Source organism: Saccoglossus kowalevskii, unplaced genomic scaffold, assembly GCF_978046115.1.
Source record: "Saccoglossus kowalevskii unplaced genomic scaffold, keSacKowa6.1 SCAFFOLD_24, whole genome shotgun sequence".
NCBI lineage: Eukaryota > Metazoa > Hemichordata > Enteropneusta > Harrimaniidae > Saccoglossus > Saccoglossus kowalevskii.
The window spans coordinates 2,658,838-2,730,926 of NW_028188618.1; the positions used below are offsets into that span (position 1 = coordinate 2,658,838).

At 37.2% G+C, this 72,089-nt stretch overlaps 2 protein-coding genes and 1 long non-coding RNA gene across 3 annotated transcripts; 1 reads left to right on the forward strand and 2 right to left on the reverse strand.

The window, feature by feature from the left end:
- Window positions 1-22,155: 22,155 nt before the first annotated feature.
- On the reverse strand, window positions 22,156-22,632 carry LOC146726315 (uncharacterized). Its single transcript, XR_014928628.1, has 2 exons — window positions 22,539-22,632; window positions 22,156-22,207 (listed from the first exon to the last, which is right to left on the reverse strand). It is a non-coding gene; the product is annotated as an uncharacterized LOC146726315 (long non-coding RNA).
- A 1,339-nt stretch (window positions 22,633-23,971) lies between these two features.
- On the reverse strand, window positions 23,972-51,861 carry LOC146726316 (uncharacterized). Its single transcript, XM_085496264.1, has 10 exons — window positions 51,380-51,861; window positions 47,342-47,382; window positions 46,952-47,010; window positions 43,981-44,025; window positions 29,860-29,903; window positions 29,001-29,033; window positions 27,503-28,186; window positions 26,722-26,767; window positions 24,551-24,696; window positions 23,972-23,983 (listed from the first exon to the last, which is right to left on the reverse strand). The coding sequence occupies exons 1-10, from the start codon at window positions 51,464-51,466 to the stop codon at window positions 23,972-23,974; spliced, it is 1,197 nt and encodes a 398-aa protein (XP_085352390.1). The 5' UTR covers window positions 51,467-51,861.
- On the forward strand, window positions 28,491-28,991 carry LOC146726317 (uncharacterized; the record flags this gene model as incomplete). The annotated part of the gene is made up of 1 exon (XM_085496251.1): window positions 28,491-28,991. A coding segment is annotated over one exon (501 nt), but the record flags the coding sequence as incomplete, so codon positions are not given.
- Window positions 51,862-72,089: the final 20,228 nt, after the last annotated feature.

Here is a 72,089-nt window from a genome sequence, read left to right on the forward strand (position 1 = left end):
TGATCAGATAAACATTCCTTGTGCTCTTGTATCCACAAGAAAAAAAGCTTACATCCAACAACAACAACAACAACAACAACAACAACAACCATGAAGAAAATTTTGATCTCATACTTTTATCTTTACCGTTATACTTTAATGACCCAGCAAGGCAAAAACATCATCAAAGTTAAAAACATCAATACACTATTATGGTTACGTTAGTAAGTATTTTAAAAGTAAAAGTTTGTTATCACCTTGATAAGCGAAGAAAGGATGGAACTTCAAATACCAGATAAATTATCAACAAGCAGCCTGTCTGCTAAGGTAGCTCCGCAATGCACATTTCAATTAAAGACCAGAAGATATCATTAGAAAATGAACAATATGTATAGTACCAAAGCAATCAGACTTGCTGTTTTCAACAAGAATTTGAAAATATCACTTTTTACCAAAAATGACAAAAATACTCATCAAAATTAAATAATTGAATATATCATCAAAATATGAACAAATCTGAGAGAGGTCTACCTGTAGTACCTATATATATACTATCAAAGCAATCAGACTTGCGGTTTTTAAGTCAAAAATATCACTTTTTACCAAAAATACTCACCAAAATTAGAGAATTAAAGGAAACATCATGAAATGAACAAATCTAAGAAACGTCTACATCAAGTATCAAAACATTCAGTTGTTTTCAAAAGTAGAAAAAATAAAAAGTTGACACAGACGACGATGGGCAATCACTCATATATAAGCTCAGCTCAACAAAGTCGACAGCGAGCTAAATAGTTGAGATAATACAAATCATTTTTTATGCACTCCCAGGATAGACAACCCAAACAATATCTTAACTCATCAAGACACCAGTTTACCCACTTTATCATGGAAATTGCAATGACAATCGACAAAATGATTTCTTGCTGAACAAGTAGCGCCCCAGCAATTCTGCTAACGTAATGCAAATCTCAACTATCTACACCATTTTATCTACACCAGTCAAATTACTGGATAGTGTTCCTGTATAGACAAGAAATTAAAGAATAAAAGATTGATCCAATATGCTCACATATCTTGATCACCTCAAAAGATTTAAATGTATGCAGAAAAATGAATAGCCTGATGAGCCCTTACCACCCACTGGTTTCACACTGGCAGATCATGGCTTGAGCTGATTAGCCCGATGAACCCTTACCATCACTGGTTTCACACTGGCAGATGATGCCTTGAACTGAATAGACTGATGAACCCTTACAAGAACTGGTTTCACACAAGCAGATCATGCCTTGAACTGATTAGCCTGATGAACCCTTACCAGAACTGGTTTCACACTGGCAGATCATGCCTTGAACTGATTAGCCTGATGAACCCTTACCAGAACTGGTTTCACACTGGCAGATCATGCCTTGAACTGATTAGACTGATGAACCCTTACCAGAACTGGTTTCACACTGGCAGATCATGCCTTGAACCGAATAGACTGATGAACCCTTATCAGAACTGGTTTCACACTGGCAGATCATGCCTTGAACTGAATAGCCTGATGAACTCTTACCAGAACTGGTTTCACACTGGCAGATCATGACTTGAACTGAAAAGACTGATGAACCCTTACCAGAACTGGTTTCACACTGGCAGATCATGCCTTGAACCGAATAGACTGATGAACCCTTACCAAAACTGGTTTCACACTGGCAGATCATGCCTTGAACTGATTAGCCTGATGAACCCTTACCAGAACTGGTTTCACACTGGCAGATCATGCCTTGAACTGAATAGACTGATGAACCCTTACCAGAACTGGTTTCACACTGGCAGATCATGCCTTGAACTGAATAGCCTGATGAACCCTTACCAAAACTGGTTCACACTGGCAGATCATGCCTTCACCTGATTAGTCTGATAAAGACTTACCAGAACTGGTTTTACACTGGCAGATCATGCCTTGAACTGAATAGACTGATGAACCCTTACCAGAACAGGTTTCACACTGGCATATCATGCCTTGAACTGATTAGCCTGATGAACCCTTACCAGAACTGGTTTCACACTGGCAGATCACGCCTTGAACTGAATAGCCTGATGAACCCTTATCAGAACTGGTTTCACACTGGCAGATCATGTCTTGAACTGATTAGCCTGATGAACCCTTACCAGAACTGGTTTTACACTGGCAGATCATGCCTTGAACAGAATAGTCTGATGAACCCTTACCAAAACTGGTTTTACACTGGCAGATCATGCCTTGAACTGAATAGACTGATGAACCCTTACCAGAACTGGTTTTACACTGGCAGATCATGCCTTGAACTGAATAGCCTGATGAACCCTTACCAGAACTGGTTTCACACTGGCAGATCATGCCTTGAACTCATTAGCCTGATGAACCCTTACCAGAACTGGTTTCACACTGGCAGATCACGCCTTGAACTGAATAGCCTGATGAACCCTTATCAGAACTGGTTTCACACTGGCAGATCATGCCTTGAATTGAATAGCCTGATGAACCCTTACTAGAACTGGTTTCACACTGGCAGATCATGCCTTGAACCGAATAGACTGATGAACCCCTACCAGAACTGGTTTCACACAAGCAGATCATGCCTTGAACTGATTAGCCTGATGAACCCTTACCAGAACTGGTTTCACACTGGCAGATCATGCCTTGAACCGAATAGACTGATGAACCCTTACCAGAACTAGTTTCACACTGGCAGATCATGCCTTGAACTGAATAGACTGAAGAACCCTTACCAGAACTAGTTTCACACTGGCAGATCATGTCTTGAACTGAATAGACTGAAAAACCCTTACCAGAACTAGTTTCACACTGGCAGATCATGCCTTGAACTGAATAGACTGAAGAACCCTTACCAGAACTAGTTTCACACTGGCAGATCATGTCTTGAACTGAATAGACTGAAAAACCCTTACCAGAACTGGTTTCACACTGGCAGATCATGCCTTGAATTGAATAGCCTGATGAACCCTTACTAGAACTGGTTTCACACTGGCAGATCATGCCTTGAACCGAATAGACTGATGAACCCTTACCAGAACTGGTTTTACACTGGCAGATCATGCCTTGAACTGATTAGCCTGATGAACCCTTACCAACACTGGTTTTACACTGGCAGATCATGCCTTGAAATGAATAGACTGATAAACCCTTACCAGAACTGGTTTTACACTGGCAGATCATGCCTTGAACTGAATAGCCTGATGAACCCTTACCAGAACTGGTTTCACACTGGCAGATCATGCCTTGAACTGATTAGCCTGATGAACCCTTACCAGAACTGGTTTCACACTGGCAGATCACGCCTTGAACTGAATAGCCTGATGAACCCTTATCAGAACTGGTTTCACACTGGCAGATCATGCCTTGAACTGATTAGCCTGATGAACCCTTACCAGAACTGGTTTTACACTGGCAGAACATGCCTTGAACAGAATAGTCTGATGAACCCTTTCCAGAACTGGTTTCACACTGGCAGATCATGCCTTGAACTGAATAGCCTGATGAACCATTACCATCACTGGTTTCACACTGGCAGATCATGCCTTGAACTGAATAGCCTGATGAACCCTCACCAGAACTGGTTTCACACTGGCAGATCATGCCTTGAATTGAATAGCCTGATGAACCCTTACCAGAACTGGTTTCACACTGGCAGATCATGCCTTGAACCGAATAGACTGATGAACCCACACCAGAACTGGTTTCACACAAGCAGATCATGCCTTGAACTGATTAGCCTGATGAACCCTTACCAGAACTGGTTTCACACTGGCAGATCATGCCTTGAACCGAATAGACTGATGAACCCTTACCAGAACTAGTTTCACACTGGCAGATCATGTCTTGAACTGAATAGCCTGATGAACCCTTATCAGAACTGGTTTCACACTGGCAGATCATGCCTTGAACTGAATAGACTGAAGAACCCTTACCAGAACTAGTTTCACACTGGCAGATCATGCCTTGAACTGAATAGACTGATGAACCCTTACCAGAACTGGTTTCACACAAGCAGATCATGCCTTGAACTGATTAGCCTGATGAACCCTTACCAGAACTGGTTTCACACTGGCAGATCATGCCTTGAACCGAATAGACTGATGAACCCTTACCAGAACTAGTTTCACACTGGCAGATCATATCTTGAACTGAATAGCCTGATGAACCCTTACCAGAACTGGTTTCACACTGGCAGATCATGCATTGAACTGAATAGCCTGATGAACCCTTACCAGAACTGGTTTCACACAAGCAGATCATGCCTTGAACTGATTAGCCTGATGAACCCTTACCAGAACTGGTTTCACACTGGCAGATCATGCCTTGAACTGAATAGACTGATGAACCCTTACCAGAACTAGTTTCACACTGGCAGATCATGCCTTGAACTGATTAGCCTGATGAACCCTTACCAGAACTAGTTTCACACTGGCAGATCATGTCTTGAACTGAATAGACTGATGAACCTTTACCAGAACTAGTTTCACACTGGCAGAACATGCCTTGAACTGAATAGACTGATGAACCCTTACCAGAACTAGTTTCACACTGGCAGAACATGCCTTGAACTGAATAGACTGATGAACCCTTACCAGAACTGGTTTCACACTGGCAGATCATGCCTTGAACTGAATAGTGATGAACCCTTACCAGAACTAGTTTCACACTGGCAGATCATGCCTTGAACTGAATAGACTGATGAACCCTTACAAGAACTAGTTTCACACTGGCAGAGCATGTCTTGAACTGAATAGCCTGATGAACCCTTACCAGAACTGGTTTCACACTGGCAGATCATGCCTTGAACTGAATAGACTGATGAACCCTTACCAGAACTGGTTTCACACTGGCAGATCATGCCTTGAACTGAATAGCCTGATGAACCCTTACCAGAACTGGTTTCACACTGGCAGATCATGCCTTGAACTGAATAGACTGAAGAACCCTTACCAGAACTAGTTTCACACTGGCAGATCATGCCTTGAACTGAATAGACTGATGAACCCTTACCAGAACTGGTTTCACACTGGCAGATCATGCCTTGAACTGAATAGCCTGATGAACCCTTACCAGAACTGGTTTCACACAAGCAGATCATGCCTTGAACTGAATAGACTGAAGAACCCTTACCAGAACTAGTTTCACACTGGCAGATCATGCCTTGAACTGATTAGCCTGATGAACCCTTACCAGAACTGGTTTCACACTGGCAGATCATGCCTTGAACGGAATAGACTGATGAACCCTTACCAAAACTGGTTTTACACTGGCAGATCATGCCTTGAACTGAATAGACTGATGAACTCTTACCATAACTGGTTTTACACTGGCAGATCATGCCTTGAACTGAATAGCCTGATGAACCCTTACCAGAACTGGTTTCACACTGGCAGATCATGCCTTGAACTGATTAGCCTGATGAACCCTTACAAGAACTGGTTTCACACTGGCAGATCATGCCTTGAACCGAATAGCCTGATGAACCCTTATCAGAACTGGTTTCACACTGGCAGATCACGCCTTGAACTGAATAGCCTGATGAACCCTTACCAGAACTGGTTTCACACTGGCAGATTATGCCTTGAACACTTAGTATAAATATTAGTATAAATGAAGGAATAAACGTAGGAATTGGTGGATATATTGGGTTTATGGTTTGCAAAATTCCTTACCAACTGTACCCAATATGTAATTGTAAACCATTAAAATGTTTAGCTGGCAGAAGAAGAATTCCTCAAGGCAAGGTAATTCTGCCATTTCAGGTCGTGATACATTGTAAGTGCCATGGGAAAAATGGTTATAACTTTGGATATCAAGTTGTGAGTCATGGCTGTAAATTTACCATGGTGTCACTTTACTCCTACTGCCTCTGTATACCCTGCAGGAGTAAATGGGGACCAAGTATATGTAATGATTGCCATCATGCAATGTCAGTATGCAGCAGGCAGGGCTGTCAGCTCCCCAGAGAGTTGAGATGGCAAATAAGATTGACTCAGTGATGATTATGATGCCATAAACATTCATGAAACCATACATATATTGACAATATCACTGACCTACAGAATGATCTGCATTGAGTCTGCAACTAGAAAAACCTCAGATACAGTACAAGGTACTTTATTGGCCAATTAATCACACCACTCTACCAGGGATAGAAATCCATGAAAGGGATTGTATTTGGGACCTTGGTATCCAACAGTGAATAAATGTATTTCAATGCACATAAGAATACAAATTACACATTTGGGTGAATGTGCCTAATTTGCATAAATCCAATATGGCTGCCAACACTCCTCACAACTTTTTTGGCCATTCAGTATGCAGCTAATTCAGCGATCGTATCTATATACAGTTCAAAATGTATATTGAGCATGGAAAACCTTTTTAAGGATGACATTGAGCATAGGTAAGGTTTATTAACTTGCATAATTCTTTCATAGCCACCATGCAACACTGCTCAGAAATACCTTTCAACATATTAGTTCTCTTATTGGTCAATACTGTGGTCATATAAATTAGTTTATTACTTAGCTGTGCTTATGATGTGTTGGTTTCTTAAGTAAAATTCAATTTAGTTTCATTGATTGCATGCAAATTAACACTCAACGAAATGTTAGATTTTATATTATGCATACACTTCATCATTTGATCCGATAAGTCAAGCCAGTTATTGACCAATCAGAATGCTGGGTGGTGTATCTGAATTTATCCCAAAATTTCTGAATATTGAAGATGATGAACACAACAATGCCAGTTATAGATTGTTTTCCATTGTTTTGATAAAAAAAAGTTCTATTTTTATTAAAGAGACAGGAGATGAACTGAGCATCAAAGAAGTATTAAGAGCACATTGTCAAAACAAAGTTTACTCATTCATGCTAGTCACAATAAGCATAAATATGTTTAATTTAGGAATCACGAAATATTGTGTTATTTAAAGTTCCCTCACAACTATAGACATAATCTACTTTACAAGTTAAATATACATCTCAGGATAAAATACATTACCATTTGTTAATTCATTTGCAACCAGACTCTCATTAATCTATGTATATTAGAATTTTTTTTTGATTCAGTATATTCAATACACACTTAGGAATATAATCCAACTAACATTGATGTGTATTATATGTTGTATGTGACAACATGAACAAAAATGGTACCATGGTATCAGAGTTAAAAGATATGGTCTGCCAAAAATCATGTGGACCAACTTATGGCTCCACCCATATGATAATCCATTTTGTTACACTGAATCCCATTGGCTATTCTTTCTTAGTTCCTATTGGTGCATGTCAACTGTCAGTGCTAATCAATATTCATGTTTTATCTATATATTGTACTTGAAAATAAAGTTTGTTATTGATGATACAAACTTCTTGGTATCGTGTATCATTTCCAGGCCATTCCGTCCTATCGTGTCAGATTCCGTCCTATCGTGTCAGAAACGAAACTAATATATCATGCACATGTTTACATACAAATAAAATGTATATACCAAATTTGAACAAAACCATACAATGTTCTATATCACATATTTACAGACAAAGATGGCCTCAAAGCAGCCATCTTTAATTAAATCATGCATGGAAAATCTAAGTTTTAGATAAACATCAATGAAATCAGACCAAGTGACAGAACTTGCATAGTATGGCCAAAAACAGAAATGGCTGCCAGTCAGCCATCTTTGATCTGCTTATAAAACAAACTGACATATACAGTGTATGATGTATGTGCCAAATATGGATCAAATGGTACACAAATCTTGAAGATATGGTGTAGTATTGCCAAAAAGCAAGATTGCTACCAATCTGCCATTTCTGATTCAATTGTGAAACAAATTGTCATGAACGTAATGGACATTAATTACCAAATTTAAATGAAAAAGGATTAAGCATTTTTTAGTTTAAAAAAAATGATGGCACCAGTCAACCATGTTGAGTCCAATCTGACAAACAATGTGACATGCATTAATGTCTCATAAAGTTCAATGTACATGTCAAGTTGGAGCAATCTGTAGAAATCTGTATCTATGCATGACCGAGATTCAGATCGAGAATTACAGAAATGCCCCATTTTGATGAATTTTTAACATTAAAATGGCAGCAATTCTACCACCTTAAATTGATTTATCAAACAAAAGATGTGCATATGTGCAACATGATGTATAATGTAAATTTTGAAAATGTTTGATCAGGAAATGTTAGTAGCAGCCATTTTGAATCCAATCTGAAAAAACAAAATGGTTTTCATGCAGGTCCCATAATGACTGATGTTTCTCCTAAATTTGAACAAAATCCGTCTATGAGATCTGGTTTTGTAATGACAGAAATACTTGATTTTCATAAATTTACAACATTAAAATGGCTGCAATTATATATTCAGATGCATGACATATATACATGTAATATATAAAAGTTTGAACATGATTGGTCAAGGCATGTCTGGAAAACCACTCATTAAAACAAAATGGCCACCAGTTGGACATTTTGAATAAAAAACCCAAAATGAGATCCATTGAGGTCTCACCACTTATGGGATCCAGTTTAGATATGACAGAAATGCATGATTTTGATGAATTTTTATCACGAAAATGGCTGACAATTCACCATCTAGATTCAGATCATAAAACAAATGTTGCCCAAGATATGTGATATATCTGTGAAGTCTGAACGTGATCGAGCCAGGCATGTCTGAGATACAGGGAATGCATGCACACAGAAAGGTGTCTGAACAGTTAGGGCAGAGTAAGTAACTATTTTAAGTACCATTTCAAACAGATTCATTGAGATCGAGTCGTGCAACAGCCTCTTCAAAACATTCTGATAACTCGATTACTGAGCATAGTCACTGGATACAGTTTCTGTAGCAGGTAGACCAGCTGGTGAGCGGCAGTCACTTTAAATATATTCATTGGGAATATAAATTAGCACATGTATATGTAACACAATCACCACAGCTAAACACGTCTTCATCTGTCTTTGTAAATGAATGCATGTAATTACCTCCTGTGTGTATCACTGAAAGAGAATCTTACTATTCTGCCTCATCATCAATGGAAGAGTATTCCTGATCAACACCCAACACTGAACCTCTATCCCAGTATTCTCTACATACAGAAGGAGAGTCAGGATCTGCCTTGTCACAGTAGCACCTCATTGTTGAACAGTCTGCCTTACAGGAGTATCTTAGGATGTAAAGAATGAAGAAAGTAAGTAAAGAATGAAGAAAGTAAGTAAAGAATGAAGAAAGTAAGTAAAGAATGAAGAAAGTAAGTAAAGAATGTAAGTAAAGAATGAAGAAAGTAAGTAAGTAAAGAATGAAGAAAGTAAGTAAGTAAAGAATGAAGAAAGTAAGTAAAGAATGAAGAAAGTAAGTAAAGAATGAAGAAAGTAAGTAAAGAATGAAGAAAGTAAGTAAAGAATGAAGAAAGTAAGTAAAGAATGAAGAAAGTAAGTAAAGAATGAAGAAAGTAAGTAAAGAATGGAGAAAGTAAGTAAGGAATGAAGAAAGTAAAGAATGAAGAAAGTAAGTAAAGAATGAAGAAAGTAAGTAAAGAATGAAGAAAGTAAGTAAGTAAAGAATGAAGAAAGTAAGTAAAGATGGAGAAAGTAAGTAAAGAATGAAGAAAGTAAGTAAAGAATGAAGAAAGTAAGTAGAGAATGAAGAAAGTAAGTAGAGAATGAAGAAAGTAAGTAAAGAATGAAGAAAGTAAGTAAAGAATGAAGAAAGTAAGTAAAGAAAGTAAGTAAAGAATGAAGAATGTAAGTAAAGAAAGTAAGTAAAGAATGAAGAAAGTAAGTAAGTAAAGAATGAAGAAAGTAAGTAAAGAATGAAGAAAGTAAGTAAAGAATGAAGAAAGTAAGTAAAGAATGAAGAAAGTAAGTAAAGAATGAAGAAAGTAAGTAAAGAATGAAGAAAGTAAGTAAAGAATGAAGAAAGTAAGTAAAGAAAGTAAGTAAAGAATGAAGAATGTAAGTAAAGAATGAAGAAAGTAAGTAAAGAATGAAGAAAGTAAGTAAGTAAAGAATGAAGAAAGTAAAGAATGAAGAAAGTAAAGAATGAAGAAAGTAAGTAAGTAAAGAATGAAGAAAGTAAGTAAAGAATGAAGAAAGTAAGTAAAGAATGAAGAAAGTAAGTAAAGAATGAAGAAAGTAAGTAAGTAAAGAATGAAGAAAGTAAGTAAAAAATAAAAAATGAAAAATAGTAAATAAAAAATGAAGAAAGTAAGTAAAGAATGAAGAAAGTAAGTAGAGTGAGTGAGTCAAATCCTTTCCACATCTGCACTTTATAGTCAAATCTGAGCTTGAATTTGAGTTATAACACTGAAACCTACTCCGTGGCAGAACCGCCCTTATGTAAAGTATCCTATAAAACTTCTATAGGATTGTAAGTAATGCTATAGGATCAAACAAAATCTTATAGAACAGTTTGTCCTATAAGACAAATCCTATATAATGCATAAATCCTATAGAACTGATCTATAAAAGCATAGGATTTAGTAATATTACTGGCCTAGCACTATCCTATAGGATATTACTAATATCGTAAAGGACTGGGTTCTATCACGATTACTGGGAATCGTGTAGTATTTTCTAATTAAATCCGATAGGATATAACAATATCCTACAAGACTAGATCGGATAGGATTTTAAATATCCTATAGGACTAGGTAGGTTCTATTAGGTTATTAGCTTTATCCTGAAGGAGCAGGTCCTATAGGATATCAGCTAAGCGACTGGATTCTATATGGTCCTATTGATGTAGTTTATAGGATTTTGTTTTCAAAATACTATAGCATTGTTTTCAAATGGATCACATAGAACCAGATTTTTACATAGGATACTTATATAAGGATTGAGCTTGCCAAGGTCCAAGGTGTCTTCTGTTTGGTATCCACTATAGAGTTTCAAAAAAAAGACAGATGTGGAAATGCTTTGATCTATCACAAATGAATCTGGTTTGAAATCATGGATTAACATTATACTAGTGATGACAGACAGAAATGTAGCACAAGAAGCATTTCTGGAAATCATCAGATACTCCTGCAAGACAGACTGTTCAACAATGAGGTGCTGCTAGTCACAGTGCAGATCCTGTTCTCCTGCATGCAGAGAATGCTGGGATAGCGGGTCAATGTCAGCTGATGATTGGGAAGACTCTTTCATTGATGATGAAACAGAATAGTATGATTCTCTTTCAGTGATACACAGAGAAGTGAATTATATGCATTCATTTACAAGGACAGATGAAGACATGTTTAGCTGAGGTGATGGTGTTATAAATACATGTGCCAATTTCTTTACCCAATGAGTATATTTAAAGTGACTGCCGCTCACCAGCTGGTCTAATTGACACTCTATGCAATGACTATACTGAGTAACTGAGTTATCAGAATGTCTTTGAAGTGGTCATATATTGACAACATTTTTAGAATCCACTGATAAACAAGCATTTACATATGAATTTAATTGTTTGTGATTGTAGGTAGGTTTAATGTGATGAGCACCATTAATCATATGCATGACAATTGTCTGAAAGGTGTTAATCATTCTTTTCCAGTAACTCACATATTGGTGTATAGAGAGGTTCTGGTAATAAAGCCATTAACATTTTCAAAACCACATTTTCTTGCCAAAATTTTGGAGCTAACAGACAAAATTCAATTCAAAATTTTTACTCAGAAAATTTGACTATTTTTGTCCCAATCTTCTAACTGATGGTGAAAAAGTTAACTTTAAAATCAGATAAAACATAAACATGTCAGAGATTTGGATCCAAAAGGTGATGCTTAGTTATATAATGATTTTCTAAGATTATAATGATTGATATCTTGTATCTGATCGTCAACTGAGTACTTGTCCATATTGAGAGATAGTGTTCTGGAAGAGCATTAAATTTAAAAATGGCTACTGGTTGGTCATTTTGAATTCATCTCTAGATGTACAACATGATGTATAATGAAAACAGGCAGAAAAGCAATTTCAAAGACTTTAACTTTGTTTTAATGAAAACTTGAAGTAAACACGAGGGTACATATTATTATTTATTTTGGAAACTCAATTTTTAACTGAAGGAATTAAACTAAATTAAATAATCATGTTAGAAATGACTACTGTTCAACCTCGGACGTTTAATTGTACTTAGCGTATTTACTATGACAATCAACCAATTTGATAAAAACAGCCTACAATGACTAATTCCATGGTCACAGCCAAATCGCTGTTAAATTGAAATAAAACAAGTCATTGAAAATGACACAGTCCCCGTTAAATTTTGGAAAGTTCTCTTTGTGCTCGTCATATTAAAGCGGAGGGGTTGACGTGAGCGTGTCCTTGAAACTTGAGCTCCAAGTGGCGTATACAACAGATTGTTTATTTACATCAAAACATGTGTTCCGTGTAGTAGTAATATGGCCAAAAATAAAAACAGCCGTTATTCGGCCATCTTTGTTCTGATTATGAAACACACTGATACGTATGATGTATGTGCCAAATACGAATGAAAATGGTACATAAATTGTGGAAATATAGTAGTAAGGCCAAAAAGTCAGATGGCTGTCAATTCTTGACCAGATTTTGAAACAAATTGTCATGGACATGCATCCTAACATGTATAATCTATGTACCAAGTTTGAATGACAACTGACAAAGCATGTCCAAAATACAACATTTTCAAAAAACAAGATGGCTGCCAGTCGGCCATTTTGAATCGAATCGCTAAACCACTACATGTGCATATGTCCCACATAAAGTACTAGGCACATGCAAAGAATGAATGGAATCGGTCCAAGGAATTCTGAAATATGACTCCTCTTGGCTGACTCTGGCTAGCGGACGACGCCCTAGGGCGTTTTCTGTGCTGGCGGTGCCCTCCGCTTGCCCTTGGCAGGGCCAACTGGCTAGCAGATTCAATCTGAACCCTCTGGTTCATTGCACTTCGAAGCTCCGAGACTGTACCCACCATTCCCTGAACAAAGAGGGTGGAGGATGTCAAGTCTGCGTCACTGAGGTGGGGATGTACCCCAACTCAGCTTGTCGGCAAAAACATGTGCGTCTAAGGCTGCGTCTCGTAGCACAGTAGTGGCCCCGGCCAAGAGAGCCAGGTGACACTCGGGTGTGTTGCATGTAGATGTGTGGTGGCCCACCAGTAAAAATGTCGCCTGGTCTAGGAGGCTGGTGCGTTCTGCCTCCAAGGTCTCTGAGTCCTGGGCACGTACAATAATGCGCTCAAGCAGCTATGCCCTCAGGGCTGGATGGGTCGTCTTCGATTGGAAAGGACGCCCATGGGACACGGCTGTCCCCCTTTGCCCGGTTTGCCAAATTCGTGGTACTGGGGTCTGGGGAAGGAGCCTTGGAATCCGGTTGGGGGCGTTTTGGTCTCATCCCACGCTAGGGGGTCTGATCCCGAAACCACACCGACCGGGTAAAGGAGGCCCGGTGCAATTAGCCTGAGACTCGGCCTCCCCCCAAAATAGTGGGAGAGCCGCGACTGGGAACGGGGGTTCCCCGGAAGAGATGTGTTTGTATGCAAACATGCTTTCGTGTTTCTTTCTGCTTGCCCACGAAGGGGACACAGTGGAGACAGCTCGCTCCGACTGCGTCTGATCTACCCGGCCTGCCAAGGACGCAATTGCCCTGACAGTCCTTCAACCAAAGCCCTCAACTCGGAGGCAAACCCGGCACCGTGTGAGGAAGGGTCCACAAAGGGGCCTGCAACGGGCCCCATAGGAGGAAAGCCTCTAGGGACACAGCCTCGCTGCAGCCGGTAAAATCGGGTAAACCATCCCCTGAAAAAACAGACTGTGAGGATGCCCTCTGATCAGCGAGGGAGACCGAGAAAAATATCAGTACCCAGAGCTCCACTATCGGGCCTCCTACTTGACGTCCCGGTACACGAAGCACCGGCAGACGAGTGTGATTACTTTCCACTCATGCAAAACATGAAATTCACTTTAACCGATTTGTTTACTGGACGCGCGACATTGCTGTGACGCGGTCAGTTTAAGCGATTTTGATGGCTCTGAAAGAAAATCTCAGGCCTCAGAACTCCAGTGAAAAAACACACAACTTCACGCAAAAAACCCAAACCCCGCACACAGCTACAACAAAGTATCTCGGATGCGGGTTCTATGCTGGTAAATTCTGAATATAACCACTGCACAGTCAACTCAAAACACGAGGAGACCAAAAAGAAAACTGCAGCGAGCCCTGGTGCTGTCATTACAACTCTATATTGCTAAATACATTGTAAACAAGTCATTGTCAATGACACGTCCCCGTTCCGTTCATGTTTGAGTGACATATACATTCAAAGCAGATCATGACCGAAATGCACCTGCATATTTACAACACATTGTGCTAAATCTGAACAAAATCCATCCATGCATGACTGAGATCCGGTTCTGGAATTGTGAAAATACGTGATTTTGATGCATTTTCGGCCTTAAAATGGCCATCATTCCGCTATTGTTAAGCAGATCATGAAACAAATGCACATATCTATTTGTGACATGATGTACCATATGTGTGTGAAGTTTGAACTTGATCAATCCAGACATGTCTTGGATACGGATCCAGAACTGAATTCTTTAACAAAATGGCCGCCAGTCGGCCATTTCGAACTTGATCCGAAAAAAAAAAAAGACGTGCATCAAGGTCCTATTATGTTTAATGTATGTACCAAATTTGAACAAAATCCATCCATGCATAACTGAGATACGGGTCCGGAATGGTGAAAATGTGCGATTTCAATGCATTTTCGGCCTTAAAGCGGCCCCCATTTGGCTATCGTTAATGAGATCATGAAACAAATGCACATACATCCTTGTGACATGATGTACCTTGTGTGTGTGAAGTTTGAACTTGATCAATCCAGACATGTCTCGGATACGGATCCAGAACTGAATTCTTTAAAACAAAATGGCCGCCAGTCGGCTATTTCGAACTTGATCCGAAAAAAAAAATGACGTGCATCAAGGTCCTATTATGTTTAATGTATGTACCAAATTTGAATGAAATCCGTCCATGCATAACTGAGATCCGGGTCCGGAATGGTGAAAATGTGCGATTTCAATGCATTTTCGGCCTTAAAGCGGCCCCCATTTGGCTATCGTTAATGAGATCATGAAACAAATGCACATACATCCTTGTGACATGATGTACCTTGTGTGTGTGAAGTTTGAACTCGATCAATCCAAGCATGTCTCAAATACGGATCCAGAACTGAATTCTTTAAAACAAAATGGCCGCCAGTCGGCCATTTCGAACCCGATCCAAAAAAAAAAAAAAAGTGCATCAAGGTCCTATTATGTTTAATGTATGTACCAAATTTGAACAAAATCCGTCCATGCATAACTGAGATCCGGGTCCGGAATGGTGAAAATGTGCGATTTTGATGCATTTTCGGCCTTAAAATGGCCGCTATTCGGCTATCGTTAATCGGATCATGAAAAAAATGCATGTGCATATGTCCCATATAATGTGTGATGTATGAGTGAAGTTTGAACTTAATCGGTCCATGCATGTTCGAGATACAGGTGATCACGGACGGACGGACGCACGTACGACCGGACGCACACAGGGCAAAACATAAGTCCCAGTTTTCGGACTGCGTCCGAACGGGGACTAATAAAAGACGACATGCATGAGGGAAAACGAAATACAGTTGTAAAAGGTGCCGCTGCAAAACCAGCTAGTGGCTACGTAGTGGCGCCGGGTTTTAATCTCTTTGTTGTGAAAAATACTACACACAAAGGGGAAACGACACGAGGGTAAAAATGACAAGGAAAACTTATCCTACCAGCTACAATGTCGGATGCCGTGCAGCGGCAACAACCCACGCTAGAAACCCGGACAGGAATAAGCAACAGAGCCAGGCAGAGCCGCTCAGAATCATTCCCGACGAGGCGGAGATGAAAGTGATTGACGGCTGCCTATGGCACTGCCATGGGACCTAACGTAAGGGACGTAAGGGGTAAAAGAATCTTGGGGTCATGGGGCTTCCCCTGACCTAGATTCTATCTCTCAGTCACCGGCAGAATCGCTGATTAATGCCTACAGTTCAAAATAGTCATTGTGATTGACCGGAGTCTATGGTGGGTAATTGAACATGGTAAATATGTATGACCTATGTACTAAATTTTAATGAAAACTGACAAAGCATGTCCAAAATACAACATTTTCAAAAAACAAGATGGCTGCCAGTTGGCCATCTTTGATCCAATTGTGAAATAAATCGTCATGGACATGTATCCTCACATGTATAATCTATGTACCAAGTTTGAATGAAAACTGACAAAGCATGTCCAAAATACAACATTTAAAAAAAACAAGATGGCTGCCAGTCGGCCATTTTGAATCGAATCGCTAAACCACTGCGTGTGCATATGTTCCACATAAAGTACTAGGCACATGCAAAGAATGAACAAAATTGGTCCAAGGAATTCTGATATGACGCACAGACACACGGACGGTGACCGAATTATAAGTCCTCGTTTTCGGACTTTGTCCGAACGGGGACAAAAAATCACAGAAAACAGAGAACTCTAAGACAAGAAGAGAAACACGAGTGATATAGTTTCACCTCAATCAATACAGTATTATTACAGTTCATAGCCAAGCATACTGTGGTCAAGAACAAGGTAAGAAATTATGTGACGAGACCATCCCGATTTGCCATCGATTTCCGGGTTCGGGTGCGTTTCATACAAGAAGATTGATACGAACTACACCGTCGAGTGTAGTAGACATAATCCCGATGGCAATAGGAAGTTCGAAGGAAGCTAATACAGTTGATTTATAACAGACGAAGTAAATGGAAATAACTTTTTAGTCCTCGTTGAGGCACAAATGTATTTAAATGAGTTGGTAAACAAGAGACGAACGCAAATCCACGTTGTGGCAGATTTAATACACACAACTACAATTTGTAAACTAAACTAAAGTTTACAAACACCATGGTCGGTCACACAAAGTCCCCCAAATTCAAAAGGGATTTTTGAATGCACCGGGGAACACGAGACGAACAATTGTGCATACATAGATGACTACTCCACGTTATACGCAGCGTGAAAATGGCAATTTAAACTTTGCTTGCCGATTTTCCGGGGCAGATTTACATAATACTACAGTTCGATAACATGGCCAGTCACATAAAATCCATCAAAAGGGAACTGCAAGTCGTATAATGCCAAAACAACACAACTTTCGAAATACGTTTGCCAGAACACAAAGCCTAAACTATCAGAAATTCGTAACACATAATTCGAGTGATGGTATAACAAAACTCATCATTTGTAAATTCAATCCATCAAAAAAGTATGAAAAACATTTTTATGAACAATTTTTATTATATAAATACACTTTGAAGAGAAACAAGATTCATAAACATAAATCTATTTGAATACATTCTCACTACAAATTTCACAATACTTATTTTCTAATGGAGTTTCTTCACAGCACAAATTAATGGAATCATGCACACGTGTGAGTACTTCAGAGACACATTTTATAGCTACACCCAAAATAGTCCATCAACGTGCACTACATCATTCTGAAAACATCCACACATTTTCCATGCACTTTTTGACCTTTCATAAGTAAAATACAGACCTCAAATACACTACAATTTACTCCAAAAAAAAAACAATTTTCCTGGTACATTCCTACATTCTTGCATACTCATGAGGGATTCAGACACATTCCAAGCTAAACAATTTTCTTGGACTAATAACAAAGCTGGTCAATCCTTTCCCAGCAAAAAAAAACCAGAGCTAAAAATCAAGGAAAATTGAACTCTTACGAACAAGTTTTGTGCAGTTTCCCAGAGGGATCGCGTAAAAGTGTATCACGAGCCAAGCCAAGCGCGAGGAAGCCTGCGACAGTAACTGTGAGTAATAATAACGTTCAATTGAATTATCATGTCTCGATCACCGTCACCCCATCAACGCAGGGTAGGATTCCAGATTGGCAAGACAGATTCGTTTGATGAAAGTGTAGAGGAATGGAAGATATACATAGAAAGACTAAAATATTATTTTAGTGCGAATGACATTCCGACATCAAAACACTTGCCGATCAACAGACGGGGGAATCTGTCAACAACTATATGCAGCCGAGTTGAGACAACTTGCAAAAAATTGCAACTTTCGTGATTACTTCAATGATGCATTACGTGACAGATTTGTTTGTGGTCTAAATATGGATGCTATTCAGAAACGCCTACTTAGGGATGACACTATAACCTATGAAAACGCCTTGAAAACTGCAGTTGCTATGGAGACAAAGATCACATGGAAGTGATGGGCAAGGCTGATTTTTTCTGTTAATAAAGTGAGCTATACAAAACGTTGTACTGAGCACCATACTGTCAGCAAAACACCATGCTACAGATGTAGAAAAAAAGGCCATGATCAAGACAAATGTTATTTTAAAGATGCAGAATGTCACAATTGTAAAAAGAAAGGACATATTGCAAAGGTATGTAAATCAACAGCGACTAAAAGTGACACAAAAAAAAGAATTAAACCCAGAATTCATGCCGTGGTAAAAAACTGTGACAGTGATGAAACTGAGTACATGGGAACCATTCACGAAGTCCACAGTATCAACAAACCATGCAGCAAACCAATGTGGGTTACTCCAATAGTTGAAGGAAAGGCATTGCAAATGGAGTTAGATACTGGAGCCTCTGTATCACTGATCTCATGGAACGATTATAAAAGGCTCTTCAATAGAATTAAGTTGAGTAAAAGTTCTATATCCATGAAAGCATTCACTGGTCATAACCTTGAAATCAAAGGGAAGATAAATGTCTGTGTTGAATATGAAGGAAATACACACCAGCTTGATTTGTATGTACACTCCGACAGTGAACGCAATCCTGTACTGGGAAGAAAATGGTTATACGAAATGCAACTGAACTGGAATGACATTAAAACAGTGAAAATTACTTCAGAAGTGAAACCAAGTAAACTAAGATAAGAGATTGAAACCCATACTGGACAAATATGGTACTTTATTCCAGGATGGACTGGGAACAATGAAACGGTAAATCCAGTACTGAAAGTTGATCAGTACCCAATACCAAGAATTGAAGACATATTCTTGGAACTTGCCGTGGTAAGAAATTCACCCAGATTGACCTACGCCAAGCATACCACCAAATAGAAGTAGATGAAGAATCCAAAAAATTCTTCACTATAAATACGTCAAAGGGATTGTATAGATATAACTGCTTAGCATTTGGTATAGTCTCTGCTCCTGCAATATGGCAGCGCTCTATTGAACAGATATTGTCAGGTACTAAATGTATCAGATGATATGATTATCACTGGCAAGGACGATAACGAAGACCTCGGCCTCGCCAACATTGATGCAGTACTGCATAATCAGAATCTGCGAGTGAATCTGGATAAATGTGATTCTTTCAGGATGAAATCGTGTTCTGCTCACACACCATTGATAAAGATGGATTACACATGATGCAAGAAAAGATCAATGCTGTGGTAAACGCACCACGTCCAAATTATGTCTCACAAGTTAGAGCATTCATAGGATTAATCAATTATTACAACTGCTTCCTGTCAAACTTATCTACAGTATTACATCCACTGAACCAGCTACTACACAAAGATCATAAATTCGAGTGAACTGAAAAGTGTACCCAGGCTTTCAAGGAAGCTAAACAGTTGATAACATCTGACAAGGTATTAGCACACTATGATCCAGACCTACCAATCAAGATGACCTGCGACGCGTCACCTTATGGATTGGGGGGCAGTGATATCACATGTCATGTCCAACGGAAAAGAAAAACCGATTGCCTATGCATCCAAATTACTAGTGAAAGCTGAACGTAACAACTCGCAAATTGAAAAATGGGGAGTAAAGAAATTTCACTACTACCTCTACGGTCAACAGTTAACACTAGTTACTGATCACAACCATTAGTATCAATTTTTCATCCAGGAAAAGGAATATCAAAAACAACAGCAACAAGGCTACAACGCTACACAATATTTCTTACTGGATACAGGTATGATATCCAGTACAAGAACACCACCAAACAATGCAAAGCAGATGGTCTGTCTCGACTACCCCTGGACATCATGGAAGATTCTGTTGATATTTTACACCTTACACAATTTGATACATTACCAGTAACAAGTTCTCATGTGAGAATGCACACACGCCGAGACCCAATACTCTCACGAGTATATGAAGCGGCCATGAATGAATATCAGCACATTCTACCAGCATAAAGATGAGACAACAGTGTATCAAAGTTGTCTTATACCCCACTTATATGAGTTATCATTCCAACAAAACTTCGCAATTCTTTGCTAGAAGAGCTACACACTGGTTATCAAGGAGTAGTCAGAATGAAGGCACTCGCCAGAAGTTACATATGGTGGCCAGGCATTGATAAAGACATCGAGCATACAACCAAACAGTGGCCAGAAGAACACCAAAGTATGCCTAGAGTCGCACCACTGCATCCCTGGGAGTGGCCGGAATCACCATGGCAACGAATTCATGTAGATTATGCAGGACCATTTCAAGGACAAATGTACCTGATAATCACTGATGCACACTCAAAGTGGCCAGAAGTTATACCGACTACAACGACAACAACCAAAACAATAGAACTACTACATACTCTATTCACACAAGAAGTTATTCCAGAAATTCTAGTAAGTGATAATCGCCCACAATTCATATCAGAAGTTTTCAAACTCTTCATGAAGTATAACGGAATAAACCATATCACTTCCGCGTCATATCATCCATCAACCAATGGATTTGTAGAAAGATCCGTCAAATCGTTCAAAAATGCACTAAAATCCAGGAAGGGAGAGCCAGGATCAATCAAAAAGAAACTAGCTAATTACCTACTGGCATATCGCAATACACCTCATGCAACAACAGGTCAGACACAAGCATTATTGCTGAAGAAGAGACATCTATGCACCCGACTGGATTTACTGAAACCAGATATTCGTAGAGATGTCACTCAGCAACAGTTCAAGCAATCTGCTACAAGATATACTTCACGTGATCGTCAACTCGACATACGTGACTAAGTTTCAGTATGCAACTACCGTCAACAAGAGACAAAATGGTTACCAGGAATAATAACAGATAAAACAGGACCCGTTTCTTACAAAGTAGAAATCGCACCAAGCGTCATATGTCGACGCCACATTGACCAACTTCAACGGTCAAATGTACCTTTACAAAGTAATTCTGATGATTTCATCACATCTGATCCAATGATTGTGCCTACAGTAACACCTCCACCTGTATCAATTGACAATATAACACCAACATTGGATAATAGCAGCATGCATGATATAGTACAACAATCAACTCCACCAGCACCAAAGGAGAAGATCAACCCAACCACTACACCAGAGTCTGGATGACACTGTCCTGTCAGACAGCGAAGAGCTCCACATAGATTAGATTTATAGTTTAAAAAAAATAAATTAAAAAATATGATTGTACTGTGTTCAGGGCAGAATAAACCCTAGACAATCATAAGAAGTTCAGAACAGTCTACTTCTGTCTTCTTTTTCAAATTAATTTATACGGAAGTGATTTATATGTACATGCATGATTGTTTTTTATTCAATATTATTCATTGAGTTTAATGTTATTATTTGACATTATATTCATCAAGTTTTTATCGTTATTATTCGATATTATATACATTGATTCTCGTTTTTCATCGCTCATATATACTTGACTTTCATATCTCCAAATTGATATTATCTGAGACTGACATTAGAATTAGTGAAAAGGAATGTAGTGTATTAACCTTGTATGACCTAAATATGACATCATCACATTAGCATATCAATGACGTGTAATTCTATATATGGAGATGTTCATTTGAATAAATCGTGTTCCTGTTCTAATGGCCGACTGGTGTTTGTTTACTCTATGCTAGTCCTCAATGTACGGACATAGACAGCACATAATGTCTAATGTATGTACCAAGTTTGAACAAAATCCATTCATAAACGACCAAGATCCGGTTCTGAAATGCCAGAAATACCTAATTTTTCAGCACAAAAATGGCCGTCATTCAGCCATCTTGAATAAATCTTGAAACAAATTTCAATTTACTTGCCATATTTCAACATATTTTTCTGCTGTTTTCCCAGCAACAATGAAATTAAACATTCAATGATCTGATCTGTAGGAAAAGGAAAAGAAAAACCATTTAGAGTGACATTCAGAGTATATCAAAAATAATTCTCAAAATTTTCTGAATTTCAAAAAAAAACAATTAGTCATGTGATCAAAGTGATCAGACAGAAATTGGGACTAAATACAAAACATTTTATTTGTATCTAAAACAATTTTAACATTCAGAAAAATTGAACTTTATGGAGATTCTAAACTGCTTGATAGCTAGCATAGTTTTTGATAAGTTACAATCACAAGAAACTATGTGGATACCAGATTCAATAATGATTTACAGATGGTAAGCATACTTTGTACATCAAAATATTTTGCATGCTTACTCTCATTTGTGTTTAGAACCCATATCTGTCAGGTGGACGGCGCGTACGAAGAGGATATCGTCTGGGTCGATGGGCTGGATCAGCTGGATCTGGTTGTGGCAGCAGGACTGGCTGTAAATTGAATAAAAATATTATATAAATTTCAGCAGTCAAAAGTTGCATGCAATTTGCTGTTCATCATTTCATAAAACTAAATAATACAGCTTGCTAATAATAGATCAACATATACTATGAAGGAGGCGGCCAATTTTTGAAATTCTGAAATGTGTACGACTATATATATCAAGCTACGTAAATATAACAATTTCAAATCTGAATACTCTTTGGAACCATATTTGGAATATGTAAATAATGTCAAACACAGAGTTGCCATCACTAAATTCAGAATTTCTGCACATAAACTAGCAAATAATATACTGACACATAAACTACCAATAGAGAAATTAAGGTATTTACAAGTACCACCAAAGGAAAGGTTATGCATGCTATGTGATGATCTAGCTGTTGGCAATGAGATGCATGCTTTCTTAGATTGCAGGAACCCAGAGATGGAATCTGCTAGGTGCAAATTTATGAGAGCAATCTTAATGCACAAAGAATTTCAAAGTTTGCCTAAGCAGATCATGTTTAAGAAACTGATTAGTTCAAAAGATAGTTTCATTGCCAGCAATCTAGGAGTCTATATACATAAAATTTATGCTAATTTTTAATTTTTATTTTATTATTGTTGTATTTGTGCGTTACTATGTTGGTTTTTGGCCATAAGTTATGTAATTTCTTACATTATTCTGAGTCAAATAAAATATTCTATTCTATTCTATTCTATCATATTGATTCAATATGAATATCAGAATAAAACAAGTACTTAACAATGTATTGACTGGCTTTATTCAGGTATGTCCATTTCTACCATGGGAATTTGAGTCATCTACAAAATCAGTCTATAGACTTATTTTTTGGGGAGACTCGATCAAAATCGCTTGGAGGAAATAAACACATGATATTACCCTCATGGCCAGACAATAATTTTTTTTATCACATCATATACTGACACTTTGAAGACTTTCAGCACGTGATGTTTTACAAAGTCAGTCAAAATGAGTCTACAATGATGTATTCAAAAGAAAGCTTGATATTTGCACCATGTCAATTTTAGTGAATACTTTTTAAAAGATATTATTAATATACACATTCTATGTTGAAGAAATTTGAGGACCAAAATGGCCACCAGTCAGCCATATTTGATCAAATGTGAAGAAAATTCATGTGCACTTGTATAAAGCCTGACATGGTCTTTTTATTAAAGTTTGAATGTGATTGGTCAAAGCATGTCTGAAAAAATCGCACTAAAAAGGTAACGCATTCTGCACAATTAATCTACTTGGGACACTGTCAAATCTGACAACTTTTGGTAATGATATTTTGAGGTTCTTTTATATCAAACGCTGAATGAAAATGAAATACAAATTGATTGTCAGGTGTGACAGGATTACTATTACCGGGTATATCCAAATAGATCTCAATCTCAAGTAGACCAAATATTAGATACTAAATTAGCACAATTGTACTAGACTTATAATTGAAAGTGAAAGCAATAGACGAAGTCTGTATGACAACCTGGCCAACTTTGTAGCTGAGATGCATTCACCTCACTATTATTTGAAATAAACTTTTATTGTGTTGACCACTGTATTGACAGCTTTAGCATCCAGACATGTGATTTATAGTAAATTCAGCAAGAGTAACCCAAGGCCAAGCTGAAAATATGCTACTACAGTTCAGCATTGAGTAGAGTGTCAGGTCATTTTTATCAGCAGCAACACACAAATCATACTCTACTCCTACAATTCATATGCTTCAATGCTTTACGTCAGTTCTATTTTTAGTAAATCATTAAACTACTTACTGTACTCACTCACCAGACATTACTGCTACATAATAATTTGATGTGTTAATGCAAGAAATATTTTCATCAGTGGTACAATGCTAAATATGGTACATATTAAACTTACTGCAGTGATGTCTATTCCCAACTCCCGCTGCCACCTTCGTTGGTCTAACAGGATACGACGTGCAATACATTGTTCAGCTGTGCGACCATGATATTTTGGACAACCACTGAAGGATCTGTGGTGTGCGTATTTCCCAGTAGCATGTCCTATAGAAATAAAATAACATTTTTATCAGTTTAGGAATTGAATGGGACATTACAATACACACATTATTATATCAACTGGTTGCTTGGTTATTTTTTTTTTTTTGATAAATAGTTATTGATGAATTGTATTTTCATCTATTTTGTTTCCTAATATAGAATGATTTGAAATTATAAATAATTTCTGTCTGTCAATGACCTATTCACATAAGTTTACTAGCATGGCAGGGCAGTGGACTAGACTAGTTCAGTAGAACTATTTTCACAGTCCTCATCAGATTTTTTTTTATTTTATTTTTATCAATTTAACTACTTGTATTTTCATTTTTTTTCTGATGAAATAAACATACACTTTACATAACTTACTTGTCAACAATGAAGCACATTACATACAATAACAGTAAATTAGAGGAAGAAACTGATACTTTCTGACCATATGAACCATATAAGCAATGTACTCATAACAAGTTTAAACAAAATTTTGAATTTGAACCATATTTAGAACAAATCAAAAATGTGCTACACAGATTGAGCTTCACTAAATTATGCATTTCTTCTCACGTGTTGCCAATTGAAAAACTTATATATAATAAAACACCTCCAGAGCAAAGGTTTTGTTTTCTATGTAATGAACAGGCTATTGGGGATGAATTCCATGTTTTACTCAATTGTAAAAATAGTCAGATTGTACAAGCTCATACTAAATTTGAAGCTAAATTACCAATTTATGATGACAACATTTGTAAGTTATCAAATCTTGAGAAATTTAAGTACTTGCAAGGAACTAAAAATTTATTGATTTTATTTCTAAGCTTTAGTTTAGTCTAATTTTGTTTGTTTTCTTCATACATACTAAATTTTGTGTCAAATAAAATATCTGTCTATGATGAGAATTCTTGCCACAAGATTATACATCTTAAATATTTTGTTTATAGTAATATATCACGAATATAAACATGTCAGGAATATGATTATGATGATTGTTTAACATTAAAATGATCAAACGAGTACTTGTCCAAATTGAGAAACATTGCTCTGGAAAAGCATCAATTAAAAGAAAATCAGCCATTTTGAATACATGTATATATATCTATAACATGATGTATAATGAATATATTAAATTTGAACATAAACAGTCAATGCATGTCAGAGATATGGCTTTAGAAGCCCATTCATTAAAACAAAATAGCCGCCAGTCAGCCATTTTGAATCAGATCTGTAAAATAAGATGACGTGCATCAGGAACCCGTAATGTCTAATGTATGTAAGTTTGAACAAAATCCATCCATAAATGCTTGATATTTGATGATTCTTTAGCACAAAAATGGCCACCATTCGACCATTTTTAATAAGATCGTCAACTATATATCTGAATATCTATGACATGATGAATAATGAATATTTAAAATTTGAACATAATAAGTCAAAGCAAGTCAGATGTATGGCACTAGAACCACAGTCGGCCATTTTGAATCTTATCTGAAAAACAAAATGATGTGCATCAAGGTCCTATAATGTCCAATGTATATACCAAGTTTGAACAAAATCCATCTGTAAACAGCCGGTAGATGCTTGATTTTGATGATTTTTCAGTACAAAAATGGCTGCCATTTGGCCATCTTGAATCAGATCATGAAACAAATTGATGTGCATATGAATAATATGTATAATGTATGTGTGAAATTTGAATGTAATTGGTCCAGATATGTCTAAGATACAGGTGTGGACGCACGGACATACAGACGTACAGACAGACAGACATACGTATGTACAGACAGACAGACAGACAGACAGACAGACAGACAGACAAGTTGAATTTGTACATTAACTAACACTACCTATTAATATGTACACTAACTATTAATATAACATATTCTGAATAACACTCTTTCCTTGTACAGTCTAGATGTGCAGACAGACAAATGTGGGATAAAAATATTAAACTGATCATTGGATAGCATGAACAAAGGTCATACAAGATGTACAATTCAATTGATGTTCAGACAAAATAGTTTTTCATATTCTTACCCAGGCTATCACATGTTGGATCAGGGCATCTTCCTCTGGGCACATGCTACAAAAGAGATCAAAGCAATATTTAATGTTACAGTATTGTATTAACTGTTGAAGTATGACACAGTACCAGGTAATCAATGTTACTGTATTATGAGGTTAGAACTTGAAATTATTTATTTCTAGAAGCCAGTGTATTTCAACAAACTGAAGACAAGTGGATAATACAGTTGATATGATGCCAGAGATATCAACCAATTCAGTAAGAAATATCAAGTGGTAAACTTTGTATGATTCATATGCTAATTTATGCTAATTAGGCATGACATAACATCAGTGGGGTAATAAAATAAAACTGCTTGTAAAATGGAATAATATTTGCTAAATTACAACACTAAACTTTTACTGAAATCTGTTCACCTTATAAACTGAATATCATTTCAGAATACTTGACTTCAATAATGGCCTTGACTGTCTAGTTATGTGCAGTTGGTCTAACAGTTGAGAAATTATCAAACTCTTGTCACCTCTCACAAAAATGAACCTGTAAACGTATGCAGCTAAACAAAATTTCCCACTGATTTGTTCAGCTAATATGCAAATACTAATCTTGAATAAGTAATCGTGGGATTTCTGAGTTTAATTTCATGGGCCCAATTAATAGGTAAAAATGTTGGTTCCTTTATTTTATATGAGGTAGTAGTTTTAGTGTTGTGAAAATGCATTTTCTAAAACAGTAAGTAGGATAGTGACTTTTCTTAATTGACTAGTTCAAAATATATTAAACTCTTATTACCTGAGGTTGTGGCATTGGTTGTGTTTCATTGACTGACACTGGCTCTTCATCAGGTAGATTACGGTTCAGTGCTGTAGACTGGTGAGTTGGTGATGATGGTTGGTGCATAAATGGCAATGGTATGGGTAAGTTGATATGCAAGGTGTTGTTGGTGGGTGAGATGTTAATACTTGGTGTATCATTGGAGTTGACTGGAATCGGGATGACTGGGATTGGCTCGGTTCGAGGTGGAGTTGCAGGCACATTGTCATTATTGACGAATGGCTTATTGGCATTAAATGGCAAGTTGGTAGCAGCAGATTGTTGGACTCCGTCAACACAATGTGTATTTCTGAAAACAGGTGGTGAGTTTGAGACAGATGATGGTGAGTCAAGGTCATCGCTGGAATCTATGTAATGAGGGACAAAGGGAGGATGTGATCGATGGTTAGCAACTGGATCACTGACATGAGACGAACCAGCAACAGGGTTTAATGGCAATGGAGTAGAGCCGGAACGTGATGGTGATGATGAGTTTAAAAGTTGCTCCTGCATGTCTGAGTTGTCTGGCTGTCGTTCCTGCTCCATCGGTTCTGTCGCTGAAGTTGATGGTCTTCTTGGTGTTGGATTGTTTGTTACTACTGGTGTCAAATTTTCTGCTAGTCTTGGATCTGCTGTTCTATTTACAGGGGGGTATTGCTGCTCCTATTTATTCAAATGAAAATGCATTTAATTAATTCCAATAATTATCAAAAATATATGCAGTAAAAATCAATCAGATAATTGAAAGAAAGAAAGAAAGAAAGAAAGAAAGAAAGAAAGAAAGAAAGAAAGAAAGAAAGAAAGAAAGAAAGAAAGAAAGAAAGAAAGAAAGAAAGAAAGAAAGAAAGAAAGACAGAAAGAAAGAAAGAAAGAAAGACAGAAAGACAGAAAGACAGAAAGAAAGAAAGAAAGAAAGACGGACGGACGGACGGACGGACGGACGGACGGACGGACGGACGGACGGACGGACGGACGGACGGACGGACAGACAGACAGACAGACAGACAGACAGACAGACAGACAGACAGACAGACAGACAGACAGACAGACAGACAGACAGACAGACAGACAGACAGACAGACAGAAAGAAAGAAAGAAAGAAAGAAAGAAAGAAAGAAAGAAAGAAAGAAAGAAAGAAAGAAAGAAAGAAAGAAAGAGAGAAAGAAAGAAAGAGAGAGAGAAAGAAAGAGAGAAAGAAAGAGAGAACGAAAGAGAGAAAGAAAGAGAGAAAGAAAGAGAGAAAGAAAGAGAGAAAGAAAGAGAGAACGAAAGAGAGAACGAAAGAGAGAACGAAAGAGAGAAAGAAAGAGAGAACGAAAGAGAGAAAGAAAGAGAGAAAGAAAGAAAGAAAGAAAGAAAGAAAGAAAGAAAGAAAGAAAGAAAGAAAGAAAGAAAGAAAGAAAGAAAGAAAGAAAGAAAGAAAAGTAGAACTTTTGCTGCACAAAGGAGCCAAGGATGTATAATGTAAAGCACCAACCTCGTTGGGTGTTTCTCGTGGATTTGTTCTTTGCTGAAAGATAGAAGATAATTTAAATGTCAGTAATTGGTTTATTACAGTGTGTGATACTATGATACTATATAAAGTAACTGAATCTAGGCTTCAAAAGTAGTGATCCAAGTGGTAAATAAATACATGATCAATAAATATTTTGGTAATATATTGTGTCCAACGTCATTATTATGGGCCAAAAACATTTTTTTAGAAAATTTTGTACCAAATGTGGATTTTATTTATCATTGTAAACTATCATAGAGGATACACTTTCAACATACTTTTAGGGCAAGATTTAACAATTTTGCCTAAGAGTTAATGAGAAAGTATGTTTTAAATTTTTCGGCACTATTCTTCAATATTTTTGGAAATGACCATATAATTTATGAGCCAACATTTTTCAGTTTTTTAGATATTTTTGTCCTAATTTTAAGAAGGATAGTGAATAACTGCTAATAACATGCTCACAAAAGACAAGTTTATTCCAAAATGTTGGATGATTGCCCCAATGCATCATGGGAAATATAATTTTTATACACATACAAATGTTGGACAGGCAATTCAAATTATATTTCCCATGATGCATTAGAGCAATCCTGGCAGGTTAATGGTATAGCCATGTGATATACAGATCATGTGGAATGATATAATGTCACTAATAAGCATACAACTGCTAAATTACCTCATTATTTTGAGTAAAGTAAACAATTCACAGTTATCAAATAGGGCCAGTTTGTGGCAGACTATATTGGTTTCTGTAAATGTGAAAATATCCTTCAAACAGCCACTATGAAATACATGTATATATAAAATATTCACAACATCAAATCTGTATAACACTTACTTTTTTGTTTTGTTTGTTTTTTTCCTCATCATTCTTTCTCTTCTCTGGAAATGAAGGAGAACAAAAAATTCTAAATCATCGTAAGATGGAACATTGTTCACTACATACCATGGTGTATGTGTACCACGTGGAACATTGTTCACTGTATACCATGGTGTATGTGTACCAAGTTTGAACATTGTTCACTGTATACCATGGTGTATGTATACCAAGTTGGAACATTGTTCACTGTATACCATGGTGTATGTGTACCAGGTGGAACATTGTTCACTGTATATCATGGTGTATGTGTACCAAGTTTGAACATTATTCACTGCATACCATGGTGTATGTGTACCAAGTTTGAACATTGTTCATTGTATACCATGGTGCATGTATACCAAGTCAGAACATTGTTCACTGTATACCATGGTGTATGTATACCAAGTTGGAACATTGTTCACTGTATACCATGGTGTATGTATACCAAGTTGGAACATTGTTCATTGTATACCATGGTGCATGTATATCAAGTTGGCACATTGTTCACTGTATACCATGGTGTATGTATACCAAGTTGGAACATTGTTCACTGTATACCATGGTGTATGTATACCAAGTTGGAACATTGTTCATTGTATACCATGGTGCATGTATACCAAGTTGGAACATTGTTCACTGTATACCATGGTGTATGTGTACCAAGTTTGAACATTATTCACTGTATAATAAAACAAACATTAAAAATCATGAGTTACAAAATAATCTTATAGAAAAAGAAATGCGACAAATTCCCAACCAATATCTAAACTCAAATATCACATACAAAGAAATTCTTAGCGCTGTTAGCAAACTAAAAAACAATAAATCAGCTGCTGATGACAGCATTGCCAATGAAATGTTGAAAACCAAAAATAAGTTAATGATAAGATGTTTACAGAAACTTTTCAACTGTATTCTAGATAGTGGAAAATTTCCTGCAACCTGGAAATCTACGATTCTTGTTCCACTACACAAATCAGGCGACAAATTAAATCTTGGTAATTATAGAGCTATTGCATTAACAAGTTGTCTCTCAAAACTATTTACTGGCATAATGAATCAAAGATTGACCACATACTTGGAAGAAAATAATTTATTTACCGACATGCAGTTTGGCTTTAGGAAAGACAGGAGAACGACAGACGCAATTTTCCTGTTAAAAACAGCAGTTGAAAAAACAATTTATAATAAAAATAAAAGCAGCAGTTCTGGAAGACGGTTATACACATGTTTTGTTGACTTTAGAAAGGGTTTCGACAGCATCTGGAGGGATGCACTCTTTCTGAAGTTACAAAACAGTGGTATCACGGGGAACTTTTATGAAATAATAAAATCTATGTATAAGGATATTAAATATAAAATTAAATTGTCAGAGGGTATAACTGATGGATTTCAGTCTACCTGTGGAGTTAAGCAAGGCTGCAATTTATCACCAACTTTATTTAACATTTTTCTGAACGATCTGCCAGAATTATTTGGGGATCAAATTGATAAACCAGTTCTAATGGGCGAGAAACCTATAAATTGCATCCAATATGCAGATGACCTTGCACTTATTTCAGAAACGGAAGACGGCCTACAAAGCTGTCTGAACAAATTAAATGACTATTGTATAAATTGGAATTTAGAAGTAAACGTAAAGAAAACTAAAGTCATGGTATTTAATTGCAGCAACAGACTGATTAAAAACATGAATTTTAAAATCAACAACCAAGACATAACAGCTGTTAGCGAGTTTTGCTATTTAGGGGCAATATTTACTCCAAATGGGAAATTTAAAACAAACTTATCTATGTTAAAAAATAAATCAATGAAGGCTCTTTTCAGCATCAGACAAACAGTCTTAAACCACAAAATAATTTCACCAGCACTTAGTTTGAAAATTTTCGACCAATTAATTTCACCTATACTCATGTATGGTGCAGAAATCTGGGCCAATGAAATCACAACTGACAGTAACAGTTTAGAGCAAGTTTGCAGTCATTTTTACAGGTTTATCCTAGGAGTGAGTAAAATGACGCCAATTAGTGGTTTGAAAGCAGAACTTGGTAGGTTACCAGTAAAATCAAAAATTAATTTGGCTCAAATTAAATACTGCCATAGACTATATAGTCTGCCAGATAATCACATTTTAAAATTAGCCCTGGATGAAATGATAAAAATTAATTCAAACTGGGTAAGGACTATTAATGCTACACTGGGACATGATCTAATTAAAATAAAAAATGATCACAATATGGAAAATTGGAATCAAATACTAAAAAAAGTAAAACTCAGACTATCTGAGTTTTATATTCAAAGATGGAGAGAAAAACTAAATTTCAGTGAAACCAATGAAAATAGGGGAACAAAACTGAGAACATACAAACTATTCAAAGTAAGCTATAATATGGAAAATTATTTGCAAAACATTTCAAATTTCAGTCTCAGGAAAATGCTTTCAAAATTCCGTCTGAGTGACCACAACTTAGAAATAGAATTAGGTAGAAGAACAAAGCCCAAAATAGAATTAGAAAATAGACACTGTAATAAATGTAACACTAAAGCATTAGGAGATGAAAAACATTTCCTGCTATTTTGTACTGGCTATATAGAACAAAGAAAAAAACTGTTTGATGAGTGTTCAATAAATATTTACACAATGGATGTGAATTCCATATTTAAAAAGATTATGGAGAATAATATAGCTTTAGCAAAATACTTAAAGAGCACAATTTTTAAAACCACAGAAAGTAATTAATTTATTTTATTTTACTAACATTTTATTTTTTTTTATCTCTTATGTATTGTATGTATTTATGTTCCTTACCATACAAAAACCCTCTGAAGGTTTTTTAGTAGTGTAATAAAGTTATTATTATTATTATGTATACCATGGTGTATGTGTACCAGGTGGAACATTGTTCACTGTATACCATGGTGTATGTATACCAAGTAGGAACATTGTTCACTGTATACCATGGTGTATGTGCACCAGGTGGAACATTGTTCACTGTATACCATGGTGTATGTGCACCAGGTGGAACATTGTTCACTGTATACCATGGTGTATGTGTACCAAGTTTGAACATTGTTCACTGTATACCATGGAGTATGTGTACCAGGTGGAACATTGTTCACTGTATACCATGGTGTATGTGTACCAAGTTGGAACATTGTTCACTGTATACCATGGTGTATGTGTACCAAGTTGGAACATTGTTCACTGTATACCATGGTGTATGTATACTAAGTTTGAACATTGTTCACTGTATACCATGGTGTATGTGCACCAGGTGGAACATTGTTCACTGTATACCATGGTGTATGTGTACCAAGTTTGAACATTGTTCACTGTATACCATGGTGTATGTATACCAAGTTGGAACATTGTTCACTGTATACCATGGTGTATGTGTACCAAGTTTGAACATTGTTCACTGTATACCATGGTGTATGTGTACCAGGTGGAACATTGTTCACTGTATACCATGGTGTATGTGTACCAAGTTTGAACATTGTTCACTGTATACCATGGTGTATGTGTACCAAGTTTGAACATTGTTCACTGTATACCATGGTGTATGTGTACCAGGTGGAACATTGTTCACTGTATACCACGGTGTATGTATACCAAGTTGGAACATTGTTCACTGTATACCATGGTGTATGTATACCAAGTTTGAACATTGTTCACTGTATACCATGGTGTATGTATACCAAAATTGAACATTGGTCACTGTATACCATGGTGTATGTATACCAAGTTGGAACATTGTTCACTGTATACCATGGTGTATGTGTAAAAAGTTTGAACATTGTTCACTGTATACCATGGTGTATGTATACCAGGTTGAACATTGTTCACTGTATACCATGGTGTATGTGTACCAGGTGGAACATTGTTCACTGTATACCATGGTGTATGTATACCAAGTTTGAACATTGTTCACTGTATACCATGGTGTATGTATACAGAGTTGGAACATTGTTCACTGTATACCATGGTGTATGTGTACCAAGTTGGAACATTGTTCACTGTATACCATGATGTATGTGTACCAAGTTGGAACATTGTTCATTGTGTACCATGGTGTATGTGAACCAGGTGGAACATTGTTCACTGTATACCATGGTGTATGTGTACCAAGTTTGAACATTGTTCACAGTATACCATGGTGTATGTGTACCAGGTGGAACATTGTTCACTGTATACCATGGTGTATGTGTACCAGGTGGAACATTGTTCACTGTATACCATGGTGTATGTGTACCAGGTGGAACATTGTTCACTGTATACCATGGTGTATGTGTACCAAGTTTGAACATTGTTTACTGTATACCATGGTGTATGTATACCAAGTTTGAACATTGTTCACTGTATACCATGGTGTATGTGTACCAGGTGGAACATTGTTCACAGTATACCATGGTGTATGTGTACCAGGTGGAACATTGTTCACTGTATACCATATGGTGCATGTATACCAGGTTGAACATTGTTCACTGTATACCATGGCGTATGTGTACCAAGTTGGAACATTGTTCACTGTATACCATGGTGTATGTGTACCAAGTTGGAACATTGTTCACTGTATACCATGGTGTATGTGTACCAAGTTGGAACATTGTTCACTGTATACCATGGTGTATGTGTGCCAAGTTTGAACATTGTTCACAGTATACCATGGTGTATGTGTACCAGGTGGAACATTGTTCACTGTATACCATGGTGTTTGTGTACCAGGTGGAACATTGTTCACTGTATACCATGGTGTATGTGTACCAGGTGGAACATTGTTCACTGTATACCATGGTGTATGTGTACCAAGTTTGAACATTGTTCACTGTATACCATGGTGTATGTATACCAAGTTTGAACATTGTTCACTGTATACCATGGTGTATGTGTACCAGGTGGAACATTGTTCACTGTATACCATGGTGTATGTGTACCAAGTTTGAACATTGTTCACAGTATACCATGGTGTATGTGTACCAGGTGGAACATTGTTCACTGTATACCATATGGTGCATGTATACCAGGTTGAACATTGTTCACTGTATACCATGGCGTATGTGTACCAAGTTGGAACATTGTTCACTGTATACCATGGTGTATGTGTACCAAGTTGGAACATTGTTCACTGTATACCATGGTGTATGTGTACCAAGTTGGAACATTGTTCACTGTATACCATGGTGTATGTGTACCAGGTGGAACATTGTTCACTGTATACCATGGTGTATGTGTACCAAGTTTGAACATTGTTCACAGTATACCATGGTGTATGTGTACCAGGTGGAACATTGTTCACTGTATACCATGGTGTATGTGTACCAGGTGGAACATTGTTCACTGTATACCATGGTGTATGTGTACCAGGTGGAACATTGTTCACTGTATACCATGGTGTATGTGTACCAAGTTTGAACATTGTTCACAGTATACCATGGTGTATGTGTACCAGGTGGAACATTGTTCACTGTATACCATGGTGTATGTGTACCAAGTTTGAACATTGTTCACAGTATACCATGGTGTATGTGTACCAGGTAGAACATTGTTCACTGTATACCATATGGTGCATGTATACCAGGTTGAACATTTTTCACTGTATACCATGGCGTATGTGTACCAAGTTGGAACATTGTTCACTGTATACCAAGTTGGAACATTGTTCACTGTATACCATGGTGTATGTGTACTAAGTTTGAACATTGTTCACTGTATACCATGGTGTATGTATACCAAGGTGGAACATTGTTCACTGTATACCATGGTGTATGTGTACCAAGTTTGAACATTGTTCACTGTATACCATGGTGTATGTGTACCAGGTGGAACATTGTTCACTGTATACCATGGTGTATGTGTACCAGGTGGAACATTGTTCACTGTATACCATGGTGTATGTATACCAAGTTTGAACATTGTTCACTGTATACCATGGTGTATGTATACCAAGTTGGAACATTGTTCACTCTATACCATGGTGTATGTATACCAAGTTTGAACATTGTTCACTGTATACCATGGTGTATGTATACCAAGTTGGAACATTGTTCACTCTATACCATGGTGTATGTATACCAAGTTTGAACATTGTTCACTGTATACCATGGTGTATGTGTACCAGGTGGAACATTGTTCACTGTATACCATGGTGTATGTGTACCAAGTTTGAACATTGTTCACTGTATACCATGGTGTATGTATACCAAGTTGGAACATTGTTCACTGTATACCATGGTGTATGTATACCAAGTTGGAACATTGTTCACTGTATACCATGGTGTATGTATACCAAGTTGGAACATTGTTCACTGTATACCATGGTGTATGTGTACCAGGTGGAACATTGTTCACTGTATACCATGGTGTATGTGTACCAAGTTTGAACATTGTTCACTGTATACCATGGTGTATGTATACCAAGTTTGAACATTGTTCACACTATACCATGGTGTATGTATACCAAGTTGGAACATTGTTCACTGTATACCATGGTGTATGTATACCAAGTTTGAACATTGTTCACTGTATACCATGGTGTATGTGTACCAGGTGGAACATTGTTCACTGTATACCATGGTGTATGTGTACCAAGTTTGAACATTGTTCACTGTATACCATGGTGTATGTGTACCAGGTGGAACATTGTTCACTGTATACCATGGTGTATGTGTACCAAGTTTGAACATTGTTCACTGTATACCATGGTGTATGTGTACCAGGTGGAACATTGTTCACTGTATACCATGGTGTATGTGTACCAAGTTTGAACATTGTTCACTGTATACCATGGTGTATGTATACCAAGTTGGAACATTGTTCACTGTATACCATGGTGTATGTATACCAAGTTGGAACATTGTTCACTGTATACCATGGTGTATGTGTACCAGGTGGAACATTGTTCACTGTATACCATGGTGTATGTGTACCAGGTGGAACATTGTTCACTGTATACCATGGTGTATGTATACCAAGTTTGAACATTGTTCACTGTATACCATGGTGTATGTATACAGAGTTGGAACATTGTTCACTGTATACCATGGTGTATGTGTACCAAGTTGGAACATTGTTCACTGTATACCATGATGTATGTGTACCAAGTTGGAACATTGTTCATTGTGTACCATGGTGTATGTGAACCAGGTGGAACATTGTTCACTGTATACCATGGTGTATGTGTACCAAGTTTGAACATTGTTCACAGTATACCATGGTGTATGTGTACCAGGTGGAACATTGTTCACTGTATACCATGGTGTATGTGTACCAGGTGGAACATTGTTCACTGTATACCATGGTGTATGTGTACCAGGTGGAACATTGTTCACTGTATACCATGGTGTATGTGTACCAAGTTTGAACATTGTTTACTGTATACCATGGTGTATGTATACCAAGTTTGAACATTGTTCACTGTATACCATGGTGTATGTGTACCAGGTGGAACATTGTTCACAGTATACCATGGTGTATGTGTACCAGGTGGAACATTGTTCACTGTATACCATATGGTGCATGTATACCAGGTTGAACATTGTTCACTGTATACCATGGCGTATGTGTACCAAGTTGGAACATTGTTCACTGTATACCATGGTGTATGTGTACCAAGTTGGAACATTGTTCACTGTATACCATGGTGTATGTGTACCAAGTTGGAACATTGTTCACTGTATACCATGGTGTATGTGTGCCAAGTTTGAACATTGTTCACAGTATACCATGGTGTATGTGTACCAGGTGGAACATTGTTCACTGTATACCATGGTGTTTGTGTACCAGGTGGAACATTGTTCACTGTATACCATGGTGTATGTGTACCAGGTGGAACATTGTTCACTGTATACCATGGTGTATGTGTACCAAGTTTGAACATTGTTCACTGTATACCATGGTGTATGTATACCAAGTTTGAACATTGTTCACTGTATACCATGGTGTATGTGTACCAGGTGGAACATTGTTCACTGTATACCATGGTGTATGTGTACCAAGTTTGAACATTGTTCACAGTATACCATGGTGTATGTGTACCAGGTGGAACATTGTTCACTGTATACCATATGGTGCATGTATACCAGGTTGAACATTGTTCACTGTATACCATGGCGTATGTGTACCAAGTTGGAACATTGTTCACTGTATACCATGGTGTATGTGTACCAAGTTGGAACATTGTTCACTGTATACCATGGTGTATGTGTACCAAGTTGGAACATTGTTCACTGTATACCATGGTGTATGTGTACCAGGTGGAACATTGTTCACTGTATACCATGGTGTATGTGTACCAAGTTTGAACATTGTTCACAGTATACCATGGTGTATGTGTACCAGGTGGAACATTGTTCACTGTATACCATGGTGTATGTGTACCAGGTGGAACATTGTTCACTGTATATACCAGGTGGAACATTGTTCACTGTATACCATGGTGTATGTGTACCAGGTGGAACATTGTTCACTGTATACCATGGTGTATGTGTACCAAGTTTGAACATTGTTCACAGTATACCATGGTGTATGTGTACCAGGTGGAACATTGTTCACTGTATACCATGGTGTATGTGTACCAAGTTTGAACATTGTTCACAGTATACCATGGTGTATGTGTACCAGGTAGAACATTGTTCACTGTATACCATATGGTGCATGTATACCAGGTTGAACATTTTTCACTGTATACCATGGCGTATGTGTACCAAGTTGGAACATTGTTCACTGTATACCAAGTTGGAACATTGTTCACTGTATACCATGGTGTATGTGTACTAAGTTTGAACATTGTTCACTGTATACCATGGTGTATGTATACCAAGGTGGAACATTGTTCACTGTATACCATGGTGTATGTGTACCAAGTTTGAACATTGTTCACTGTATACCATGGTGTATGTGTACCAGGTGGAACATTGTTCACTGTATACCATGGTGTATGTGTACCAGGTGGAACATTGTTCACTGTATACCATGGTGTATGTATACCAAGTTTGAACATTGTTCACTGTATACCATGGTGTATGTATACCAAGTTGGAACATTGTTCACTCTATACCATGGTGTATGTATACCAAGTTTGAACATTGTTCACTGTATACCATGGTGTATGTATACCAAGTTGGAACATTGTTCACTCTATACCATGGTGTATGTATACCAAGTTTGAACATTGTTCACTGTATACCATGGTGTATGTGTACCAGGTGGAACATTGTTCACTGTATACCATGGTGTATGTGTACCAAGTTTGAACATTGTTCACTGTATACCATGGTGTATGTATACCAAGTTGGAACATTGTTCACTGTATACCATGGTGTATGTATACCAAGTTGGAACATTGTTCACTGTATACCATGGTGTATGTATACCAAGTTGGAACATTGTTCACTGTATACCATGGTGTATGTGTACCAGGTGGAACATTGTTCACTGTATACCATGGTGTATGTGTACCAAGTTTGAACATTGTTCACTGTATACCATGGTGTATGTATACCAAGTTTGAACATTGTTCACACTATACCATGGTGTATGTATACCAAGTTGGAACATTGTTCACTGTATACCATGGTGTATGTATACCAAGTTTGAACATTGTTCACTGTATACCATGGTGTATGTGTACCAGGTGGAACATTGTTCACTGTATACCATGGTGTATGTGTACCAAGTTTGAACATTGTTCACTGTATACCATGGTGTATGTGTACCAGGTGGAACATTGTTCACTGTATACCATGGTGTATGTGTACCAAGTTTGAACATTGTTCACTGTATACCATGGTGTATGTGTACCAGGTGGAACATTGTTCACTGTATACCATGGTGTATGTGTACCAAGTTTGAACATTGTTCACTGTATACCATGGTGTATGTATACCAAGTTGGAACATTGTTCACTGTATACCATGGTGTATGTATACCAAGTTGGAACATTGTTCACTGTATACCATGGTGTATGTATACCAAGTTTGAACATTGTTCACTGTATACCATGGTGTATGTGTACCAAGTTTGAACATTGTTCACTGTATACCATGGTGTATGTATACCAAGTTGGAACATTGTTCACACTATACCATGGTGTATGTATACCAAGTTGGAACATTGTTCACTGTATACCATGGTGTATGTATACCAAGTTTGAACATTGTTCACTGTATACCATGGTGTATGTGTACCAGGTGGAACATTGTTCACTGTATACCATGGTGTGTGTGTACCAAGTTTGAACATTGTTCACTGTATACCATGGTGTGTGTGTACCAAGTTGGAACATTGTTCACTGTATACCATGGTGTATGTGTACCAAGTTGGAACATTGTTCACTGTATACCATGGTGTATGTGTACCAAGTTGGAACATTGTTCACTGTATACCATGGTGTATGTATACCAAATGGAACATTGTTCACTGTATACCATGGTGTATAGTGTATAGTGTATAGTGTATAGTGTGTAGTGTATAGTGTGTAGTGTATAGTGTGTAGTGTATAGTGTAGTGTATTGTGTAGTGTATAGTGTATAGTGTATAGTGTATAGTGTATAGTGTGTAGTGTGTAGTGTGTAGTGTATAGTGTGTAGTGTATAGTGTGTAGTGTATAGTGTGTAGTGTATAGTGTGTAGTGTATAGTGTGTAGTGTATAGTGTGTAGTGTATAGTGTGTAGTGTATAGTGTGTAGTGTATAGTGTATAGTGTATAGTGTATAGTGTATAGTGTATAGTGTATAGTGTATAGTGTGTAGTGTATAGTGTATAGTGTATAGTGTATAGTGTATAGTGTGTAGTGTATAGTGTGTAGTGTATAGTGTGTAGTGTATAGTGTGTAGTGTATAGTGTGTAGTGTATAGTGTGTAGTGTATAGTGTGTAGTGTATAGTGTGTAGTGTATAGTGTGTAGTGTATTGTGTAGTGTGTATTGTGTAGTGTGTAGTGTGTAGTGTGTAGTGTGTATTGTGTATTGTGTATTGTGTATTGTGTATTGTGTAGTGTGTAGTGTGTAGTGTGTAGTGTGTAGTGTGTAGTGTGTAGTGTGTAGTGTGTAGTGTGTAGTGTAGTGTGTAGTGTAGTGTGTAGTGTAGTGTAGTGTAGTGTAGTGTAGTGTAGTGTAGTGTAGTGTAGTGTAGTGTAGTGTAGTGTAGTGTAGTGTAGTGTAGGGTAGTGTAGGGTAGTGTAGGGTAGTGTAGGGTAGTGTAGGGTAGTGTAGGGTAGTGTAGGGTAGTGTAGGGTAGTGTAGGGTAGTGTAGGGTAGTGTAGGGTAGTGTAGGGTAGTGTAGGGTAGGGTAGGGTAGGGTAGGGTAGGGTAGGGTAGGGTAGGGTAGGGTAGGGTAGGGTAGGGTAGGGTAGGGTAGGGTAGGGTAGGGTAGGGTAGGGTAGGGTAGGGTAGGGTAGGGTAGGGTAGGGTAGGGTAGGGTAGGGTAGGGTAGGGTAGGGTAGGGTAGGGTAGGGTAGGGTAGGGTAGGGTAGGGTAGGGTAGGGTAGGGTAGGGTAGGGTAGGGTAGGGTAGGGTAGGGTAGGGTAGGGTAGGGTAGGGTAGGGTAGGGTAGGGTAGGGTAGGGTAGGGTAGGGTAGGGTAGGGTAGGGTAGGGTAGGGTAGGGTAGGGTAGGGTAGGGTAGGGTAGGGTAGGGTAGGGTAGGGTAGGGTAGGGTAGGGTAGGGTAGGGTAGGGTAGGGTAGGGTAGGGTAGGGTAGGGTAGGGTAGGGTAGGGTAGGGTAGGGTAGGGTAGGGTAGGGTAGGGTAGGGTAGGGTAGGGTAGGGTAGGGTAGGGTAGGGTAGGGTAGGGTAGGGTAGGGTAGGGTAGGGTAGGGTAGGGTAGGGTAGGGTAGGGTAGGGTAGGGTAGGGTAGTGTAGTGTAGTGTAGTGTAGTGTAGTGTAGTGTAGTGTAGTGTAGTGTAGTGTAGTGTAGTGTAGTGTAGTGTAGTGTAGTGTAGTGTAGTGTAGTGTAGTGTAGTGTAGTGTAGTGTAGTGTAGTGTAGTGTAGTGTAGTGTAGTGTAGTGTAGTGTAGTGTAGTGTAGTGTAGTGTAGTGTAGTGTAGTGTAGTGTAGTGTAGTGTAGTGTAGTGTAGTGTAGTGTAGTGTAGTGTAGTGTAGTGTAGTGTAGTGTAGTGTAGTGTAGTGTAGTGTAGTGTAGTGTAGTGTAGTGTAGTGTAGTGTAGTGTAGTGTAGTGTAGTGTAGTGTAGTGTAGTGTAGTGTAGTGTAGTGTAGTGTAGTGTAGTGTAGTGTAGTGTAGTGTAGTGTAGTGTAGTGTAGTGTAGTGTAGTGTAGTGTAGTGTAGTGTAGTGTAGTGTAGTGTAGTGTAGTGTAGTGTAGTGTAGTGTAGTGTATAGTATAGTATAGTATAGTATAGTATAGTATAGTATAGTATAGTATAGTATAGTATAGTATAGTATAGTATAGTATAGTATGCTGTCAATAAATCTGCTAGCACTATTGGCAATGAACCCATCTCTCGAACTTAAAATTTCTGTAAACATTTGTTGTTTTGATAGTTTAAGGATACTTTCATTATAAATGCTAACTACATTCAGAAATTCAGTACAAGCATTTGTTATTCCAGTATGGTTACAGTCTAAAAGTGCATTGATTTCATTGCCAATAGCCCCATTGTTACCAAGTTGGCACTTTCTTTCCTCTGGAGGTATCCCTTGATATCTAAGTTTTTCAATTGGTAGGGTATGTGCAGATATCCTAAATTTGGTGAAGCTGGTTCTATGTTGTGCATTTTTTACTTGATTCAAATATGGTTCAAATTTATATGTAGGTTTGAACTGAGTGTATGTACGTAATTTATTGTTTTGGGTTGTCTGGACTGTTGGTAGCCAAACTTTTTCAACATAGATTTCTTTTAATTTTGACTTAAGCAGAGTATTGTCATCAGCATCACCAGTTTTAGTTATCTCCTGTAATTTATTTACAAATGTTGCCCATGTATTACCTTTGATTTTGATTTTGGTGTATGTGTACCAAGTTTGAACATTGTTCACTGTATACCATGGTGTATGTGTAGCACGTGGAACATTGTTCACTGTATACCATGGTGTATGTGTACCAAGTTGGAACATTGTTCACTATAAATCATGGTGTACATGTATGTGTACCAGGTGGAACATTGTTCACTATATACCATGGTGTATGTGTACCAAGTTGGAACATTGTTCACTGTATACCATGGTGTATGTGTACCAAGTTGGAACATTGTTCACTGTATACCATGGTGTATGTGTACCAGGTGGAACATTGTTCACTGTATACCATGGTGTATGTGTACCAAGTTGGAACATTGTTCACTGTATACCATGGTGTATGTATACCAAGTTTGAACATTGTTCACTGTATACCATGGTGTATGTGTACCAAGTTGGAACATTGTTCACTGTATACCATGGTTTATGTATACCAAGTTGGAACATTGTTCACTGTATACCATGGTGTATGTGTACCAAGTTGGAACATTGTTCACTGTATACCATGGTGTATGTGTACCAGGTGGAACATTGTTCACTGTATACCATGGTGTATGTATACCAAGTTGGAACATTGTTCACTGTATACCATGGTGTATGTGTACCAAGTTGGAACATTGTTCACTGTATACCATGGTGTATGTGTACCAGGTGGAACATTGTTCACTGTATACCATGGTGTATGTGTACCAAGCTGGAACATTGTTCACTGTATACCATGGTGTATGTGTACCAAGTTGTAACATTGTTCACTGTATACCATGGTGTATGTGTACCAAGTTGGAACATTGTTCACTGTATACCATGGTGTATGTATACCATGTAAAACTCAGATCTGAGTCCAGAAATCTAATTGTCACAGTATGTGCAACATGATGTATTTAAACATGTCAAATGGCTAATGTCCGGGATATGACTCTGGAACAGCATTTGTTAAAACAATGTCTGACAGTTGGTCAGATATACATGTATCACAGTTGAGAATGAATCACATTCTGCATTTCTTAAGGCATTCCAATCAATCAATGTTATAATCAGAGCAGCATTCCTACACAGAAATTCAGTAGTCAATATGCGATAGAACAAAATATTATTTTAGTATTATGCAAAGTACCGTAGTATAAATGTACTTACTCTGACCTGTTTTAATTCCTGTAGGAAACATTTTTGGATAGCGTGCTGAATAAAAAAAATAATATATTTGTTTTAGAACTTATAATATATGCAGACAATCATCTTACATTTGATATGTTTATACGAGTTTGCTGATATTCATGTATATAAATTATGTAACATAAATTATGAGACACAACCATCCAAGGTGCCTTTCTGAATTGTGAATCATCAATCAAAGCCACAAGGTTTTTAAACAGAGCAAATTGTAAAGTCAACACTGATAAGTAAAAAATAAAATTGCCATTTTTGTCAACCAATATGTCTGCCATTTTGAAATTGATCGAAAATAAATTGGTTTTTGTATACCATTCATAAACCTCAGAAAATACTGTAAAATACTTTATTTTGGCTAGCAACTAATTTTCACTATTTTCACTGAAGGAATGATTCAGTGAAAATAAATTCCAGCAAATATACCCTTGTTTTATATATTTTGAATTCAACTTGTCAATAATCAGTGAAAATAAATTCCATACAAAACACCCAAAAAGTCTTTTCAGCAAAAATTAATTCAAGGTAAAATGAAGTATTTTACAGTAAACAGATTTCAATTACAGTGCACATTCAAGCAATGTATTATTTGTATGCAAATTATTAGAATGAGATAAGATGCTCAGAAAGCTAATACAAACAATTCTAATGTATAGAATTAATGTAAGAAATGTATATAATATACAGAACATAGCGAAACTATTACAGCCTTGACCAATGAAAATCTAGATTAAATAACAAATGGCTGAATATAACTAACGATGTTTGTATGACAAACGTGAGAAGAAAACATGTGAAAAATGCATCAGTATGTCTAATCCAAATTTTGCACAGAAAATGCTGGCTGAAATTTAACAATTTTGACTAAAAATAAATATATATAAAAACAATTAAGTCATGATAGTTACATACAAATATAATATTCATGTTCCTCAAATAATACCAAATGTACTGTATTAATTTCAATGTCCCTTAAAGAACAAAAGTTCCTAATAAATTATAGTACAGTTAACAAGTTTCTCAATAATACTACATATACTGTATTAATTTTAATGAACCTTATAAAACAAGCCATGCATGGCACAGTGCCCGTTAGTTATCAAATTTAAGATATATAGTTTTGTTTATAGTAATATAGCTGGAATATAACCATGTCAGGAAAATAATTTTTTAACTTTAAAATGATTGACATTTGTATCTGATTGTCAAACAAGTACTTGTCCATATTGAGAGATATTGTTCTGGACAGCATTCAAAATCAGCCATTTTGAATACATGTATATATATATATATATATAACATGATGTATAACGAATAATAATAAAATTTGAATATAATCAGTCAAAGCATTTAAGAGATATGGCTCTAGAAGCCCAATCATTAAAACAAAATGGCCGCCAGACAGCCATTTTGAATCCAATCTGAAAAATAAAATGACGTGTATCAGGAACCTGTAATGTCTAATGTCTAATGTATGTTATAAGCTTGAACAAAATTCATCCATAAATGCAAGAAATGCTTGATATTTGAGGATTTTTTTAGCACAAAAATAGCCACCATTCGGCCATTTTTAATAGGATCATCTAACCAATATATCTGTCTATCTATGACATGATGTATAATGAATATTTAAAATTTGAACATAATCAGTGAAGCAAGTCAGACATATGGCACTAGAACCACATTCATTAATTAAAACAAAATGGCTGCCAGTCGGCCATTTTGAATCAGATCGTGAAACAAATTGACGTGCATATGTATAATATCATGTATGATGTATGTGTGAAGTTTGATTGTGATTGGTCCAGGCATTTCTAAGATACACACGCGTCCAAACGGGGACTAATAATATTGTAGCAGGAATTGTATAAAAGTTCGCAAATAACAGTCATGGAAGAGTGAAGGCCTTACTAAAATAGGCATCATGAAATGTTGAAAAGTTACAGTCATTCAAAAAAAATGTTGTATGTAATATGCATTTATTTAACAGAAAGTATATTCTAACAAAAGTTTAAAATAAAAACAAATGCGAATGCATTGCTTAGTAGCAAATCATCACGGGACTGTAGCACAATCCAGCTATGCTGCAGCTCACAACTTACTTGTTAAGTGTTGAAGTTGTTGATTATTACTCAGTAGTGATTATAATAACACACGAAAAATTAATTTGTTGAATTGTTATGAAATGCAAGTAAAATTCAACTTAGTTTCACCATAAGCAGATGATTTTGGTCACATGTAAATGCTCGATGCGATACGATATCCGCCATGTTTTTTGAATGCACACGAGACTTTATTGACCGGATAGGTCAAGTCGCTATTTAACCAATCAAAATGCTGGATGGTGCCAATGTGGTCTAATTACCATAGCTCATTTAAATATGTTAATGACAGTTCAGCGACTTCATGGTGAACTCAACAAGGAAGAGATTTACTGTGAATGTAGTGTAAACTTTTGACTTTGATTGGGAAAACAACATGATTTTTTTTTTTAAATCAAGAAATTAGTCTGCAATTTCATTCTAAAGATTGGTACAAAAAAGCCAAACTTTTTGAGTAAAATCTGAATATAGACTCAAATTTTGTCAATTGACTTCCAGAATTATTGAAGAATATAAGAAAAAAGTGAAAAGAATTTCGGAAAGGAAGTCTGGTGGTGAAAAGTTTAACAAAATATATGGTAAATATTCTATTATTTTAGTAATTTCACATGTCTTGTTCTATTGTTCTATTTTTCTGTGATTTCTCACGCTATTCATATTTATCATTGAGAAAGAATACTTTATCTAAAACATCTGGTTGAAGTGAACAATTACCAAAGACTGCAATTACCCACTACTATTTTCTGTATATTATATATATCAGTCTTATCAATATGATTACATGGTTACTCATTAGAAATTATGTATATACAGTGCAAATATTAACATGTACTCACGTTTTTCTTCTCTCTTTTTCTCTCTGTCTCTGTCTCTGTCTCTGTCTTTGTCTTCCATACTACAAAATGCAAAACAGAAATAATAATTAATAGTTGATAATAGTTAATTGATTGACTGATAAGAATAAAATCATTTAACATTTATTATGCATTTTAGGGTTACTTTTTTGGTAAAATTAAAAAAAAAGGTAACTATCTTCTTTTCAATTTATGTAAATGCATTAATATTAATTGCTTTCAACACATCAGATGTTGAAAACCACCATGGGTAGTTGAAATAAATGCAAAAAAAAAGAGTGTCAGCAGGTGATGCATTAATTCAAGAAGTTTTGATGGCAGTTCAGCAAAACAGTATTCAGAAACAATCAAAATGATCATGTATGAAATTACCTTATAACTTCTATCAATATATTTTTATATACTAATCCAATCTGAAAAACAAAATGACATGATTCAAGATCCCATAATGTTGAAGGGCAGAGTTACCTCAAGATGATGGTATGGGGACATTACTGTGTTCACCCTTGAGTGTACAGCCAACCACAGGAGTCAAAGCCAGAATCTTCCACATGGTGATCCAAATAATGTAGCTACACTTTCAGACATTTTGTACTTGATTCAAAGTTGATAATTTAAAACCATTTAGTTTTCACTGCTAGAAGTTCACCATTTCAAAATTTGATGACATTCTTGAAGACAAAATATCATGCCTGTTTAGCACATTGGACGGACTGTCACAGCCAACACAAAGGTATAGATAACATATATAGGAGACTTGTGCAGATTTTTAAATTCACGTTATAATCTTTTGCTTCCATAAATAAAATAAAAAAGTATACAAGTACTTGTTATGATATACTGCAAATAATATGGTATTGATATTAATACCATAAGGGATTCCCCATTTGAAAACAGGGGTGGGCTAAAGGATTTTGTGATGGAAAGGGTTAAGGGTAAAGAGTCACTTAAACAAAATTACTCATTTTTAGGTTTAGATGACTACAAGCAGAATGAAAATTTAAATACAAAATTATTGTCAGTAATCACAATATTTGTAACATTGTAGTACCCCCCTTCCTCTGTCGCAGGCCAGGCACGTCTAGTAACGAATAATAATAATAACTTTATTGAAATCGTATCCACAATGGGGTATTGATAAATACAATAAAGGTAATGTATATAAAAAATAATGACAAAACAAAATTAGAAATATAACTAAAACTACTAAAATACATAATAGTTAGAAAAAAGAAGATAATTTATAAAAAAAAAACATGTATAGTAGAAAAGAAAATAGTTGTTTTTTTTGTTACGAGGCAGCTGGTAATCTTTTTTTTAAAATGTCTTCCCTCATAATAAAGCACTGGTAAATAAATTTACTTAACTCTTTTAATATTTGTTTATCTTTAAGTTTTAGTATGTTTATAAAATTGTCATAGTCAGAGTAATTGTCATGGAGTATGTTGTGTTCGTTGAAGAGGTCATCTCTCTTTTTTGTAGTGATTGCATTGTATTAGGAAGTGTATTTCATCTTCGATCTGACCATTGTTGCATATTAAGCATTTTCTTTAGTTCAGATCAATATTTTTATGTCTTCCTATTTCTATTTGCAGTGTATTTGCACTGATTCTTAGCTTGGTCATCGCCGACCAAATAATTTTCAAAGGTGAAATCTTGTTTTATTTCTCTATAGGTTCGTAGTTTATTTTTGTGGTTTCCGCCTTTGTTATCATCATGTAGTGATTCCTTGACATTTTTTTGATATAGCAGTTGCATTTTTTCTTTAAATCTAAAGATTACATTATCATTGTTATCGCTGCTTTTATTCCATACGTCACTCATGTTTAATAATTTGAGTAGACGTTTAATACATGATACCCAGTTGTAGGTGCCAGTTTGTACACATAGTCTGTAACATTCATTGACCAGTGTATTTTCCGGTTTATTAGCAATTTTCAGCCAGTATTTAAACATTTGTGTCAGGCTTGCTAAGAGCAGTGGGTAGCGACCCAGTTCCATAAGGCAACCAATGTTTGTGGCTTTACAGCCAACTTTTAGAAGAAATTTACAGAATTTCAGGTGGAGTTTTTCTGCTGGTGTTGAGCAGTTTGATAGGTTTGACAATTGTTTGATGTTATCACATGACCAAACCTCAGAGCAATAAAGCAAAATTGGTTTGACCACTGCATCAAACATCTTTAGATATATTTTTACTGGGATATTTGTTTCAGAATATAATTGCTGTTTTAGACTGAATAGAGCTTTCATTGCTCTGTTTTTTAAGTCAATTTTGGCTTTATGAAGTTTTCCTGTGGAATTAATTTTAATACCCAGATATGTATAAGAAGAAACTTTTTCAAGTTCTTTTTTATTTACATAAAATTTAAACTTGTTTAGACTTTTCCCAGATTTATTGAAAATGATAGTTTTTGATTTTGAGATGTTTATCTCTATTGCCATTTTTTGCAATAAATCTCACGCGAGTTTAATGCATTTTGTAATCCAGTGTGTGACTTTGACAGCAGTGGACGATCATCTGAGTATAAAAGACATGACAACTGACTGTCTAGTAGAGTTGGTGGGTCATTTTGTGATAGATCAATGTGTCTTTTGATGTCGTTTTCGTATATATTGAATAGCAAAGGACTTAATCCATCACCTTGTCTAATACCTTTCTGGATTGGAAATTGCTTAGTTAGGCCTTTTTACTTTCACACATCCTGTGGAGTTTGAATACATTGATCTAATGATTTTGTAGAATTTTCCAGTAATGCCATTTTGGACAAGTTTAAACATAAGACCCTCATGCCATATGGAGTCGAAAGCTTTCTTTAGGTCAACGAAACAAGCAAAAATATATTTTCCTTTGCATAAATATTTTGTAAGTAACTGGTTAAGAACAAAAATATGGTCACTTGTACTAAATTTAGGTAGGAAACCAATCTGTTCTTCAATTATAATGTTTTCCTTGTCAATGCAATCAAGGAGTCTCTGTTTTAGAACAAGTGTAAATAATTTACTCATGGTACTACAGGGTTATGCCTCTGTAATTGTTAGGGTCTGTTTTATCCCCTTTTTTATGGATTGGGGTTATTATTCCAATATTCCAACAGCTAGGAAAATGGCCACTTTCCAATATTAGGTTAAACAGTGTTTGGATTTCATTTATCAGTATGTTTCTACTTGCTTTTATCATTTCATTGGTGATTTTATCTATTCCTGGTGATTTTCCATTTTTTAGGTTGCTTATTGCCTTTTGTATTTCTAACTGTGATATTGGTTGGTCGAGATTAGTTGATTTGAGAATATTAGTTTTTAATATTTGGGTCTATTTCATTTGTAACCATGTTTTCATTCAGATTTTTAAAGTGCTGGAACATTTTTGCCCTTTCAACATAGTCACACTTGTTGTCGGCTTGGTTATTTTTAAGTTCTTTCATGAGACGCCAATATTTATTTGGGTTCACGTTATTCAGATTCTCAAGTTTACTTAATATATTACTTTTAATTTCTCTTGGTTTCTTTTTTACCAGGTTTTTAGACTTTTTTCAGGCATTTTTTTATAGCATTTGAGTCTCAGTTGTTTATTGTATGGCTCCTAGCTTAGCTTGTTTGATAGTTTGTATACATCATTTTTCATGGTGAAAAGATCCTTTGTGTACCATTTAGAATTTTTATTTTTTTGTTTCTTTTTTGTATTAGTTTTACTTTTATATTTTTTCTTTAAACTTTTACCAGCTGCCTCTAAATATATATTTGTCAACATAGCACCCGCAGTATCAATTGACTGCTTTGAAAGATTAAATATTTCTTTGTTAAATTTATTTCTAAGTGATAAAGAATCTTTACTTTGTAAAGCATTATAAAAGTTATAGTGTGAGTCCCATCCCATAAATAAGAAATATTTGATTGCTGACTGTTGTCATTAGAATGTGATACAATGTTGTTAGATATTGCATTAGTATCCAGTCTAAAAGAGATCTGACAATGATCAGATAGGGTCAGATTTAAAGGATGGATACAAAACTGGCTTATTTTGTTGTAAATAGCATGACTAACAATAGTGTAGTCCACTGTGCTGCTGCCTCTACTCTGATGGCATGTATACGAATATAACCAGGGACACGCCAGTGAACTATGGGTTGTGAAAGTGTTTACGACGCCATTTTGAAAGCCATGCACTTGGTACAAAATAGGATATATAAACTCAATGTATTATTTATTATGTATTTGGTCATTTTGAATAAGATGGCGAACGTGTCCAACAAGTACGGAGATAAAATTAGCTGCATTCGATCTCGCGGCGGCGAACTGAATTCATTATAATCATATAGGCAAAGCGGAGCTGCTAAAACTTCCCTCGTTCTGGCATACAGACAGTGTACATCTAAAGGGGTAATCATGTCTTGCCTAAATTTCAATATTTACCTTCAAAAGCATAGTGCTCAGATCAGTGCCATTGTATCTGTGATATAAAGTCATGTTGTCATCGCTCGGTACAGAGGGACATTTCATAGCTTTGTAATCCCTAATCACAGACTGTCGATAGAGGGCGCTATATATACTGGTAATTTGGTTACTAGTTCTAACGTTAGTCCCTTACATGATAGTACTTTGAACATAATAAACAATAGATGGATGGGTGGCATTAATTTCAACGATCTAAAAGTCTTTCTTCTTTGTCCGTGAATTTTGCGAGATTGCATCAACGGGGTCAAGTCAGATCTATTTATTCGGAGATAATACGCCACCAACGGTAGTAGTTATAATAATAATAACTTTATTACACAACTAAATCATCAGAGGATTTAATAAGGTAAAGATAATAACGAGACAAGAATAAACAAATGTAATAAGAATATGCGCACGTAACATTACAAATAATACGTGTCCACGGCATATTTTCTACAAAACTCACTAAACATGCATCTTATGTGGTTGCTGGGAATAAACCTTTGATACAAGTAAATGTTAGACTCTCTTCACCTCGTTCTGAAAGCCCCCCCCCCTCCTCCCCGACCACATCACGGACAGTATTTGTATAAAGGAAAAATACTAATCAACATGTACGCGTTCATGATAATGCAAGCAATATAACAAGTCGAGGTATCATTTCCTGTGAAACAAGCAATCACAATGTAAAATGAAAACATCTGTCAAAATGTGGACAGGAAGTTTATTTAATGATTACTCCCAGTTATGTGTTACTGCAACTGGATCATCAGTAAGCGGCCTTTCAAATCTACATGACATATCAGAGAGACTGTGATAAAATGCTCTTTTAGTAAAAGTATTATTTAACAAAAGTGTACCTTATTATTTCCAAATTGAGAGAATTCACCAGACCAGGAGATAAATGCAAGTCTCAAACATAGAATAATCATTTGATACGTTAATGTTTTAGAACTCATGGATATGCAATTTTAAAGGCCACATACAGAGGGTAAATCTCAAGCTATATAATGACTGGTGGCACAGGAAATTTTATTAAAATGTACTGTGAATGACAGAAAATAAACCTGTACTCACCGTTCAAGTTCAAGTAGGTAATGACTTCCAACGTTTTTATTTTGAAATAGAATATATTTGCATGTATTTAAATAAACGGCACTCATTGGCTGATTTTTCAGTCACGAAAATAAATCGTGTTTACGTCTATTTCTGTGAACCAACAATTGTTCAACTGTTTGCAAGATTTACTGGTGGTCAGGTGGTCTAAATGATTGTTTCTATTATTATGTTCACCGGAGTTTGTGTGTGTTCGAATCCTGACACCAGCCGAAAAGGAACATTAAATAAGATTTATAAAACCGTACATTCTTATTTATGCTATTTTTTTTATAAAAAAGTCAACTTATTGGAACTTCAGCGACTGATAAAAATGCTAAACCGTAGAATATCTGATCGGACTTTTTTGAATATCGGACGTGTTCAATTAATTTGACGAGATTTATTTAACCGTATAGTTGAAGCGAGGAAAAAATCATATCATTTTTGGATGATCTTGGAATCAGAATCCGAACAGAAACAAAAAACCTGTTATTTAAAGTCTTCTGATTGTTTTATCAATCGTTGTTTTGTACAAATTAAATCTTGGTCACGTGATGGTTACTCTAACATCAAGTGACCACGATTTAACTAATTAGTAGCACGGCAAATTAATTTCTAATAAATTGTTTGCGTATTCTAAGTTGTCGGTGAGCTCATATTCTTGGGAGCGCGTATCTGGGCATTTTCACCGTCTGGAAATCACAACAGGTAAAAACAACAGTCGAACATTTTCAAAAAACTTCTCGTGAACTTTGTAACAAGATTACACTTACATGCGAAACATTTTGTTCATATTTTCTTGACTTTAACCGTTTTCACCAGCGTTCCACACGCCATGTACAATTTTCAGTGATGTAGCTTCGCCCCCAGAATGTCATTAATTAGTTACGGCATGTAACCCCTGCAATTCTAGAACGCTCATTGGTCAATTCAAAACAGCCTTGGTATAAATTACTATACTGCATTTCCTGCATATCCGTCATAGCTTCAGTGTTCTTCGGTTATTACGAGCATTGATTATATTGATGCTCTTTAGGGCTTTCAACCCATAAAGTAATATCAAGCGCGGTTACTAACCGTGTATCTAGTCTTTTCTGGAATGCGCGCTCGCGTTAACAATGACTTAAATTATGAAGCCTTTCTACAAACATTCCATTTGTTTATTCTTTGTTCATTACTCAGAAATTGCAGATCACAAATCATCTTTGCACTGTTTCCATGGTTTCAATGCCTTTTCTTAGTATTTTTCCGCAGTTGAATTATATAATATAGACTGATTAGGCTTAACAATTGTTAATAAAGCAGAGGCATAGGCCAAATCATTGCACTATATACAGATGTTAAAACTACACCCAAAAAGCATGAAGACAAAGACAAAAGACAAATTATGAAATAATGTTAATATAACCAGTTTCCACAGTATATTTTTTAAATAAAAATGATTCGTATTGTTCATAATATTGTTCCTAGTGTATTAACTGTGCACATTCCCAGTGTAGAGTAGATGACACACCACACTTAAACTGATTACCAATTTAGCCACAAAGAAGTGCGCATGCGCATAGTTTATGTAATAGGAAATGGTGGTGAGCTTATACTTATCTACTATATCAACATGTTGTTATACACAAACTATTATTTTTTTTTTTGTATTAATATTTTTTTTTATTTCGCAATAAAGAAAAAAATACACAAACTAATATAGATATCTAGAATTTATTTAATTTACATTTTTGGAGAAAATCGAACGGTGTAGTTTGTATTTTTTCTGAATTTTTACTTGTTGTTTATTATACCTTGATTCACAAAAATGAAATGTTGTAGTAGTTATACTGAGCTTATATATCTTGCAGGCATACTCACCGACAGATTCGCCAAGCAAGTGCGAGTGGTGGATCAGAACCCGATCGGCAGATGATTCCGTTGGGTCTCCAGTTGCTTCCGGTGGATTCAAAGCCGAATCCGGTGGATCACAAGATGATCTGCCGGATTTATTAATAGATCAGCCGGGATCACCAGACGATCCACCGGAATCACCAGCCGATCCACCGGGATCACCAGGCGATCCACCGGACAAGGATACAGATGATGGGGCAGCAGGTAATATACTTTTTACATCATATTTTCTAGTATTAAACAATTATTCCGAAAAGTTGCTCTTTTATTTAATTCTAGATTTTAACCCATTGCCATTATTTGCTTATCTTTCCATCTGAGAAGTATATTGATTTTTTAACAAATTATTTCAGAGTAAATTTTGTTCTCTATAAAGACAATTATGGTTGAATAATCGTCATTTGGACTTTTCATTTGCTTAGAAATTGTATATTTACACATTTGCTATTATAATAATGGGTTGTATCTTTTTATTACAATTGTATCAAAGCAGCAAGCAGCATTACATGGGTCCAAGCTAAGGGTTATGTTGCTCTTGTAGGTGCAGTTGAATTGTGTTTTTTAATTCAAAATAACTACTGCATGTATGAGCACATCATGCGAGCTTCCCAAATATTAATGCTTTTTGATCTTTAGATGCAAAATTTTAGAATTCAACGTGATCAAATAAGCTAAAATAAAGTATAAAATTATGAGTGAGTACCATTTCACATCTTTCATTAAAATCAGCCCGACTGCACGAGGGCAGGTTAATATAATATCAAGTGTAGCGTTATTGTATGTTTTACCCAGGAACCAAGTATATTACAACCGGTCTCTGGTAGCAAAGTTGTTGTCGCGTAAGACTCAGGTTCGGTAGACCCGGGTTCAAATCCTTCCTTAGGCTGAACATCAACCCCTACCCTGGATGAGTGTGCCACAGACCCAATGGGCAGGCCAATTCCACAGGCCGAGATTCATTCACTAACGAATGCGTCTTGCTTGTATTCCACCGGGCCTGGTTGGCGCCAGGATAGCGCATTAAAATTGCCATTTGATAGGGAGATGGCCACACAGGAAATGTAGTCCCAAACAGGAAATGACTTCTTGGGCAATGCTGTCGCTATGTGTCAGCACTAGCACTTACAAGAAAAAGGCAGGAGAGACAACAGTGACATTCAATGTCCGGAATTTAGAAGAAAAAAAATATACTACAAATGTAAATTTAAATCACCAGAAAATCTGGATACACTGGAAAATCCTCTAATACACTGTATTTTGTTCTGGAAATGCGGCAGGATACACCGTATACAAACTGAAGCAACATTTGTATCGTCTCTTAAATGTGCACCTTGGTCGGTGCACTGGCAGGAATTATGATTAGGATAAATTTTGTCAGACCATGGAAACTTTGTGAATAAAATACGAATGAAAAAATTTAAAACCTCAACAGTATTGAAAGCATTGCAAAACAAAAAGAATATGTATAATCATTTCTATTTAGTGATGTTCTATTGAGTGAGTTTTTAGACACGCAATCTAAATAACAAATCAATTATGTGCACCACACTTCAGATGAATTTGGCTTTATATCATAATTTCAGTTTCCGTAAATCAATCTGCGGAAATCGTTAAATATAAAATATATACTGTCAAATATTTAGACTGTATTCAATCTAATTGAAGGAAAATTAGAAATCCATATTAACATGATATAAACAGATTGCTTATACGAACATGTTTTAGTAAGGTTATTAACAATATGCTCGCATATTTGTTAGTGGGTATATCACCTCTGGGAAACATTAGCATATAGGGAGGCAGATAAAGCCATTTCCTTATTCAAGATCTTTATATCAAGTTGTCCTTTTGTAAATAATATGTACCACTTGTTGGGGGAATTGTGACTTCATTAATTTAGAAAAATAATAAATGTGTAAAAGGACTCTAATTGGGTATGTTATTAAACTAGGTGTAGAGTTTTTAATATTTTTAGTCAAAACTATCTTTCACCTGCAATCTTTGGTTTCATACATAGGGTGCTACTTTTGTTAGTTCCAGATCGGACGCAGTCCGAAAACAGGGACTTATGGATTGACCTCTTTGCGTGCGTGCGTGCGTGCGTCCGGATCTGTATCTTAGACATGCCTGGACCAATCACAATCATACAGCATACATAATATTATACATATGCACATCAATTTGTTTCACGATCTGGTTCAAGATGGCCGAATGGCGGGCATTTTTGCACTGAAAAATTTCCCGGCTGTCTACATATGGATTTTGTTCCAACTTGGTACATAGGTTGGGCATTATGGAATCTTAATGCATGTCATTTTGTTTTTTTAGATAAGATTCAAAATGGCCGACTGAATGAATGAATCCAGTTCTAGTGCCATATATCTGCCATGCTTTGACTCATGCTTTGATCAAATTTTATATATTCATTATAAATCATGACATAGATATATTGCTTTGACTATCTGATCCAAAATGGCCAAATTGCAGCCATTTGTGCTTTAAAAATCATCAAAAATCAAGCATTTCTGGCATTCCAGAACTGGATCTTGGCGTTTATGGATGGATGTTATTCAAACTTGGTACATACATTAGAGAGTAGGGGTTCCTGATGCACGTCATTTTATTTTTCAGATCGGATTCAAAATGGCTGACTGGCGGACATTTTGTTTGAATGAATGCGCTTCTAGAGCCCAATCTCTGCTTTGACTGATTATGCTCAAATTTTATATATTAGTCCTTGTATATTTCTAGTTATATGTAATTCTAGTCTTTGTATATTTCTAGTTGTATGTATTTCTGGTCTTTGTATATTTCTAGCTATATATATTTCTAGTTATAGGTATTTCTGGTCTTTGTATATTTCTAGTTATAGGTATTTCTGGTCTTTGTATATTTCTAGTTATATGTATTTCTAGTCTTTGTATATTTCTAGTTATATGTATTTCTAGTCTTTGTATATTTCTAGTTATATGTATTTCTAGTCTTTGTATAATTCTAGTTATATGTATTTCTAGTCTTTGTATATTTCTAGTTATATGTATTTCTAGTCTTTGTATATTTCTAGTTATATGTATTTCTAGTCTTTGTATATTTCTAGTTATATGTATTTCTTGTCTTTGTATATTTCTAGTTATATGTATTTCTTGTCTTTGTATATTTATATATAGTTATATGTATTTCTTGTCTTTGTATATTTCTAGTTGTATGTATTTCTAGTCTTTGTATATTTCTAGTTATATGTATTTCTTGTCTTTGTATATTTCTAGTTATATGTATTTCTTGTCTTTGTATATTTATATATAGTTATATGTATTTCTTGTCTTTGTATATTTCTAGTTGTATGTATTTCTGGTCTTTGTATATTTCTAGTTATATGTATTTCTTGTCTTTGTATATTTATATATAGTTATATGTATTTCTTGTCTTTGTATATTTATATATAGTTATATGTATTTCTTGTCTTTGTATATTTCTAGTTATATGTATTTCTAGTCTTTGTATATTTCTAGTTATATGTATTTCTAGTCTTTGTATATTTCTAGTTATATGTATTTCTAGTCTTTGTATATTTCTAGCTATATGTATTTCTAGTCTTTGTATATTTCTAGTTATATGTATTTCTAGTCTTTGTATATTTCTAGTTATATGTATTTCTAGTCTTTGTATATTTCTAGTTGTATGTATTTCTGGTCTTTGTATATTTCTAGTTATATGTATTTCTAGTCTTTGTATATTTCTAGTTATATGTATTTCTAGTCTTTGTATATTTCTAGTTATATGTATTTCTAGTCTTTGTATATTTCTAGTTATATGTATTTCTAGTTTTTGCAATATTCTTTTCAGTTTCCTTTTTATTTTCACTTTATTGTCGGGTTTGTCTTTCATTGCTTTATTATTTTTATTCTATTTTATTTAATTTTTATTAATTATTATAATATTTTATTAGTTGGCCGTTTGATATATGCTTTTGATTTTACTTGTTGAAGTTATTCTATGTTTTAGAAATTTCTGCCAAAAGAGGCCACGATTTTTTTTACAGTTTTCAGTTAAAAATATATAAATAAAATAAACCGAGGGAACATCAGAGTCGACTAGTGATGTTGAAAAATTCAATTTAAATAGCGTAAATAGCAAATGAAAAAAAGTAGAAAAATCTAGGGTCCCTTTTTTGTGGTGGACCAACTAGCATATACCTCTCGTTCTCCCTCCGATACTGCCTTGTAGTTTTTTCCTGGAAACAACACGGAGCCCCAACGAAATTGGACGGTGGTAACATTTAAAACATAAAAAATGGTGATATAGTTTTTGACAATTCAAAGTACAAAAACTTTTTATTCTGATCACCGTAAATATAAATTCTGTGCCAGTGGCACTAAATTAGTTTGGTAAAATGTATTGTTATGTCGCTTCTCGTGATACTCCGGATAAACAGCCTGCAAACTACGTCTCCAAAGTCCGACTCACTCTCCACACAGAGGGCGTTTGCTCGCTGCATGCTTTACGCATACACACGTACAGTGACTTCACCACATAAGGATTTGCATTACAATAGCCATGACGTGGTTTTTGGTTTGCGAAAAAAAATTCTGACATTTGAGTTCCTATATTTCATTTTGCATAATCATTTCAAAGTTTAAATGCGTGCGAGCGCACTGCAAGGGGTTGTTTTTCAATGAACCACCGAGGCAAGTATCGTTCTAAGAAAGTTTCAAAACTTCGAAATTTCTTCCAGGAGCGTGGAATGCACGAATTGTAGAATTTATTTTCGTTAAGCAGCTTTCCTTTCCTGAGATACACCTCCAAGTAAATGGCGGAATAACAAGTCTTGCCCTTCGTTCTAAAAGCAGTCCCTAATATTAAAACCATTGATACATATTTAATTGTTTCGTGTGGGCTCATATTATGCATTTATATGGGCTGTTGGAGTTGACGGTACGGTTTTTGAATAAAAAATCAGTACAATCGATAATCCACCTGGATACTTTAAATGACAGCGGGATATGTTTGAGCGACTAGGTCAGGAAATATTATGAACAAACAGCTGCTATATCGGTTATCCGGGCAGTAAAGATTCGAGTCCGTACATTGCCTCCTACAAAATGTATAGAATAAATTCGAAAATAATTATTAGGCTTTCAGTTATCACCTCGCCGAATCAATGGAATGAAATTAACATCCAAAAGTCGGGAATATTTCGCGATATTTTTTTTTCTTGAGTGCATTGGAAGAATATCATGAGCATCGCAATACCAGTTAACCCTTTTTTATGGCCTGTGGGTTCGAATCTAGAAATAATATGCTTGTCGCACGCCCCGGGGTCACCCTATATTAAAACCTTACACCATGTGCATTCTTGCTAAATAATAATAGACCCCTAGGTCTGGCAGCACATTGGCAAACCATACCCCTATTGCGGACGCAATGTAAATTGCCCCCTACAGCAGACATATCACTGTGGACATATTGACGAAAAATTGCAGACATATATTGAAAACATCCTACTCCTATTGCGAGCATTCTCAGCCGTTTTCTGCACTCAAGTGGAGTGCGAATCAACTCAAACAAGCTACTTATGGTTGCTGTGTAATGCAACTCATGTTGGTATCATTCGATGTTGTATGGGTCTGCTAATTTTGGGCCTAGGGCGGTGTATGGGAGTGGTTGTTGCAAGAGGGGACCTCCAGCGGGCGCAGCAACCCTGTGGGGGATACAGGAATACGCTTCGGTTGAACTTGATGGCAGACTAAAAAGTCAAATGTGGATGCAAGTATATGTTTGTGTAACACACCGTTCACAAAGCCTCACAGATCATTGATTCAGTGGGACAAATGTGTACGGGAAAGATAAATTTTGGGGCTCGGCACAGGAAAGATACATGTGGTTCATCGATATAGTCACCAAGACCGGAAGCAGGGGCAACAAAACCAGGCGGCACACACAGGCACTTTAACTCCACAATCTTTAATGTAATCCACTTCAGTAAAATAAACAAAGGTACAATAATTAGCATATGCATATAAATATGTGAGATAGGATATCCTGAAAATATATCAAGGAAAGAAAGAAAATCTAACCTTAGCTAATTAGTGTTTGAGTTTAAATGTGCTAATCGGCCCCTCAATGAATAATAAAATCAGCTAATTTGTCCCTAACAAAGCCAATGTTATCAACAATAACTGAACAATAACCATCAATCAATCAAAAAACACAAGTGTACATAAGTAACAAACACATGAATACGTCAACAGTTCAGCATCGATGTTCACGTCAGGTCACAGTTCACTCACAGTCAGCTTCAGTGTGCAGTTCCTGAGGCTTGACAAAATCCACCGTTGGGGGCGCTGCACGACGAAATAGGGCGTGGCCTGGGTGTGTCCGCAGATTATTCGGACACAGTGTTGAGGGCGCTGCTCAACAACAATGGGCGTGGTCTGGGTGTGTCCGCAGATTATTCAGGCACAGCGTTGGGGGCACTGTTCAACAACAATGTTATCAAAAGTTCATTCGTAGAAATTCTGAACAATAGTCATAATCAATCGTCATAATTCAGAAATAGTTCTCTGTACAGTGAGACACAACTTGACTATCAATCCCAACTCACAGTACAAGTGTTATTCAGCAGACAGTTTGAAAGTAGAAAGTTGAGAGATAGAATTACTGTACCCTATATTAGCTTAGTTACAGCTGCTATCAGATGTCACCAGTCAGCGGTTCTTTTGATGGATGAGAACTGATGTCACCACAGAGTCACCAAAAGTTCAGGGTGAGATTCACCCACTCCCGTTGCATAGGAAATCTTGAAATACAGCTGGAAACGTTGAATCCGGTCCGATCTCCCGAAAACACAGTTCTCTGAGTTCCTCTTCTCATAAGCTCTCTGAATATGAGAACCACATCCCAGCTGACTCCTGGTTTAAGCAGGAATGCAACTGCTCCCCACAGAGCTGTCCCAAAACACTGTCGACACTCTGGGAACTATCTGCTGACTAATTCAAACCTGCAAGCTAAGCTAGTATCTTTACTGGGGGTAACTCCACCCTTGGACGCACCCCATAGGTCAAGGAGTCCATCATCTGATAATGACGGTGTACTTTTCGACAGGTATTAATGACTCTAAAATTCCCCAATCCCTATATGGAGTGAAACACAGCTCAGCCCATTGTTTCTGAAAAAGTGGGAAAATTGCCTGGAATGTGCTTATAACTTTGAAAATCTGGATAATTGTGCGTGATTATCAATAACAATAAAACTAAAAAATAAAGAAACCTATGTCAATACACTATTATCATATGTCTAATTAGTCTAATTAATATTAATCACCTCAATTCCTTATTAAGCTATTCTAATTAATTTCTGCCCTAATTAGTACTAAGTAGCCATTAACTTGCTTGTAATAAGTGATTTCATCTTCATCTTCAATTTGGTCTCCATGGTTACCCCATAGCTACCAAGAAAGCTATAGTACCCCGTATAGGAAACTTAAACAGTAAACACAGTAATTCTGGAAGAAATTAAGCAACGCTCAAAAGCTCCTAATAAAAATCACAAATTATCTACGATATACTACGGCTAATCTTCAAACATTAAATCTTTGCTAATTATACTCATTACCACATAATTGGCTTTGACCTAATTCTTACTTTCCCTGTAGTTTTAACTGAAGTTCACACACACTAACCATAACACTAATTAACTGTCACTCTCACCAACTGATAGTGGGTTCTCAAGTATCAATGAACACCAGCTGGTATACATATACTCACATGTACTAGCTATCGTACCCTACTCTTAATCGTATGAAATCATTAAGGTCTAATTATTTCAATCGGTTACACTCTCCCCGTCCAAAAAGAAAGGTAGTTCCAAATCCATGGAACTCCTTAAAAAACCAGTAATCTCTCAAATAGAGTCTTATCACAGAACATCTTCACTGTCATCAGGTAAACCTGATTCTAGCTCGTATATACATAGGATAAGAACACACAAGCTGTCTGGAAACAGACCAATGCTTACTGTACAAAAACGCAAATCTGGCTTCACCTTCGCCCAATACAGGGTTCCGGTTCACCAATAGATACCTGGAATTGTCATCTCTTAATGTCCTTGCACAGTGGCCAAATGCGTCAGATCCCTCAGCATCTGTCTGCACCACCGTTCTTAGCGTCAAAAGGGATTCCATCAGTACCATTTGGATTTCTTGAGTCCAAGCTCCGCTTACACAGCAAAGGCCCATCTAAGACTGATTAAATACTATAATCCTATCATCCTGTACACAAATCAATCATTCCATCCTAACTTACCTAATGAATTCCCACACCACCAGTATCACCTTCACTGACACAGGTGTTGGGATTTCATCTTTTTCTGCCATCTACCTGGACAATTTACCATCAGTCCTAAGGTTACATATTCAACAGGTGTTTAACTCCACACAAGGAGTTTCTCTGCTATCAGAACACCTTATATGCATCACATCTCATTCAGCCAACTGTGCACAGATAATTTCATCAGTTATGAATAATTAATTTATTCAGATTAACAACTGAAAATTACATGTAAAAAATCAGCTTTTCCACTCTTCGTTCTTGCAATTTTCATCTCTGTACCTGTAATCAAACAGAAAAGAAATTGTAATCATCATCCCAAATTCCATGTTTACATCCTCCCAGAACGCTCATTAGGTAGGTTTAATTCCAAACCCCACCCTGGGTGAGTTTTACATCACATCAGGACACACCGTGGGTGAGTTCTACGTTATCCTAGAATGCACCTTGAGTGATTTTCACGTCATCCCAGAATGCACCTTGGGTGAGTTTTACGTCATCCCAGGACGCACCTTGGGTGAGTTTTACGTCATCCCAGGACGCCGCTTGGGTCAATACAGTTAATACATACTCCACTATCTAAAATGAATGGCACATAAAAGAGCAATATACAATGTATGCTACGTAAATCTGACTAGCTAGCTCTAGGAACGTCCCCCATTCACTCAGCGGGCCTTTTTACTCTATGCTCGTGGCCGATCACCTCTCCACCATAAGTCTGCCATAGCTCTGGACTTCACCGCATTTCTTCGGTTTATCAACTCCTCCAGACTATGCTTATGTGGTCTCCAGATTGGAGCTTCAGATCTCAGATTAGTCTTACTGATTAGGGTTTTTCGTGACTGATTACTACTCAGTTCATCATAATCTTTCTTCATCTCAGCCAACTGTATGGCCAAATCGTGTACCTCTTTTGCCAATGACTCTTCCAGCTCTTCCTTAGGATTATTCCTATTAGTCTGCCGGCTATACAAATGATAATCTTCAAGTCTGACAGGTAATTGTCTAGTCCTTGACGATCTGCGAATCCCTGAAACAGTGGTTTCGTAATCATTCCTGTCAGCTTCACTGGACTCGCCTTCCATTTGAACATCCTCTATTGCTTCATCAGTGGCTTCTTGCACTTGATCATCGGCACTCTGGCCTATCGCAGTTGTCATATTATCATTTCTCAAGGCCACCTCTGAGTCCTCCAAAGTAATCTCCATAGGAGGGCTTGGAGTACTGGTCTCAATAATCTCAATAGATGGTGCTGTGCTCCGTGTGTCTGTCCAACTTGTCTCAACCGATGCAAACTCTTTTTTCCCTGGTACACTGGTAATCTCGGGATTGGTTTCTGCTAAAGTTGAGGATGTCTCTCGCGATTGTACAGCTGGGGCCGCAACTATACAAAGTTCACCATCTGATTCTGAATCATCAGAGATCTCATGCCCATGGACTTGATTTCTGGTTTTCATATGGTGCTTCTTCTTATTTGACTTTACTGGTGATGGTGATGGTATCTTTAACCTTCAACGGATTCCCAACATATGGAATAGGTGTAGAATTGCATGGAAGCAACATGTTTCGATGCAAAACCCTCTCTTTACTTCCAGGTTTTTCAGATTTAACCACATACACTGGTATATCTGGGTTACTTCTCCGGATTACTTGATAACGATGTGGCTCCCATCTATCTGCAATCTTCTTCTTTCCTCGGACACTGACATTTTTCACCAGGACAAAATCCCCAGCTTCTAACACAGCATCTTGAGTCTTTAAATCATACCTCTTTTTATTATGCAGAGCACTTTCTTTTGACTTATTATACGCTATCTTATATGCCTCACTCAGTCTTGTACGTAACTGACTAACATAATCCGCATTATCATCGTCATCCTCCCCATCAGGCTTCAGCCCCATGTATACATCAATCGGCAATCGGGGATGTCTGCCATACATGAGAAAGTAAGGGGTATACCCTGTACTACCATTTCGAGTGCAATTATATGCATGCACCAGAGGATCTATATATTTCTTCCATTCCGATTTTCTTTGTGTCGGCATTGTACCTATCATATCAATTAAAGTTCGGTTAAACCTTTCCACTGGATTTCCCTGGGGGTGGTAGGGAGTAGTCCGTGACTTGTGTATCCCAGCTACCTCACACAGCTCTCGTATGACCTTTGATTCAAAGTTGGCACCTTGATCTGAGTGGAGTCGAGCAGGAAACCCATAATGCGTCAAGAAATGTCTGTATAAAGTCTCTGCTGTAAGCTTGGCTTTCTGTGTAGCAGTCGGAATTGCTACTGCATAACGGGTAAAATGATCAGTCATCACTAGTATATTACCAACTCCTCCACGATTGTCTTCTATAGTGAGATAATCCATACATAATAACTCCATAGGTTGGGTTGTTTGGATGTTCACTAAAGGTGCAGTCACTTGGTGATGACTTTGCAACTTGCGGCGAGTACATCGCTCACAACTCTTAATCTTATCTTTCACATCTTTGCTCATGAGCGGCCAATAAAACCGAGCTCTCACCAATTCCATCGTACGATCTTGACCCATATGACCCACATCATCATGCAATCCTTCCAATGCAGCTCCCCGATACTTGGTTGGCAAAACCAATTGGTAGTGGATTTCACCATTCATCCCCACCCTTCGACGGTGCAGCACCCCATCTTTGAAGCATAATCGGACCCATTCCCGGAGTCCAATTCTGACCCTAATGTTCTCTTGTTTGCGTACACATGCTTTCGGTGCCTGGTTCTGCTCTCTGTAGGTATAAAGTTTACCAATATCTTGGTCTTCTTTCTGCAACTGCTTCCATTCCGCCATGGTAACTGCAGGTAGGGATAGCTTCCCAGGAATAGGTGGTGGGTTCACTAAATTATCCGGAATAGCCTGAATACTACAGCTGAGGGCTTCCACCCAAGGGTTGTGTATAATGCGATGTGTACCACACATGGCTTTCACCTCTGGCTCAGATAGGCACACCATCTCTGCCTCTCTCTCTCTAGATAACTGAGCTGCTAGTTCACGGACATGAGAAGGTCGCTCAGGGATTGGCCCATGGCATTTCCTGGACAAACCATCTGCATCTGCATTCTGCTTTCCCGGTCGATAGATAAGTCGAAAATCATATAACGCCAGGGCAGCCATCCACCGATGTCCTGTAGCGTCCATGTGTGCAGTCCGGTCTACATAGGTCAGTGGATTGTTATCTGTTACAACAGTGAATTTGTTGCCATACAAGTAATCATGAAATTTAGTGGTTACTGCCCACTTTAGTGCTAGGAATTCCAGCTTATGAGCAGGGTAGTTTCGCTCACTAGCTGTCAGTCCTCGGCTGGCATACATGACTACTCTTTTCTCTTTGCCTTCTCCTTGATACAAAACTGCCCCCAACCCTGTACAACTTGCATCTGTGTGTAGTTCAAATGGCTGACTATAATCTGCATATGCCAATACAGGGGCATGGGTAAGCCTGTCAATTAATGTATCAAATGCCTCTTGGTGCTTTCTTTCCCATTTGAACACTGGTGGCTTTATATTTTTCTTACGAGAGTGCTTTGTAGGCAATCCCACAGTAAGGTCATCTAGAGGTCGAGCAATCCTGGCATACCCCTCTACATACTTTCTATAATATCCACAGAAACCCAGGAATTGTTTCACTTGCTTCCCACTGGTTGGTACTTTCCATTCACGTAATGCACTTGTTTTCTCCGGGTCGGTCTCAATACCTTGCTCTGTTACAACATGTCCTAAATAATTCACTCTGTGCCGCAGCAGCTGACACTTGCTTGGTTTAACTTTCAAGCCTTTTTCATGGAGACGCTTCAATACAGTTGCTAGTCTATCTAAATGTTCCTCAAAGGTTTTGCCAAAAACAATGAGATCATCTAAATATACCAAGCATATATTCAGATTCAAATCATTCAAGCACTTTTCCATGCATCTCTGGAAAGTGGCAGGGCTTCCAGTGAGGCCCATACTCATAACGATACTCTCCCAGAATCCAAGTGGTGTCACAAATGCTGTCTTCTCGATATCTTCCTCTGCCATTCCTATCTGGCAATAACCAGATTTTAAGTCGAGGGATGAAAAGAATCTGGCTCCTCCCAAAGCATCTAAACTTTCATCAATGCGAGGAAGTGCATATGAATCACGAATAGTGCGTGCATTTATCTTTCTGTAATCTATACAGAGACGTACTGTTCCATCCTTCTTGCGAACCAATACTATTGGGGCTGCCCACGGACTATGTGACTCACGGATAACTTTACTATCTTGCATTCCTTTCAAGATCTCATGTAGCTCAGCATACATAGATGGTGGAATTCTGCGATATCGTTCTTTTATGGGTTCATTGTTCGTGAGTCGTATGTGATGCTTCTCAACATCACAGTACCCCAAATCATGTTCATGAGTTGAAAACACTGCTTTGTTCTGTACCAATAACTGCTTAACCTGTTGTAACTGTTTCTCATCAATGGGAGATTGCGACATATCAAATTCTACACCTTCTTGTAGCACGATCTTCCTGGTACTTGTTGGCTTGAGAGCTGAATTATCAACTGGAATTTTGTTCTGTTCTTCATCAAACTCATCCGGTGATTCCCCAGGTTTCCCAATCCATGTCACTGCAGAGGCACGTCCAACTACCTGTCCAGGCCAAATAGTAACTGGTACCCTTGATATATTCTGTACACATACAGCCACCTTTGTCTTCTTCCGACAGTCCAGCACACTAAGTGTGGAGCTTGTAGTGAAGTCACCTGACATCTTACTAGTAGGCTCTAATGTTACCACATATTTATCACCACTTGGTCCACGTCGAGTTCGTCCCTATAATAGCATCATGTGGGATGGTTTCACAGTGATGGGTCGAGTCATCAGTGCTTTGACATTCCCCAGGTCACCTTGTTTCCCAATGAACCGATCACGTTCTTCCAGTTTCTGAAACACCGTTCTAGCTGTGGCGGAGATTCTCATACAGCGTCCACCAGTCCATTTCTTGTTTTGAGTCTTCAGCAATACTCTGGGCAACAACTCTAGCAAGTTAGTCCCTACTATTGTAGGCACTCTTTTATTATAGGGTGTGTTTGGCACTACAAATACCGGAATAATATAAGCATGGTCATCACCAAATAAATTTATGGGGAAGGCCATGCTCACCTCAATAGTCCCTGTAAAATGTATGGGACGATCATCAGCTCCATGCACCTCTATGCTATCTCCCACACTTTTAAGTGGTACATGAGATAGACATTTTCGGTAAAACATCTCACTAATTGTTGTCACCTGCGATCCTGAATCGATAAGGCAACTACACCTGGTACCTTCTATAAAAACTGTTTCCTCCATTGCTCCTCCAATCAGTCCTGCATCTGGTGTGGGATCACATTGCACACGTATTGCTTTCTGGGCTTGTCTCTGGTGTCCTTTCATTAGGTTAGTCTTGGGTTTTTGCTTTTTCTGTGGGCAGTCTTTTGCCAAGTGTCCTTCCACATGACAATTGTAGCACTTCCTATGCTCTACTTTCGGCGCTTTGCAATTTCGTGACAAGTGACCATCTTTTAGACAGTTATAACACTTTGGTTGTGGATACTGTGAAGAGTTACCCTGTGATGAATTCCCTTCCTGTTTGCTTACCATATCCAGGGCAGCTCGCTGACTCTTTACTTGACTCTCCAGTCTGGTAAGATTCTCCATCTGGGATTGCAATGCTTCCAAGTTCCCCATTTGCTCCATGGATAACTATCTGCCAAGTTATGGATACCCTCAGTGGCAATTGTCAATAACTTGAGATTCCTGGCCGCCATATCTTCTGAACTGTCAATCGATTCTGCTTCTGCTGCATTCACATGTTGGGTTCTACCTGTAGCACTACGTTTCGACTTTATCTCCATATCTCTCTCCAGTGCTTCCTGCTCTGCAGTCCGGCACAGCTTCCTTAACTGATCGAACGTTGTACACCCATCAACTTTATGTCTGACCATGGACACTACAGTATCGTTTCGAAGACTTCTCCAGAACACTGTTCTGAGAGTTTCGTCAACCATAGCTGCAGTTATCCCACCCCGCCTACGAACTTTGTTTAGCTCTACTTCTAATCGTACTCCATAAGCAGCAATGCTTTCATTCTCTCCCTGTCTACTAGCATAAAAGCGACCCAATAACATGGCTCCACTCTCAACTACCCCATACACCCCTTCTAACTTCTCTATTATCTGCACTAAACTAGCATCTTTATGCATGGACATTACAAGCTTTCTTGCGGAACCCCTCAAAGATCCTGTCGCTGTGCGCAGTATAAAACTTGGGCTGGATGACCTGTCTTCCCTCAAACATTCTAAATCATATAGCCAAACTTCAAAATCCACATCACCTTTTCGTTCAGCATCACCAGAAAAAGTTGACAATCTGGGTGCTTGAAAGACAGATAATGGGGTCACTGGGACCTCTGTGTCAGAGTGTGAAGAACGATCCTTACTGCCTGCTGAATAATTCAGGCCGAGACTTACCTCAGAAATACTTTCTTCTTGCTGCAGAGAAAACTCTCTTCGCCTTGGAGACGGTGACCGAAGCCTTTTTCGCTGTTTATCTTCTTGAACTTGTTTCTGCATCTCAACTTCAAGCTTCAAGTGATCCTCCTTCAGCTGGCGTTCACATTCCAAAAGGCGCAGCCGTTCTTTTTCAACAAACTCCCACTGCTGAAGAGCCAGTTTATCGTCCTTCTCAGTATCGGCCTCCCTAGCTTCAAATTCTGTGCCAGACTTGGGTGTGGACGCATCCAACAACGTCCCAAGCAGCTTACCACGTCCTCTACCAGACCATTTGGGGATCGCCCCTTCATCCGGGATACCGCGCCTTGTCAGTGGCGTATACACGGGCGGCGACGCCAACTCATCTTTCAGGTTCGCCATTATGCCTAGCTTCCGTACTATCCCGACATATACACCAAATATTCTCAATACACACAGGACATTCACTATTCGTCTCTGAATCAACTTTGGATTTAACAATCCTTTATTGGACAACAGACACTCATATACAACTCACCTGCCTAGTCCGGCGTCACAAGGATGCTTGACTTGAGCTTCTGCTATCACCAGCACAGCACTGTTCTCTCAGCTGTAAGCACCAGTGGATCGTCAGCATTGGCCACCGCTCAAAGATAAAAGACCACCTGTTTCTGAACCCCGAACTACCATCCGTGACTTGCCGAAAAAAATCAATAAACCACTATGTCAACACTAACCTCGATTCCCACGTTGGGCGCCAAGATGTAACACACCGTTCACAAAGCCTCACAGATCATTGATTCAGTGGGACAAATGTGTACGGGAAAGATAAATTTTGGGGCTCGGCACAGGAAAGATACATGTGGTTCATCGATATAGTCACCAAGACCGGAAGCAGGGGCAACAAAACCAGGCGGCACACACAGGCACTTTAACTCCACAATCTTTAATGTAATCCACTTCAGTAAAATAAACAAAGGTACAATAATTAGCATATGCATATAAATATGTGAGATAGGATATCCTGAAAATATATCAAGGAAAGAAAGAAAACCTAACCTTAGCTAATTAGTGTTTGAGTTTAAATGTGCTAATCGGCCCCTCAATGAATAATAAAATCAGCTAATTTGTCCCTAACAAAGCCAATGTTATCAACAATAACTGAACAATAACCATCAATCAATCAAAAAACACAAGTGTACATAAGTAACAAACACATGAATACGTCAACAGTTCAGCATCGATGTTCACATCAGGTCACAGTTCACTCACAGTCAGCTTCAGTGTGCAGTTCCTGAGGCTTGACAAAATCCACCGTTGGGGGCGCTGCACGACGAAATATGGCGTGGCCTGGGTCAACAGAAAAGTTGTGGCAAAGTGCTGAAAAGTAGTGGCAAAGTACTGAAAAGTTGTGGCAAAGTGCTGTAAAGTAGTGGCAAAGTACTGAAAAGTGTGGCAAATTACTGACAAGTTGGGGCAAAGTAGTGGCAAAGTACTGAAAAGTTGTGGCAAAGTGCTAAAAAGTAGTGGCAAAGTACTGAGAAGTGTGTCAAAGTACAGAAAAGTTGTGGCAATGTGCTGAAAAGTAGTGGCAAGGTACTGAAAAGCAGTGGCAAAGTGCTGAAAAGTATGGGAAAGTACTGACAAGTTGTGGCAAAGTAGTGGCAAAGCACTGAAAAGTGTGGCAAAGTACTGACAAGTTGAGGCAAAGTGCTGAAAAGTGGTGGCAAACTACTGAAAAGCAGTGGCAAATTGCTGAAAAGTGTGGCAAAATACTGAAAAGTTGTGGCAAAGTCGTGGCAAAGTACTGAAAAGTGTGGCAAAATACTGAAAAGTTGTAGCAAAGTGCTGAAGAGTAGTGGAAAAGTACTGAAAAGTGTGGCAAAGTGCTGAAAAGTAGTGGCAAAGTAGTGAAAAGTGTGGCAAAGTACTGAAAAGCAGTAGCAAAGTACTGAAAAGCAGTGGCAAAGTGCTGAAAAGTGTGGCAAAGTACTGGAATGTGTGGCAAAGTACTGAAAAGTTGTGGCAAAGTCGTGGCAAAGTAATGAAAAGTGTGGCAAAGTTCAGAAAAGTTGTGGCAAAGTACTGAAAAGTAGTGGCAAAGTACTGAAAAGTGTGGCAAAGTGCTGAAAAGTAGTGGAAAAGTAGTGAAAACTGTGGCAAAGTACTGAAAAGCAGTAGCAAAGTACTGAAAAGTGTGGCAAAGTACTGAAAAGTTGTGGCAAAGTGATGAAAAAGTAGTGGCAAAGTACTGAAACGTAGTGGCAAAGTGCTAAAAAGTGTAGCAAGTACTGACAAGTTGTAGCAAAGTAGTGGCAAAGCACTGAAAAGTGTGGCAAAGTACTGAAAAGTTGTGGTAAAGTGCTGAAAAGTAGTGGCAAACTACTGAAAAGCAGTGGTAAAGTGCTGAAAAGTGTGGCAAAGTAATGAAAAGTTGTGGCAAAGTAGTTGCAAAGCACTGAAAAGTGTGGCAAAGTGCTGAAAAGTAGTGGCAAAGTACTGAAAAGTAGTGGCAAAGTGCTGAAAAGTGTGGCATAGTAATGACAAGTTGTAGCAAAGTCGTGGCAAAGTACTGAAAATTATGGCAAAGTACTGAAAAGTTGTGGCAAAGTGCTGAAAAGTAGTGGCAAAGTACTTGAAAAATGTGGCAAAGTACTGAAAAGTTGTGGCAAAGTGCTGAAAAGTAGTGGCAAAGTACTGAAAATTATGGCAAAGTACTGAAAAGTTGTGGCAAAGTGCTGAAAAGTAGTGGCAAAGTACTTGAAAAATGTGGCAAAGTACTGAAAAATGTGTGGCAAAGTGGTGGCAAAGCACTGAAAAGTGTGGCAAAGTACTGAAAAGTTGTGGCAAAGT

What these genes read in the sequence shown, in the direction of transcription:
- LOC146726316 (XM_085496264.1), bottom strand. Translation starts at nt 51,466, where the DNA reads ATGAAATGTCCCTCTGTACCGAGCGATGACAACATGACTTTATATCAC. An exon ending in AAAACAAACAAAACAAAAAA is followed by an intron (nt 29,034 to 29,859) that starts GTAAGTGTTATA and finishes TCTATCTTTCAG; the next exon opens with CAAAGAACAAATCCACGAGA. An exon ending in TCCAACATGTGATAGCCTGG is followed by an intron (nt 24,697 to 26,721) that starts GTAAGAATATGA and finishes TTATTTCTATAG; the next exon opens with GACATGCTACTGGGAAATAC.